Genomic DNA, 72089 nt, shown 5'->3' with positions numbered 1-72089 from the left:
AATGTGTCTAACAAGGGTGACCAGCCATGTTTATAAATAGGCCTTATAACTATTTCCTAATCTCATTAGGAAAACTTAAAAAAACCTAATTAATAAATTTAAGAGGGAAATTCGGCCAAGTCATTTTAATGGGCTGCTTGGGTCGAATTTTTACATATAATACTCCTAAAGTCTAAAAATTAAATTAAACAATTAAAATTTTTACAAATTGGGCCACTTTAACAATTTGGCCTGATTTTCAACTTAGTATGGTTTCACTTCTTGGTTGGGCTTGGAATCCTCTTATTGGGCCTTGCCTTCAAGAACTTGGGCTTGTAGTCCATCTCCTACCGAAATTGGTTCATTGATGCTGTAACAGAGATCCAATGCGCTTTGGCTGCAAGATTCAGTTTCTTGGACCAAGATTTCCAAGATTTGAAATCTTGATTTTCTTGATTCTTGAAATCGCTCCAAACAGCAAGATTGTGCCAAGATTCGGTTTCCTGATTTTCTTGAAACCAAGAAAGTGAATCTTGATTTTCTCTTTCTTTCGTGTACGCATCTAAGGCCTTGCTAACAAAGACCTGAATGGTCAGATTTAGTTTAGAACGCATTTGTCAGGCCTTTGACCTCGTTATTGGGCCTGTGGTAATTTGAGCCCATCACGTTCTTGAGCTTGGGTTGGGCCTTTGTGATCGTATCATTCCCCCTTCCTCAAAAAGATTCGTCCTCGAATCTGAAAAATCAAATGGGGACAAGTCAGCCACATTAAAAGTAGAAGTTACATTGTACTCACCAGGTAGATCAATTTTATAGCATTGTCGTTGATCCGTTCGAGTACATGGAAAGGCCCATCGCCCCTTGGGTCCAACTTGGACTTTCTTTTTATAAGAAATTGTTATTTTCTCATATGGATCCAAACCCAATCTCCAGGTTCAAAGACAACCCATTTGTGCCTCTTGTTTGCTTTGTTGGTGTTGAAGTCATTTGTTTTGGCTATTCGCTGCCTAGCCTTTTCGTGTAAGGATTTCACCAACTCAGCAATAGTGGAGAAATCTTTCACAAATCGTCTATAAAAACTAGCTAAACCATGGAAAGATCTCACCTCAGTTATCGATTTAGGAGTTGGCCACTCCTTGATTGCCTTAACTTTATCCTTATCAACATGAATACCTTGAGCACTAATTATGAAACCTAAAAATATTAGCTTATCACAACAAAATGTGCATTTATCAAGGTTGGCAAACAATTTTTCAGCTCTTAGAATGTCTAAAATCGTTCTACCATGGAAAAAATGATCATTTAATGTTGCTGAGTAAATTAAAATGTCATCAATCCAAGAATGGCAATCATCGATAATAACATACAGTACCTTTTCAAAGTTCAAGTCATGAGCAAAGTCATCAATACCAGTTGAATGTAGTTGTTTAGATAATATAGAAACTTCACCTTGCTTACCATTAGAGGTGGGAAAACGAGGATCAGTTTTACCTTGTTCAATCAATTGAAAACGTCTCTCGGTAGAAGGGTAATAAAGCTGGAACCTGTCCATGGGTGGAATCTTGCAAACCTGAAACAAAGAGAAATCACAAGGCGATTTCGAATGGGGGTTAGCAAAAATATTCCTCCCTTGTGTTTGAGCACTCTCTTCTTCTTCACTCATTCCTTGTTTAAGCTCTCTCTCTTGTTCACTCACTTCATTCACATTTTCTTTTGTTTCTCTCTAGCTTTCCTTTTTGCCTTTTTCATTTTCATTTTCTTCATTTTCACTTGTATTTTTCTCTTCTTTTTCTTTTTCCTGACTTGTTTTAACAACAAAATTTTTCAGTTTGATTTTGTCTTCATGGACTTGTTCCGGAGTGAGCGGCACTAAGGTGACTTTCCTTCCTTGATGCTTGAAAGAATACCTATTGGTATAACCATCATGGGTGACCTTTAGATCCCTTTGCCATGGTTCTCCTAACAACAAATGGCAGGCTTGAATAGGCACTACGTCGCACACAACTTCGTCTTGATACTTGCCGGAAAAGGCGATGTGCACTTGTTGAGTGACCTTAAATTGGCCTTCGTTGCTAAGCCCTTGTAGTTGATAAGGTCGTGGATGCTTGGTAGTGGTTAAGCAAAGCTTTTCTACCATCGTCGTGCTGGCTACGTTCGAGCAACTTTCACCATCAATAATAACTCTACAAAACTTACCTCGTACATGGCAGCGAGTATGAAAGAGATGTTCTTGTTGCTGCTCACTCTTTGGTTTTGCCAAAGAGGGTTGTCCGCAATAATAAACGTCATAGTCAATTCTAGGGACATGTCTTAGAGCGTGCCTATGAGCACGAGGCTGCTTATCCACATCATCTTTAATTGGATCTCGATATTGAGGCTCTTGATTCAATCACACCTCATTGATAGTAGCACTCAAAGTTCGAAGTACAGCAGCCTGTTCGTCTAACTGTTGTTAGAATTTTTTAAATGTGTCATAGACATCATTATGGTCATTATCACCTTGACCAACTTTAGACATTTTCAAAAACCTGTAAAATAAACACTCAACGCTCAAAAAGAAAAATTTAGCAAACCTCACCGTTAATCACTCAAAAAGAAAAAATAAAATTCTCAATGAGCCAGAATTCAGTCTTGTGAGTTCTTTAGTAAAGTCTATATCAACCAATTAGAAAGTGTATGAACCGAAACTACCAAAGAGTCCAAATTTGCACTAGGATGCCAAAAACTAACGAGCCACCAATTGATTCGTGTTGCACCGAGGAAGAATTGTGCACACGTTTAAATCCTACTAACACAAGAAACAAGAAGGTGTTAGATATTGTAAATGGATAATAAAAAGCAAACAAATGAAAACCTACAAATAAGAATCAATAAAAATTGCTGAAATCGAAAAACTTGAAAAACTGCGAAGTAACTTGACAACTTCGTTCGAGGTGTTCCGATCTCCAAAAAATCACAAAATTAAATCTGGAATGTCCTTAAATAATTAATTTTTGATCTGGAAAGTTTGGGCACCAAACTCAACCCGCTGAATCTTTTTTTAAATTTTTATTGGATTTTTTATTTTTCAATTTTTTTGACTTTTTTGACTGACTTTTTTGCAGGAAATGCTTTTTTATATTCAATCATAGTGCCACAAATACGTATGTAAAATTTTAGATCAATCGGACAACATTTACCCACTGAAATGAATTTTTTTCGAAAAATTTTTCTGGGTAAAACTGTTGTTTGTAGTTTAAAAAATAAAGATCAGTTTAGAAATCAATCAAGAACACCGAAAGCACCAAAAATCTGATACCAAATGATTGGGGGTTGCGCGTGGACCAAGATCAAGTTGTCAAGTCACGTGAAACTCCTACGAAAACTCTAAACGTTTGGATCTGAAACGAAACAACAAAACTTAATAAGAATCAATTAGATCTGGAAACTAAAAATCTCCAAATCAATAAAGAACAGCCAAGAATCAAAAAACTTATGAATAGATGTTCTTGGAAGCCAAGAACACAAAATTAAGCCCCAAGATTAACTTCCAATTAGCCGAATCTATCAAAGAACACAAAACAACAAATAAATTAAAACAGATTACAAAATCAATTTAAACTAATTCTAGGGATTGGCCGGAAAGAAAAGAGGGGTTTTTGTGAAATCAAAAATGTTTTTTTATGTCCAAGGAAGTGCCGAATCAGATCTTGGAGTTTTAGAACAGCTGAAACGTAACAAGAACAATTAAAGCCAAATAATTCAACAAAACGGCACAAGCAGAATTTAAAAGAAAGAATGATAGCAAGAAATAAAGATAAAGTCCTAAGAAGCCTTGAAATCAATAAAGATTTCACAACTCCCTTCAAACGGCTCTAATCTCCCCTCCAATGAAAAACAATGGCAAGAAGAAGGCTGAAGATGGCTCCCACAATCAAAAGAATGTTAAAACTATTTCGAAAGAAAACTCAAAAGAAAATTCTTGAAGAACTCAAAGAGAATTTTCACTCAAAGCAAATCTAAAATTTTCAATGTAATTGTAATGTGTCTAACAAGGGTGGCCAGCCATGCCTATAAATAGGCCTTATAACTATTTCCTAGTCTCATTAGGAAAACTTAAAAAAAACCTAATTAACAAATTTAAGAGGGAAATTCGGCCAAGTCATTTTAATGGGCTGCTTGGGCCGAATTTTTACATATAATACTCCTAAAGTCTAAAAATTAAATTAAACAATTAAAATTTTTTACAAATTGGGCCACTTTAACAATTTGGCCTGATTTTCAACTAAGTATGGTTTGACTTCTTGGTTGGGCTTGGAATCCTCTTATTGGGCCTTGCCTTCAAGAACTTGGGCTTGTAGTCCATCTCCTACCGAAATTGATTCGTTGATGCTCGTAACGGAGATCCAATGCGCTTTGGCTGCAAGATTCAGTTTCTTGGACCAAGATTTCCAAGATTTGAAATCTTGATTTTCTTGATTCTTGAAATCGCTCGAAACAACAAGATTGGGCCAAGATTCGGTTTCTTGATTTTCTTGAAAATAAGAAAGTGAATCTTGATTTTCTCTTTCTTTCGTGTACGCATTCAAGCCCTTGCTAACAAATTCCTGAATGGTCTCATTTAGTTTGGAACGCATTTGTCGGGCCTTTGACCTCGTTATTGGGCCTTGTGGTAATTTGAGCCCATCACGTTCTTGAGCTTGGGTTGGGCCTTTGTGACTCGTATCAATGGTGAACCACAAGAGCATGTGGAATTATTGGGCCAGGCCGTGTGATCCACATGGCCAAGGTCATTTTGGGCTGTGTGGGCCCACACGGGCCGACAACATGGGTATGTGGGCACATTTTTTACTGTTTGTATGTTAAGGTTGCACGGGTCGCCCGAGACGACTGTGAACCTACTATAGGGTCGGTAAGGTTATCTAGACCCCTAATTGACTGAATGATTGTTATATCTAAGTACGATATATATATTTATGACTGTATATTAAGCATGCTATTAAAACTCTACTGAATACATGTATGATACCATGATTTGATATGACATTATTGTATGATGCATTGTATGGGGATGGGTTTATATTGATCGGAGGATGTGTACTAGAAGCCTTCGAGCCTAACTTACTGGTAGCTGAACTGCATATAACTGTATAGTGTCGCATCTGGTGCTACTTGGAATGTAGGGATGGGTGGGTTGATTATATCCCAACATGGAGTGTAGGGTTGGACAGAGATGGAGTGTAGAGGCTGGTTGGGAAGGATTTTGTGATCGCATAACTGATACTGTACTAATTACTGATACTGTAATGGGCCAAGGCCTTAATGCATGACTGCACCTGTACTGAAATGGGTTAAGGCCCTAATTGAAACTGGATCTGGTACTGAAAAAGGGTTAGGCTCAGCTTGTGATTGCTTTCTGTCTGCTTGTATATATGGGATTACACACTGTGATTTGAGCTCGCCTCAGTGTTGATTTGAGTCTTTTAGTTTGCCCGATCGTAAAATTAAGAAGTATGAGTTGAGGTTTTCAAGTTTGGTTGAAAAAGAACAAATTGACTAGAAACAAGAAAATATTTAAGTGTTTAAAATATGGATAGGGTAGGTTCGGTTTCAAGGATGAAGAAAGAACCGATATTATATGCAATATTGACCCAAATTTTACGTTAGCTTGAAATGACAAAAATTGTTAATCATGACCCAATATCTATGAGAGATAAGAACCAACGATATAAATTGAACGCCACACTTTAGTAAGGTGATAAGTTCGAAATTGACAGGATTGATGCCACAAGAATGTCTTGATAAGTCAATGGAGTCAAGAGAGAACAAAGGGAGTTGAAATACTCACCAATGAACAAAAGTTCATAATTGATGAAAGTCTAAAATTTGTAAGCTCCAAATGATTACAAAAACAACAATTTATAGGCTGAATATGTTCCAGCCAAATGGACTCAAAGCAATCAGCTTAATTACACTTAATTAAACTCAATGGGTGTTGAAATAACCAAAAAGTCATTTGGAAACTTCTATGCATAGGTGACACCAATGGGCAGGTTGTTTAGTCTTCCAATTCAGCTAATAATTGCACTAATGAGCTAGAATGATTTTGTTCAATGTTTGATCAGCGGAAGACATTATGAGCAGCCATTAATTCCTCCTTGGGCAGTCAAATAGGCAGCAGCCAAATTGAGTTCAAAAAGAAATATATAAGTCAGATTTTTCTTGATCAGAAACACAAAGAATTCTTTGAGCTTAAAAGGGTCTCATGGCAGTATTTGAATATGAAAAAGAATTTGTCAGGTTGAACAAGTATGCTTGAGAATGTATTCCAACCCAGGTTGTTATGTGTAAATGATTCGAAGATGAGTTAAATGAAGATATAAAGCTTTTAGTCAGAATTCTCGAACTAAAAGAATTTGTTGTTTTAGTTGATAGAGCACATAAAGCCAAGGAGCTTAGAAAAGTGAAAGAAAAGCTGATTTTGAATCTTGAGACTTGAGAAAGAGATCAACCGGGAAGTCGTATCAGTCATCATCGAATAGATCGAGAGAACATCATAATCGTTCGATTGCGCCAGTGGGATATCCTAGCAGGGATCGAGGCAAACAAAATGTGAGTTCTAAAGCTCAAGCTACGTCAGTAGCGAGTGTTGGCAGTGTTAAAACCAACAAGCCTGATTGTTAGTGATGTGGACAATGACACTTTGGTGAGTGCCGGATGAAAGAGCAAGCTTGTTTCAGATGTGGTTCGCATGAAGACTTTATTTGGGATTGTATTGAGTTACCTGTAAAAGAAAAGATTCAGACTGTTCGACCGAGTAGTACAGCTGCGAGAGGGAGACCGCCAAGGAACCCTAGAAATATAGATAATAGTCGTAATGTGACTAAGGACTCTGCTGTGAATTCCAAGGCACGAGCACCAGCTAGAGCCTATGCGATATGTGGGCAAGAGGAAGCTTTTGCTCTAGATGTTATTACTGGTACTTTTTCTATCTTTGACACTAATGTTACTACTTTGATTGATACGAGATCAACCCATTCATAAGTATGAACGTATCTAGTGTCAAGTAAGAGTTTACCTGTTGAGTCCACTGAATTCGTGGTTAAAGTATCGAACCCCCTAGGTCAGTATGTGTTCGTTGATAAAGTCTACAAGAATTGTCCCTTGAAGACTCGAGGTTACAGTTTTACGACTGATTTGATGCTATTGCCATTTGATGAGTTTGATGTAATTCTTGGTATGGATTGGCTGACTCTACATGTTGCTATTGTGAACTGTAGACGAAAGTTTATTGTATTAAAGTTTCAGAATGGTGAAAACCTGCGGATTGAATCGGATAGTTTGAGCATGTTACCTATGGTTATTTCGGCTATGTCAGCACAGAGACACATGAGCTTACCTTACATATTTATTGGATTCTAAAGTATCTGAGTTTAAATTTCAATAAGTGCTTGTGGTTTGTGAGTATTCGAATGTGTTTCCGAAGGGGTTACCTAGATTACCGTCGATCAAAGAGGTTGAGTTTGTTATTGAATTAGTATCAGGAACATTGTCAATATGGATAGCACCATACAGAATGGCTCCTACTAAGTTGAAAGAGTTGAAAGCACAGTTGCAAGAGTTGACTGATAGAGGTTTTGCTCGACCTAGTTTCTCACCTTGGGGTGCACCGGTTCTGTTCATTAAGAAAAAAGAAGAATCAATGAGATTGCGTATCTACTACCGTTAGCTTAACAAAGTTACGGTTAAGAATAAGTATCCATTGCCACAAATTGATGATTTATTTGATCAGCTAAAAGGTGCAATGATATTCTCGAAGATTGATCTACGTTCTAGTTATTATCAGTTGTTGAAATACTACGATTTGATTATTGATTATCATCCAGGTAAAGCAAATGTAGTTGCTGATGCTCTGAGTAGAAAGCCTTTATTTACTTTGCGAGTGTTGAATATGCGATTGATGATATCTGATGATGGTTTGGTTTTAACTGAGTTAAAAGCTAGACCAATGTTTTTATGACAGATTTGTGAGGCTCAGAATGCGATGATGTGTTGATAGCTAAACATAAATTATGTGAATTGACTCCTGGTTCAGATTTCAAATTGGGTTCGATGATTGTTTACTCTTTAGAGATAGAATTTGTGTACTGAGGTATCTCAAGTTAATTCAAAAAATTTTGCATGAAGCTCATAGTGGTAACTTATTCGTTCATCCAGGTAGCACTAAAATGTACAATGATTTGAAACAGAGGTACTACTGGTCGACTAAGAAGCGTGAGATTTCAGATTTTGTATCAAGATGTATAGTATGCCAGCTAGTTAAAACTAAACATCAGGTACCTTCGAGTTTGTTACAGCCATTGAAGATGCTAGAATGGAAATGAGAGCATCTTACTATGGATTTTGTATCGGGTTTACCTTTGTCTTCGAAAAAGAAAGATGCGGTTTGGGTTGTAGTTGATCGTGTAACAAATTTTGTACATTTTATTTTCGTACGTACAGATTTTTCTCTTGAGAGATTAGTTGAACTTTATGTTTTTGAGATTGTCAGATTGCACGGGGTGCCAGTTTCTATTATTTCAGATAGAGATATGTGGTTTACATCGTGATTTTGGAGCAAAATACAAAAAGCTCTAGGTACGTGGTTGCATTTTATCCACAGACAAATGGTCAATCCAAGTAAGTAATTTAGATACTCGAGGATATGCTTCGTTGTTGTGTGTTAGAATTTGAAGGCAATTAACAGAAATATTTACCATTGGCTGAGTTCGCGTACAATAACAGTTATTAGTTAAGTATAAAGATGGCACCGTACGAAGCTTTGTATGGCCGTAAATGTCAAAATTCTTTATATTGGATCGAGCTCAATGAGAAAAAGATTCACGGGGTTGATTTCATTCAAGAGACTAAAGAAAAGTGAAAGTAATCTGTGATAGTTTGAAAGCAGCATCAGATCGATAGAAATCGTATGCAAATTTGAAACGCAAAGACATTTAATTTCAAATCAACAATACAGTATTTCTAAAAGTATTGCCCCAGAAGAAAATTCTCCGTTTTGGCTGCAAAGGAAAGCTAAGTCCGCTATTTCTCGGGCCATATGAGGTCATAGAAAGAATCAAACTAGTAGCATATCGACTAGCTTGGCCATCAAAGTTAGAAAAGATTCATAATGTATTTCATGTATCTATGTTACGATGATATTGATTTGATCCTTCACATGTTATTTCATCGGCGGATGTCAAGATTCAGCCTGATATGTCATATAGTGAAGAACCGATCAAGATTTTAGCTCGAGAAGTTAAAAAATTGAGAAATAAGAACATAGGTTTAGTAAAGGTTTATTGGCAACGTCACGGGATTGAAGAAGCTACCTAGGAACCTGAGGAAGCTATAAGAAAGCAATATCTAAACCTCTTTTTTGGTAAGGAAGCTATAAGATAATTCCTTTAGGGGGAGAGTTATAATAACTCATTTTCAGTGAAATCAGAATAGTGCTTTTGGGACAATAAATCTGACATCAAAATATTTATTTTATTAATATTTTAATGTCTACAGCATGTTAGTAGTGTCATATAAAAATTTTGTTAAGAAATTTTATCGTTTGCAGGGTTAATTTGATAAAAAGAACTAAATTGCGTAAAGTGTAAAATTTGAGTTCTATAAGAAAAAGGTGTCAAGTTGTTATGAAATTCAAATATGAGTGGCCTTAAATGGTAATTAGACCATTAATATATTTCGTGGACAAAGATGGACATCATTAATCTAATTTATAAAGGTTAAAAGTAAGGTTAAATTAGTAATTAAGTTAATAAGTAAAATAAAACAAATAGAAAATAAAGGTGTCATCTTCCTTAATGTAAGTGCATTTTTGTCCCGTTTTTAATGATTCTATGTTTTTGGAGTTGTTGTAGCTTAATCTAGCTAGCCTAGGGACTAATTAGCAAAACTCTTGAAAGTTTAGGGTTTTTTATGTTGATGAAAGAAAATGGATAGTTGTTGTTAGATAAACAACTTTTAAAAAGGGAATTTTGATGAATTTTTCAATTAGGGATTTAATTAAAAAATAGAAAAATATTCATGGTGAAATTGTGAAAGAAATGAAATTTAGGGCTTACTAAGGACCTAAGTAAAATTCGGCTTAGTGTGTTGGGACCAAATTGCATGAATTTTATTTTATTTGATTAATGACTAAATTGTAATGAATATAAAATTATATGGACAAAACTGTAATTTTTCAAAAATATAATTTTTCAAAAATATAATTTTTGGATTGAAATGATTAGAATGATGTTTGAATGATTTAAATTTGATTATTTAGATCAAGAAAAGCATTGTACGGATTTAGATCGGGGAAAGGAAAAAGTGTTGGATTAGCCGATCGTATTTCATCATTTGTGATCGAGGTAAGTTCGTACATTTAATTAACGTTTTAATATGCTTGAATTATATGATATTATGATGAAATATTATATTACGACTCTACGAAAATATCCAATGAAGTTTTGACGACTTTCGAATCTCGTTTGAATCGTAGGGATATATAGGATACAAATGACTTGTCATTAGGGGTTACCGTGTTTCGGGTGCTGGTCCTAAACGTCCTACCGGTGGCTGAGTTTCTGACATGTGTTGTGGTTACTTGACAACTTGAACGAGCAGCACCGTGTAACTACATTCCAACCAATAGCTTGTGTGAGCAAACCCACTTATGGCTTGAGAGAGAGCATTCATATTAGAAAAGATAAAGAAATGGTTTCGACCATATGTTACCACATAGTGTGTGAGATTCCCCCATATCCGATATTCTTCTAGTGGTTCAACGGGTATACAAAGGGAAGGAACGACATATATTTTGATAAGTAATGCTATGAAAGCATGAGAAAGGTATGAGTTCATGATGATTAAAATATGCCTAGCCATGTTCATGAAAACATGAATGCTTATATGTTATGCTCATAAAATCTATTATGTTATGCAATGAATTTGCTAAGTTATGTGGTTATCACTAAATTGAATGGTTGTTGTTATTTAGGCTTGTTCCAAGCTATGTTGGATTAAATTCAAACTTACTTTTACGCTTATATATTGAAATGGCAAGCATTATGTGACAGCCCTAAAATGACCCTAGTCGGAAAGCGGTTTCGGGACCGCTAAACCGAGTCACCAAATTATTTGAATGTGATATTTATTGTCTAAAATATGTGATTATGAAGGTGTGAAAGTTTTAGGCTTCGATTTAGTAAAATGCATGTGAATTTAGTCAAAAGGACTTATGGGTGACATTTTTGAAATGTGATAGGCTAATCTACAAGGACCTAATAGTGCATGTAATCAAAAGGGAGGACTTGCATGTCAATTTTTCCCCCCTAATATGTAGTGGCCGGCCATGAGCATGGGTGGACAAGATGTTATGGCTAAAAACATGTCATAGACATGTTGTGTTGGTGCATCATGGGAGGAAACAATAAAATAAAGTTAGTAATAAAATAAATGGAGTTGCATGTCAAATAACCATTTTCTAAGGTTAGTGGCCGGCCATGCTTTGAATGGAATTATTGTTTTTTTTTTGTATTTTAATTGTAAAATAAAGCTTAGTGGAATGTTATTATAATGGTGAACTAAATAATAAAAGAATTTGGTGAAAAGAACAAGGTAGCTCTTTTGTGTTCTTTTTTAGCCAAAAATCAAATAAGAGAGGGGAGAAAAGTCTAAAACCATTCGGCACTTTGATATTCTTCATGAGGTGAGTTTCTTGATTAAAATTTGATGGATGTTAAGCTAGTTAGGCAACCAAAGGTTCAATATTTTTTTGTTATGTGGTTATATGTGCATTTCGGCCATGGTCTTTGCTTGAATTTGAGATTTGTAATGTGATTTTCCTAAATTGTCTATGAATTTTTGGTTGTTGATTTCATGGTAATGGTATATTGAATCCATGATTTGAATCCATGAAAATTTAGTAAGGTTGCATTCGGCAACTTGCTTGGAATTATGAAATGATGTCCAAAATTTGTAATTCATGCTTAAATATTGAAATAGAGCTTACAATTAATAGAACCATGTAATAATGAGGATTTTATGTGTTAAATTTTGGATGTTGGAGTTTTAGCTTTGAAATAGTTGTTAGATGAGTTATAAAGTACTAAAAAATGGAAAGAGAAAGAGCTTAAGGCATGGTTAGTATTCAGCCATGATGAGAAGTAAGAAAATGAATGTTGTGGTTGAGATGATTGAGGTGGTGATCTCGAAGCTAAATGTTATAAGGAATAAGTGTATTTCTTGCTAACCGAATTATTATATAACCGAATGTGGTTTTACACAATAGTGATGTGATAAGTTTAAATTTGGTTCATTAGCTCAAGAACTCAAGGAAACAAAGTCGGATCGTGGAAAAAAGGAAATTGGTCGAATAGTCGGAATTGACGTACATTAGCGATCGAGGTAAGTTTTAAGTATTAAAGCCTATAATGTGATTAAGTATGATATGTTAAGCACATATTAAAAGAATCATAACTCTATTGTAAATTTTTATGCATATATCCTAATGGCTATTATGAAGTATAGGTAAGTTATTGATATGATATGTTGCCAAATGGATATGATATTATGAAGTGCTAAAAGGATATGTCAGAAGAGTAAATTTGTGATAAACCTGCTTAGGACAGCAGCAGTAACATGAATTTAGAAAATCACCATAAATTGTTGGAGTTGAATTAGAGGCTGAATAAATTATGAAATTAAAGCTTAATGAGTCTAGTTTCTTATAAAAGAAATCGTGTAAGAAAATTAATTTCCGATAATGAGATATTTAAAGTTGTGTGAGACGGTGTCAGAATGACTCCGAAATCCCCTGTTCTGTTTTTAGAAAATCATTATAAATTTTACAAAAATTTTATAAGATAAAATTTATATGCTTAGACTCCTTAATGAGTCTAGTTTCAAATGAAATCAAATACAACACATTTTGAATTCTGTAAAATGAGAAATTTGATTCGTAGTGAAGAGTGGTCAGATTAGTCAAACAGTGAAACAGGGGAAAATTTAAGAAAAATCTGGTATTGATTGGCCAAACCTAAAATTCTGGAAATTTTATGGATGGAAGATATACGAGTCTATATTCAGGAAAAATTAACGGCAAGTGATTTGGAGTTTTGTAGCTCCGGTTATAAATAATTTAGTGACCATTGCTCAGGAAAATAGCTCGTAGTGAATATGTGATTTTGTTGTAAACATGGATAAAACTTGTTTTAGTTGCTCATAAGCTATTGATTAAACCCATACTTGAATTCTAAATCGTGATATTGTAAGCTTATGAGTATTCGAATATGAAATGATAGTATGGCGTAAAATTGAATTATTCATTGGAAAGTGATGGATGTAGATTCGGCCAAGACCAAGTTTGTACATGATAGTATATGTGGTATGTGAAGTATATTTGAATAAATGTGAAAGTGTATATATATGTGATAAGGCCTAATGGCCGATGTGATGAATGTGAAAGTGTATATATGTGATAAGGCCGAATGGCCAATGTGATGAATGTGAAAGTGTATATATATGTGATAAGGCCTAATGGCCGATGTGATGAATGTGAAAGTGTATATATGTGATAAGGCCTAATAGGCGATGTGATGAATGTGAAAGTGTATATATATGTGATAAGGCCTAATGGCCGATGTGATGAATGTGAAAGTGTACATATGTGATAAGGCCTAATGGCCGATGTGATGAATGTGAAAGTGTATATATGTGATAAGGCCTAATGGCCGATGTGATGAATGTGAAATTGAATATATGTGATAAGGCCTAATAGCAGATGTGATGAATGTGAAAGTGTATATATGTGATAAGGCCTAATGGCCGATGTGATGAATGTGAAAGTGTATATATGTGATAAGGCCTAATAGCCGATGTGATGAATGTGAAAGTGTATATATATGTGGTAAGGCCTAATGGCCGATGTGATGAATGTGAAAGTGTATATATGTGATAAGGCCTAATGGCCGATGTGATGAATGTGAAAGTGTATATATGTGACAGGGCCGAGTGGCCAACGTGATGGATGTGAAAGTGTATAAATGTGATAAGTCCCGAAGGGCATTTGTGTCAGTAATATATCCGGGTTAAAACCCCGCAGGCTTTATGCGAGAATATTATCACTGATTAATGTCCGTAAGCTTCGTGCTCGTACTATATCCGAGCTCTAAAGACCCGATGACTACGTGTGGAGATTTTGTCCGGGTAAGACCCGATAACTTCGTGTGGAGATTTCGTCTGGGCTAAAGGTCTTACCGATAATCCGAGTAGAGGTTAAAGCTATAAGACTTCGTAATAAGAATTGCTTATAAATATATTCAATGCGAAAGGTTAAACAGGTATGTACTCCAAGTTTATATGTGAGCTTGATTTGCACTAAATCATAAGGTAGTTATGTGATGCATACGAAAGCAATCTATGAGACTATTCCTATGATTATGTGACATCGGATCAGTGTGAGAGGTTGTGAAATCATACGATATATCTATGTCACATGAGCTCACTTTTATGTAAAAGTTTATCTGCCTATTGTATATGATGAGATGTGCATATTCAGTAAAGGGATGGTATGCCCGAAGGAAGAGTGAAATAAAAATACAAACAACTATGTTATAATTTGATTGTTATCTGTTGACACTGCTTAAAACTTACTAAGCATTGTAATGCTTACTCCGTTTACTCTGTTTCCTCTATTTTATAGATCTCATTTGGAAGCTACAGGCTCGGGGATCATCAGCAACTAGTCACACTATCACTATCCATTGTTTGGTACTGCTATGTTTTGGATTATCTTATGGCATGTATAGAATAGACTAGTGGCGGAAGAATATTTTTGGTTATTGTATATAAGCCATGCGAAAATGGCATCTTTTGAATGTTTACTTAGAGAAGTTTAAATTTTATCCCTGGCTGTGCTTAGTACTTATTTAAATGAATGATCTTTATTTCAAGAAAAAGTTCAAAATTTTACTATTCTGACATGAGTTACAAGTCCGGTAATGCCCCTTACCTATTCTGGCGACGGTTACGGGATAGGGGTGTTACATTTTATTGGTATCAGAGATACGGTTTAGTTGATTCTAGGACTAACGTAGCACGCGTGAGTCTATTTATACATGCCATAAAGTGATAAAATGATAGTGTGATGATTTTTGACTATTAAAATGTGTTTGTTGTATTGTAATGAATCTTGATCCCGATCGAGCTGTAGCAAGCTTCTGACTATGAGAATCTGCGATATAACTTCACTTAGATATGCCTAAATCATTAAGTTGATCAGGTACGTATCATGTACTCGTATTTGAATTTCGATTTGGATTGAATTATAAGGGTATAAGTGATGCAATTTTGAAAGAGTGTTATGACTATAAATGTGATTTTTGTATGTGGCTATGGAACTGGAAGTTGAATGGTCGATAAGCATGTTGTGTTTGTATTCAAGTAATGTAAATGATATACTAATGTGTAATGCTATATGTGTATATGTACATGAGAATTGAGAGTGAAATGCCCGGGCTAAATCCCGAAGAGCATTCGTGCTAGTGATGTATCCGGACTAAGTTCTGAAGAGCATTCGTGCTAGTGATGTATCCGGACTAAGTTCCGAAGAGCATTCGTGCTAGTGATGTATCCGGACTAAGTTCCGAAGAGCATTCGTGCTAGTGATGTATCCGGACTAAGTTGTGAAGAGCATTCGTGCTAGTGATATATCTGTGCTAAACCTCGAAGAGCATTTGTGCTGGTGTTATATCCGGGCTAGGTCCCGAAGAGCAATCATGCTGGTGACGTGTATTCGGGCCTTCGTGCCTAGTAGGCTTCGTGCCGGTAATTTGAGCAAAGTTTAAGTGTTCATTACTATACGAATTCAAATTTAAATGAGATGATATGTTTAAAAGTGTACATACATGATGTTTATAGACTTGGTTAAGTCATTTCAATGTGTAATAGCGAATGAATAAGAGCACTATGTGTGTGAATGATTAGAGGCACTGTGTGTGTGCGAATTCCTTTAACCGAGCACTATGAGTGCGAGATCGGTCAGTGGGCACTAAGTGTGTGAAGTGGAATTCATGTAAGACCTCGTCTGGGACGAAAGCATTGATTTGAGATAGTGTGTAAGACCATGTCTGGGACATGGCATCGGCTCGATATGTGAGAATATGTAAGACCATATCTAGGATATGGCATTGTAAGAGCTATATGTGCTTAATGAGTATCCGTGATGATTTCGAATGATTCAACAGGTATATTTAAGTTGATAAATTAAGTAAGATCAGAATAAGTGATGCAGGTATGTACGGAAGGTATGAGAAAATCAGATGAAAGTAAAAAGATGGTGGATATGTTGTTAAGAAATGAATTCATGTTATAAATGTGTTACGAATTTAGTCTATGGAATGCTTGGTATATGAAGTCATATGTGCTATTGCTAAATGACCCCTATTTTTTTTTGTTGTTAATCATATTCAAGAAATTATTTCGATTAAGTTCGACATTTGAAAGTCTGTAAGAATTTGTGATGAATGCTGATAATTTTGGATATATGGGTTATGTGCTAAAATAAATCCCATGCCGGCATACAATATGAGGCTTGATGTCAAATCGATTGTATACGGGTATCGTTAACGGTGATTGAATGTGCTAAATGAACTCAATGTTCAGGTATGTGGAAGTTGATTTTCTGTTGGAAATAGGTTAAGTTGAATAGTGAGATATGATGGAGTGATAAAGGATATTTATTGGGATGTTTGAGTATATGTGTACTTTCGGTCAGGTTACAGCTTATACATGAATGAAAATGTGGGTTACAAATATGTGGGTTGATGATGTGAATTATACATATTAATATGTGCTTAATATGTGTTTGAAATGCATTTGTGAATTAAATTAAGTGATTATTACTTATGAAATCAAGAAAATGAGATATATGTGCATACTTGTAGAAATGTTTATGTATTTGTTTTAAGATAAGAAAATGATTTTATAGATCGATGCGAAATCAATAATGAATTACAATTGCTATCAATGAGCTAATGTCTTTGTGGATATAATTCAATAAGAGGACGTTATCCTAAACTATGCATCGGTAGAAATTTTCGGGGACGAAAATTTCTTAAGTGGGGGAGAGTTCTGACAGCCCTAAAATGAACCTAGTCGGAAAGCGGTTTCGGGACCGCTAAACCGAGTCACCAAATTATTTGAATGTGATATTTATTGTCTAAAATATGTGATTATGAAGGTGTGAAAGTTTTAGGCTTCGATTTAGTAAAATGCATGTGAATTTAGTCAAAAGGACTTATGGGTGACATTTTTGAAATGTGATAGGCTAATCTACAAGGACCTAATAGTGCATGTAATCAAAAGGGAGGACTTGCATGTCAATTTTCCCCCCTAATATGTAGTGGCCGGCCATGAGCATGGGTGGACAAGATGTTATGGCTAAAAACATGTCATAGACATGTTGTGTTGGTGCATCATGGGAGGAAACAATAAAATAAAGTTAGTAATAAATAAATGGAGTTGCATGTCAAATAACCATTTTCTAAGGTTAGTGGCCGGCCATGATTTGAAAGGAATTATTGTTTTTTTTTTGTATTTTAATTGTAAAATAAAGCTTAGTGGAATGTTATTATAATGGTGAACTAAATAATAAAAGAATTTGGTGAAAAGAACAAGGTAGCTCTTTTGTGTTCTTTTTAGCCAAAAATCAAATAAGAGAGGGGAGAAAAGTCTAAAACCATTCGGCACTTTGATATTCTTCATGAGGTGAGTTTCTTGATTGAAATTTGATGGATGTTAAGCTAGTTAGGCAACCAAAGGTTCAATATTTTTTTATGTGGTTATATGTGCATTTCGGCCATGGTCTTTGCTTGAATTTGAGATTTGTAATGTGATTTTCCTAAATTGTCTATGAATTTTTGGTTGTTGATTTCATGGTAATGGTATATTGAATCCATGATTTGAATCCATGAAAATTTTGTAAGGCTGCATTCGGCAACTTGCTTGGAATTATGAAATGATGTCCAAAATTTGTAATTCATGCTTAAATATTGAAATAGAGCTTACAATTAATAGAACCATGTAATAATTGAGGATTTTATGTGTTAAATTTTGGATGTTGGAGTTTTAGCTTTGAAATAGTTGTTAGATGAGTTATAAAGTACTAAAAAATGGAAAGAGAAAGAGCTTAAGGCATGGTTAGTATTCGGCCATGATGAGAAGTAAGAAAATGAATGTTGTGGTTGAGATGATTGAGGTGGTGATCTCGAAGCTAAATGTTATAAGGAATAAGTGTATTTCTTGCTAACCTAATTATTATATAATCGAATGTGGTTTTACACAATAGTGATGTGATAAGTTTAAATTTGGTTCATTAGCTCAAGAACTCAAGGGAACAAAGTCGGATCGTGGAAAAAGGGAAATTGGTCGAATAGTCGGAATTGACGTACATTAGCGATCGAGGTAAGTTTTAAGTGTTAAAGCCTATAATGTGATTGAGTATGATATGTTAAGCACATATTAAAAGAATCATAACTCTATTGTAAATTTTATGCATATAGCCTAATGGCTATTATGAAGTATAGGTAAGTTATTGATATGATATGTTGCCAAATGGATATGATATTATGAAGTGCTAAAAGGATATGTCAGAAGAGTAAATTTGTGATAAACCTGCTTAGGACAGCAGCAGTAACATGAATTTAGAAAATTACCATAAATTGTTGGAGTTGAATTAGAGGCTAAATAAATTATGAAATTAAATCTTAATGAGTCTAGTTTCTTATAAAAGAAACCGTGTAAGAAAATTAATTTCCGATAATGAGATATTTAAAGTTGTGTGAGACGGTGTCAGAATGACTCCGAAATCCCCTGTTCTGTTTTTAGAAAATCATTATAAATTGTACAAAAATGGTTATAAGATAAAATTTATATGCTTAGACTCCTTAATGAGTCTAGTTTCAAATGAAATCAAATAAAACACATTTTGAATTCTGTAAAATGAGAAATTTGATTCGTAGTGAAGAGTGTTCAGATTAGTCAAACAGTAAAACAGGAGAAATTTTAAGAAAAAGCTGGTATTGATCGGCCAAACCTAAACTTCTGGAAATTTTATGGATGGAAGATATACGAGTCTATAATCATGAAAAATTAACGGCAAGTGATTTGGAGTTTTGTAGCTCCGGTTATAAATAATTTAGTGACCATTGCTTAGGAAAATAGCTCGTAGTGAATATGTGATTTTGTTGTAAACATGGATAAAACTTGTTTTAGTTGCTCATAAGCTATTGATTAAACCCATACTTGAATTCTAAATCGTGATATTGTAAGCTTATGAGTATTTGAATATGAAATGATAGTATGGCGTAAAATTGAATTATTCATTGGAAAGTGATGGATGTAGATTCGGCCAAGACCAAGTCTGTACATGATAGTATATGTGGTATGTGAAGTATATTTGAATAAATGTGAAAGTGTATATATATGTGATAAGGCCTAATGGCCGATGTGATGAATGTGAAAGTGTATATATGTGATAAGGCCGAATGGCAATGGCTGATGTGATGAATGTGAAAGTGTATATATGTGATAAGGCCTAATAGCCGATGTGATGAATGTGAAAGTGTATATATATGTGATAAGGCCTAATGGCCGATGTGATGAATGTGAAAGTGTATATATGTGATAAGGCCTAATGGCCGATGTGATGAATGTGAAAGTGTATATATGTGATAAGGCCTAATGGCCGAAGTGATGAATGTGAAATTGTATATATGTGATAAGGCCTAATAGCCGATGTGATGAATGTGAAGTGTATATATGTGATAAGGCCTAATGGCCGATGTGATGAATGTGACAGTGTATATATGTGATAAGGCCTAATAGCCGATGTGATGAATGTGAAAGTGTATATATATGTGATAAGGCCTAATGGCCGATGTGATGAATGTGAAAGTGTATATATGTGATAAGGCCTAATGGCCGATGTGATGAATGTGAAACTGTATATATGTGACTGGGCCGAGTGGCCAACGTGATGGATGTGAAAGTGTATAAATGTGATAAGTCCCGAAGGGCATTTGTGTCAGTACTATATCCGGGTTAAAACCCCGCAGGCTTTATGTGAGAATATTATCACTGATTAATGTCCGTAAGCTTCGTGCTCGTACTATATCCAAGCTCTAAAGACCCAATGACTACGTGTGGAGATTTTGTCCGGGTAAGACCCGATAACTTCGTGTGGAGATTTCGTCTGAGCTAAAGGTCTTACCGATAATCCGAGTAGAGGTTAAAGCTATAAGACTTCGTAATAAGAATTGCTTATAAATATATTCAATGCGAAAGGTTAAACAGGTATGTACTCCAAGTTTATATGTGAGCTTGATTTGCACTAAATCATAAGGTAGTTATGTGATGCATACGAGAGCAATCTATAAGACTATTCCTATGATTATGTGACATCGGATCAGTGTGAGAGGTTGTGAAATCATACGATATATCTATGTCACATGAGCTCACTTTTATGTGAAAGTTTATCTGCCTATTGTATATGATGAGATGTGCATATTCGGTAAAGGGATGATATGCCCGAAGGAAGAGTGAAATAAAAATACGAACAACTATGTTATAATTTGATTGTTATCTGTTGACACTGCTTAAAACTTACTAAGCATTGTAATGCTTACTCCGTTTACTCTGTTTCCTCTGTTTTATAGATCTCATTTGGAAGCTACAGGCTCGGGGATCATCAGCAACTAGTCACACTATCACTATCCATTGTTTGGTACTGCTACGTTTTGGATTATCTTATGGAATGTATAGAATAGACTAGTGGCAGAAGAATATTTTTGGTTATTGTATATAAGCCATGCGAAAATGGAATCTTTTGAATGTTTACTTAGAGAAGTTTAAATTTTATCCCTGGCTGTGCTTAGTACTTATTTAAATGAATGATCTTTATTTCAAGAAAAAGTTCAAAATTTTACTATTCTGACATGAGTTACAAGTCCGGTAATGCCCCTTACCTATTCCGTCGACGGTTACGGGATAGGGGTGTTACACATTATTTATGATTTACGAACTTACTAAGTATTGAACGATTCTTTTGTGTTGTTTATTTCATGTTTTTTAGATAATCGAAAGCTCGTTTGGGTTGGAAACTTGTCGGGGATCCATCACACTATCCATCGGCTATATTGGTAGATTTTGGTGTTTCTAAGTTTGATTTATAATGGCATGTATAGGTGTTTTGTTTGATGTTTTTAGCCATTTGTTTTTGACTTATGTTTAGGGCATTTTGGATGGTGAAATGATGCTAATTTTGGCATGTAATATATTTGGCCTTAAAATGGTTGATATCTTGGCTTATGATGCTTGAATGATTGAAGATGGAATGGTAGTTATATATGTATGTTATAAATGGTCTTTTGATATGTTTGAATGTGGTGAATTGGCAGAATTGCTATAGATGACCTGTATGGCTATTGGTGCTAGATGTTAAATGACATATTTGGTACCTTTTGGTGTGACTTTGATAGGTAAACAAAATAGTATGATTTGGCATAAGCTTAGTTATAAATTAGTTGAACTTTTCGCCAAATTGTGCATATGATTATGCATGTTTAATGGTTGTGATTAAGGTGCCTTTTGGGCATATTGGTTTTATGTATTTCTACCTTGTTTGAATAGCTTATTATGGCATGATTTGGTGCACTCTGGAGTGCTTGTTTATATGTGGAAAATTGGTTGTAGGAGGATGCATGTTTAGGTGAGAAAAATGGGTTGGGAATGGTCTATTTTTCGTCCACACGGCCAAAGACACAGGTGTGTGTCTCAGCCGTGTGTGACACACGACCAAGCGACACGACCATGTGGCCTATTTACCAAGGTACACAGGCGTGTGAGGCCATTTTGAAGAGTACACAACCTAGCACACGGGCGTGTGGCTTGGCTATGTGATTCAAGTCAGTGAATTACACGGGCTGGGACACAGCCGTGTGTCCCTACTTTGAATGTCCACACGACCGTGTAACCCCTACAGTTTGAAATTTTGCATATTTTTTCAAAAATCCTATATGTTTTCGATTTAGTCCCAACTTATTTCTATTGTGTTTTAAAGGCCTCGAGGGCTCGAATAAGGGACAATGTGTTTAAGTTTGAATACTTTTTCCATCTTTTATGTTATGTTTCGTATATGTTGAATAAATACTTGTTGGATGATGTTAACTTTTGGTAATGCTCTGTAGACTATATCCAGCGACAAATACAGGTTAAGGGTGTTACAGTGCCGATGGTGGGTGTTGGTGTAGTTGGTTAAGGTGATGTCAATGGTGGAGAGAGTTGGTAGAATTTATAGTGAAGGGAGAAAGGAGTTCAATTAGAACTGTAACATCCTAATTTTGGGCCTAGTCGGAATCGTGGTTTCGGGACCACAAATCCGATGAGGAAAAAAATTTATTTTCTTATGTTTTTATGGTCTACGATTTGACAAAATGATTTCGTTCAAAAATTTCGACGTTTGGGCATTCAATTTAGTCAAAAGGATTAAATTGTAAAAAGTGCAAAAGTTGAGTTCTACATGTTAGAGGTGTCCAATTGTTATGAAATCTTAAATTGGAGGTCCTTATATGGTAATTAGACCTTTGGTTAAGTTGGTAGACAAAAATGGACATGGTTAGGCATGTTTCCAAAGTTTTTCATTAAGGGTGTTTTGGTCATTTAGTTATTAAAATGAATTAAAAACAAAAGTAAAAGCCAATTTTTGTCCATCTTCAACCCCATGGCCGAATTTCACAAGGGGAAACCATGGCTAGGGTTTTTCCAAGCTTCCAAGCTCAATTGTAAGTCTATTCTAGCCCCGTTTTTAATGTTCTTTACGTTTTTAGAGTCCCGATAACTTAATTTAGCTTATTCTAGCAATAATTTAACCTAGGGTTCATATTTGGAAAAATACCCATAGGTGAAATGTGTTTATCTTGATTTTTTATGGTAGAATATGAAGCTTGAAATTATGTTAAACAACTTTTGCTAAGTGATTTTAAATGAAAACGAGTAAAACGACATAATCGGTAAAAATACCAAATGTTCATAAGTGTTAGAGTGGGAATTTGTTGTTGCCATAGAAGGGAAAAATGTTCAGCATGTCATAAAACATAAGAATAAGGGATGAAGTTTAATTTCCGAGCTTTGGGACAAAAGTGTAAATAGGCAAAAGTTTAGGGGCAAAATGTAATTTTGTCAAAGTTCGAGTTAAGGACTGTTTTGATGAATGTGAGTATTAAATAAGCTAGATTGTCTATTATAGATCAAGATTAACAAAATTCAGAGTTAGACCGAGGAAAGAAAAAGGTTGAGGACTAAAATGCTAGATTTGATCATATTTTGTACCGAGGTAAGTTTACGCTAAATAAATGCAATATTTTGATAATTATAATTAATGCTATTATTTTTCAACAATTATGTATTTATTTCATGAAAATATCTAATGTTAACTCAAGTATGAGATGATAGAGAATCAGTGTTAAAAGGCCCCGTTGAAACATGAGGAATATATTGGATACAAATGTTATGACATTTAGGTAAAGAGATCCCATGTAAGACCATGTCTAGGACATGGCATTGGCATCATTGAGATTATGAGAGGTCCCATGTAAGACCATGTTTCGGACATGGCGTTGGCACCGAGATGAGTGGTCCCACGTAAGACCATGTCTGGGACATGACGTTGGCACCAAGCTTAGAGGTCCCCCGTAAGACCATGTTTGGGACATGGCATGGGCACCTATATGAGAACTCTCGTGTAAGACCATATCTGGGATATGGCATTGGAAGTACAAGAAACATCCCATGTAAGACTATGTCTGGGACATAGCTTTGGCATGTTATATTCAGACAGGAGGCGGAGTATGCTTAGTATTCCAAGTGATTAAACGGGCTAATAAATAGACGATGTTACATAAAAGTTCAGGTAAAAGACTAATAGACAAGTTCAGGTTAGCTAATAAGATTAAGAGTATCTCAGTTATCAGTTGAGAAAAGAAATTTCAGCAACAATGGAGTAAGTTAAGCAAGCAAGAAAGTAAACGAGTAAGAGAGTAAGTAAAGAAGAAAGTAAAGATCTTAATGCTTAATAAAAATTTATGAATGTAATTGTTTATGATAAATGTTGTTATTTATTTACTTGTAAACTTACTAAGATTTATGTTTATTTTTTATTTATTTTTCTTTCATATAGTATTATCAAGCATAGTCGGGATCTTGAGGACGTCGGAGAGCATTCACACTATCAACCACCACAACTCGGTATTTTAAGATGATAAATGTTTTGAGATATGGCATGTATAGGGACTTGGTCATTTCGATTGTATATTCTAAAGATATGACCAAAAGATGATATGTAAATATTTGATGATGAATAGTTATTAAAATGGCTAAGTATGAAGGTGTTTGTTGTTATAAATGTCTAGGTGATAAATTATGCATAGAAATCATGAAAAACTAAAAATTGGTAGTGAATAAGTTTTTAGACAGCAGTAGTGACGTGATTTTGAAAAATCACCAAGGATAGTAGAAAATGAATTATAGGGTGGATGAGATATATAATTAAAGCTTATTGATTCTATTTTCATAGAAAAATAACGTGTAGACAAAGTAATTATGTATTCTGAGATATTTGCATTTTAGTTAGACAAGGTCAAAGTGGTTTTCAGAATCCCTTATTCTGAATTTAGAAAATCATTAAAAATTGTAAAAAAATATTTATGAGTTTTAATTTATATTCATAGATCCCTTATTGAGTTTAGTTTCTTTAGAAACAAGTGAGAACACCATCTGAAGCCTGTACAATGAGATAATTGAATTTTAGTGATGAGAGGTCAAGACAGTCGATTAGTGAAACAAGTCTGACTTTAACTAATAAACTGTACTAATTGGCTAAACCAAAAATTCTAAACAATTTATGGTAAAAATATATATAAGTCTAGTTTCAGGGAAAATTTACGGATCTAAATTTCAAGTTTTTTAGCTCGATTTATAATTGATTTAGTGACTGCTACACAGGTGGACAACCTTATTGTGAACAGTGAAATAACTTTTAAAAGTAAATTTTTATGTCCCGAACTTTTAAGTTAAGTCAAGTGATGCCTCATGCTTGACTCCAACAATGTTCTCGGGTAAGGGGTGTTACATTTTATTGGTATCAGAGCAGGTTTAGTCAGTTCTCGGAATATTCAGTATGAATAAGAGTCTACCTATACATGTCATACTTATATATTTTGATAGTGTGACAACTCCTGACGATTTTGAAATGTTTTCTTTTATAGTTATGGATCCCGAACGAGCTGGTACAAATAAAGTAGAGAATAATGTGCCCGCTCCCGTAGAAGGGACGGTGCCACCAGATGTTAATGTTAGTGAAAGGCCCGTTACAGTTAGTCGGGGAGGAGGGGCTCGACAAGCCTTCTTCCATGCTATGAATGAATCATTTGCCGAATTTGTTCGTACTAATCTGGTTGTTAGATCTCCACCCCCTCATGATTTTTAGATTCCCCATGTAGCTCCCCCAGTTACAGGTACAAGTACAGTTATAAGAGAAAGGCCACTAGTTGATAAGATCAGAAAACGAGGGGCTGAAGAATTTTGGGCTACTAAAGACGATGATGCAGAGAAAGCAGAATTTTGGCTCGAGAATACTGTCAGAGTTTTTGACGAATTATCTTGTACACCTGAAGAATGCATGAAGCATGTTGTCTCACTTCTCAGAGATTCAGCCTATCATTGGTGGAAGCCTCTTGTATCAGTTTACCGAGTGAGAGAGTTACTTGGGATTTCTTTCAGGAGGAGTTCCAAAAAAAGTATATCAGTCAGAGGTTTATTGACCAGAAAAGAAAAGAGTTCCTTAAGTTAAAACAAGGTAAGATGACTGTGACTGAGTATGAACGTGAATTTCTTAGACTTAGCAAGTATGCTCAAGAGTGTGTATCTACAAAAGCTATTATGTGCAAAAGATTTAAGGATGGACTTAATGATGGTATCCGATTGTCAGTTGGTGTTCTAGAGATAAAAGAGTTAGTTGTTCTAGTTGAAAGAGCCTGTAAAGTAGAGGAGTTGTTAAAAAAAAGGGCAAAGTTGAGATTGAGGTTCTAGTCAAGAAGAAAAGGTAGATGAGCAGATCATTTCAGTCTACATCCAAGAGGCTTAGAGAGTTTTCTACTAGAATAAATTTTCCAGTCGGGTATCCTAGTCGAAACAGAGGTAGAGGATTTGTGGGTTCAAGAGCTCAGACTACTACAGTTGCAAGTGTGGGTAGTACTCGACCATCTAGACCAGAGTGTGCTCAGTGTGGTAGACATCATCGGTGAGTGCCGAACAAATGAAAGTGCTTGTTTCAGATGTGGTGTACTAGATCATTTTATTCAGGATTGTCCTGAAATAGTTAAAAGAGAAGCAATATTGAGTGCAAGATTGGGAAATGCTCCTACTAGAGGCAGATCTCAGAGGAACCCGAGAGTTGGAGCAAGTAACAGGGGTATGTCTAGAGACTCGGTAGCTAGATCAGATGTTAGAGCACCCGCAAGAACATATCCTATTCATGCTCGGGAAGAGGTATCCTCCCCTGATGTGATTACGGGTACATTTTCTCTCTATGATACTAATGTTATTGCTGTAATTGATCTGGGTTCGACTCATTTCTATGTTTGTATGAGATTGATGCCTAGTATGAACATGCCTATAGAATCCACTGAATTTGTAATTAAAGTATGAAATTCATTAGGCCAGTATGTGTTAGTAGATAAAGTATGTAAGAGTTGCCCTTTGATGATTAGAGGTCACTGTTTTTCAGCCGATCTCAGGCTATTGTTGTTTGATGAGTTTGATGTGATTCTTGGTATGGATTGGTTGGCTGCCCATGATGTGATAGTGAATTGCGGAAAGAAATACATTGAGTTGAAGTGTGAAAATGGTGATATTATTCGGATTGATTCAAATGAGTTAGATGGTTCTCTCTCTATGATTTATGTTATGTCTACTCAGAAATGTTTGAGAAAAGGGTGTGAAGCTTATCTTGCTTTTGTATTGAACACTAAAGATCCAAAGTTGAAAATTGAATCAGTGATAGTGGTACGTGAGTATTTAGATGTGTTCCCGAAAGAATTGCCAAGTTTGCCTCCTGTTAGAGAAGTTGAATTTGGTATTGAGTTGGTTCCAGGTACAACTCCCATTTATATTGCTCCTTATAGAATGGACCCGTTGGAATTTAAAGAATTGAAATCTCAGTTGTAGGAATTAATTGAAAAAGGTTTTTTAAGGCCTAATTATTCTCCGTGGGGTACACCAGTGCTTTTTGTGAAAAAGAAAGACGGTTCGATAAGGTTGTGTATAGATTATCAGAAGCTTAACAAATTAATAATAAAGAATAAATATCCACTGCCTAGAATTGATGATTTGATTGACCAATTGAATGGAGCCACTGTGCTCTCCAAGATAGATTTGAGATCCGGTTACTATCAATTGCGGGTTAAAGAGTTAGATGTTCCGAAGACTGCTTTCCGGACTAGATGTGGTCACTATGAGTTTCTTGTGATGCCATTTGGTTTGACTAACGCTCCTGCCATATTCATGGATTTAATGAACCGAATCTTTCGACTGTACTTGGATAAGTTTGTAGTTTTGTTTATTGATGATATTCTGATTTATTCTCCTGATGAGACTGAACATGCCGAACATTTAAGAACAGTTTTACAGATTCTATGAGATAATCAGTTGTATGCCAAGTTTAGAAAAAAGTGAGTTCTGGCTTCGAGAAGTCAGATTCCTTGGACACATTGTGTTAGGTGATGGTATTAAAGTTGATCCAAGTAAATTTTCAGCAATTGTTGAGTGGAAACCACCCAGAAATGTGTCAGAGGTTAGAAGTTTTCTTGGATTAGCTAGTTATTACAGATAGTTTGTAAAGGGATTTTCCATGATAGCGACCCCATTGACAAGATTGTTATAGAAAGATGTAAAGTTTGAATGGAATGAGAAGTGTCAGTAGAGTTTTGACTAGTTAAAGGCATTATTGATAGAAGCTCCTATTTTGGTACAGCCAGAACCGGGTAAAGAATTTTTGATTTACAGTGATGCATCCTTGAATGAATTAGGTTGTGTACTTATGCAGGAAGGTAAAGTAATAGCATATGCTTCGAGACAGTTAAAGTCACATGAGAAAAACTACCTAACGCATGATTTAGAACTAGCTGCCATTGTATTTGCGTTGAAAATCTGGAGATATTACTTGTACGGTGAGAAGTGTTGAATATTCATTTGACAAGTTGGCCAAGTTGTATATTTCAAAGGTAGTTAGGCTGCATGGAGTACCATTATTGATTATCTCATATAGAGATCCGAGATTTACTTCATGATTTTGGAAGAAATTGCAAGAAGCTTTGGGCACAAAGTTGAGTTTTAGTACAGCTTTCCATCCTCAGACCGATGGTCAGTCAGAGAGAGTTATTTAGGTACTTGAGGATATGCTCAGATGTTGTGTTTTAGAATTTCAAGGTCGTTGGGAGAAAGATTTGCCATTGGTAGAGTTTGCCTATAATAATAGTTACCAATCGAGTTTGAAGATGACACCTTATGAAGCTTTGTATGGACGTAAGTGTCGTACGCCTTTTTATTGGATAGAGCTTAAGGAAAACCAAATTTACGGGGTTGATCTAATCAAAGAAATAGAAGAGAAAGTAAAATTCATTAGAGATTGCTTGAAAGAAGCTTTAGACAGACAAAAATCCTATGCAGATTTGAAAAGAAAAGATATTGAATTCCAAGTTGGTGATAGGGTATTTTTGAAAGAGTTGGGCCTTTAACATATCGGTTAGCTTTGCTGACTGAGTTAGAGAAGATTCATGATGTGTTCCATGTGTCTATGTTACATCGTTATTGTTCAAATCCATCACATGTGATTTCTCAGACAAAGGTTGAGATTCAGCCAAACATGACTTACGATGAAGAACCGGTAAAGATATTAGCTCGAAAGACCAAGCAACTATGGAACAAAAGTATTGCACTTGTGAAAGTATTATGGAATACGCATGGGATAGACGAGGCTACATGGGAGCCTGAAGAGGCTATGTGAAAAAGCACCCAAATCTCTTTACAAGTAAGATTTTCGGGGACGAAAATCCCTAAAGGGGGAGAGAAATGTAACATCCTAATTTTGGGCCTAGTCGGAACAGTGGTTTCGGGACCACAAATTTGATGAGGAAAAAAATTATTTTATTATATTTTTATGGTCTACAATTTCACAAAATGATTTCGTGAAAATTTCGTTCGAATATTTCGACGTTTGGGCGCTCAATTTAGTCAAAAGGACTAAATTGTAAAAAGTGTAGAAGTTGAGTTCTACATGTTAGAGGTGTCCTGTAACACCCCAAACCCGAGACCGTCGCCGGAGTCGAACACGAGGTGTTAACAGACTTCAAACCACTTATTAGAAATTTCCCAGACAAGCTGCCAATCTGCGTATGAGTCGCATTAAAAATCATATTTTGAGTTCTGAAACTCGAAATCTAGTTCTGTAAATTTTCCCCGGAACTAGACTCATATATCTATATGTTAGAATTTTTGTAGAATTTTTTGCCGGGCCAATTGGTACAGTTTATTGGTTAAAGTCGTCCCTGTTCCTGGGTTCGACTACTCTGACCCTTGTGCATTACGACTTAGATATCTCCCTTTACAGAGCTCCAATACTTATGCTGTTGGTTTCTAATGAAACTATACTCAAAATTGAATCTATACATATAAAGCATGACTTATAATTGTCTCTGATTAATTTAGGGTGAATTTCTAAAGTCGGGACAGGGGATCCAGAAATCGCTCTGGCCCTGTTTCACAAGAGTTTAATTATCTCCTAACATACAGCTCATATGGTCATTTCGTTTCTTCTATATGAAAATAGACTCATCGAGCTTCAATTACATAATTTATTCATTAATTAATTCCATTCCTACTATTTTTAGTGATTTTTCAATCTCACGTCACTGCTGCTGCCAGCATCTATTACTAAAGCAACTATGCCTATCTCGTGATTTCTCCTTGATCTAACTAGTAATTCATCATACATATCACAAATTATGATCATGACTAGCCATGCCAAAGGCTAATCATTGTCAAACATCTCCCTACTACACTATTGCCATATCATGAATTTTAACACCAAAAATAATCAACCATGACATATGGCATAAAAATCGAATTTCCAAGACTTGCGACCTAACATTATAGAACCAAATCCAACCGAACATTTATGCCATTTTCGCATGGCTAAAAGTTTACATACCAAATTTCAACAAAACATATTAGCCTATACATGCCGAAATGTTCTCCTAGACCGACTAAAAAGAAGATACCAAAAGTTTCTAGCCGGTGTGATGACTTCAATGACAGTCCCGAGCACGCAAAAAGACGAGTCCAAGAAACCTAAAGTAGGTGACAAGCAAACACCAAGTGAGTATATAACTCAGTAAGTCATAAGCATTACATTGCCGTTCAGTAATAATATATCATAAGAGAAAATAAATAATGCGGGATTAAAATCCTCCATCCATACCCAAACTGTGCTATAATTCCTTAGGCATTTCGGTTCGATCTCATACCAAGCCCTACTTTGACATTTCATACATTACACCATATGACATTGGATGCATTTATCTTCAAGTATAATCACCACATAGGTTCAAGACTTACCAAGCTCAATCCCAAATATAAATAAAATGTCTATTCCTCATGAGCTCAAGGTGTTTACTCGTACCGCTGTCCATGATTGACTCGATAAGGCCGCACACTTAGAGCATGTATATTTATTACAGAATGTATAATAAGCCCGCACACTTAGTGCTTAATAGTCGAACTCGCACACTTAGTGCTATATAATCAAAATCGCACACTTAGTGCTATACAATTTGAACCCGCACACTTAGTGCCAATCTCATGATCATAAATGTTTACACCCGCACACTTAGTGCCGAAACCAACAACTCAATACATCTCACCTCTTTTCTTTTTCATTCAATACTTTCATCACCCCATGCATACATGTATATATATATTTATCATTCCATTCAGCATCATTACATAGACGTTATGACCATTTAAATTAATACAAAATATATGCTTAATGACTTACCTTGTGTTGGGTAAGACGGTTCCAACTCGGCTAATCTTTTCTTTGCCTTTGCTTGATTCTCCTCCTTTAACTCCTTGAGCTTAATCAATAAATCAACTAGTTTAACCACCTTGCTAAATATTTATAATCCAATTACACATGCATATGTTTGTTAGTATATTCGGCAACCATCCTCACTAATTACCCATTTAGTCGATTATACACATAATCAAAGGTAACCTCACGAATGGGCATACTTATGTATATATATATATACACTTCCGAATGGGCATCACAATTAGATTTAACACTACCTTCATACTCAATTAGATGGCCGAATGTATGTACAATGTCAACTATAACATCATTTAAACATCTAATTTCATCTCATGAACACTTGATCGGATTTTCCTAATCTAGCATATTTTCACATCTATTTGTAACATCATGTAAATCCACATATAACTACATTTCTTAAGTTCCACATCTTAATGCCCATTATAGCCATTCTCATAGTCTAAATCTAAAAATTGGCACATCCACCTTTCAACCATGTTAGCCAAATACTCATTCTCTTCTTAGTCCTAAATTCGGCACCTCCAACAAAGTGACTTAACAACTTCAACTTTCATGCTAACATAACAAGCAATTTAACACATACATATAACTAACATGTTAATAGCATCAAGGTATCAACTAAAATTTTTAAGCTTCTTAGTCAAAGCCTAACTCTCCGACAACCCCAAATCCAACCATGGGGTAGATAGAATTTAGACTCATCACCCAAAGGTTGTGTAAACTTCCAAAAATATCATTGAACATACCTTGATCTAAAGGACCACCTTGGCCGAATCTTGCTTCCTCTTCTTCCTCTAGTTACGACAATTGCAAAAGAAAGAAAACATGAACACTCCTTCTTCCCTCCTTATTAAGCATTCAAACTCTCTCATTTTCATGCCACAACATCAAACACTCCTCCTAGATACAAGCAATGGCCGAACTTCTTCAAAATTTTTCTCCCTTTCTTTTTCTTGGTTTTTCGGCTAGGAGATGGCAAGTATGAACACCCCCTTTTTTTTGTTCACTTTCCTATTATTATTCCCATCATTTGTTAACTAAAAAAAACATATTAAATTAGAATGAGTGGAGCATCATCACTCATTGGCCGGCCACCATGTATTTCATGGGTAATTTGACTTGCAAAGCCATGCTTCCTCTCCCTATTATTAATTACTCCTTATAATTCATCTATCATCTTTTCTAACTTCGTCAACTAGGTCCTTTTCGAATTAATTCACATTCCTAAAGCTAATATTAAGCATTTAATTTCTCATATATTCACTGTCACACAAAAATTTATGTAATTAAAACACAAAAATAAATTTTTGGCTCGGTAATGTGGTCTCGAAACCACATTCCGACCAGGGTCTAATTAGGGTTGTCACATGTCCAATTGTTATGAAATTTTAAATTGGAGGTCCTTATATAGTAATTAAACCATTGGTTAAGTTGGTAGACAAAAATGGACATGTTTGGGCATGTTTCCAAATTTTTTCATTAAGGGCATTTTGGTCATTTAGTTATTAAAATCAATTAAAAACAAAATTAAAAGCCAATTTTTTTCCATCATCAACCACATGGCCAAATTTCACAAGGGAAAACCATGGCTATGGCTTTTCAAGCTTCCAAGCTCGATTGTAAGTCTGTTCTAGCCCTGTTTTTAATGTTCTTTACGTTTTTGAAGTCCCGGTAAATTGATTTAGCTTATTCTAGCAATAATTTAACCTAGGGTTCATATTTGGAAAAATACCCATAGGTGAAATGTGTTTATTTTGATGTTTTATGGTAGAATATGAAGCTTGAAATTATGTTAAACAACTTTTGCTAAGTGATTTTACGTGAAAACGAGTAAAACGACATAATCGGTAAAAATACCTAAAGTTGATAAGTAAGTGTTAGAGTGGGAATTTGAGGTTGCCATAGAAGGGAAAAATGTTCAACATGTAATAAAACAAAGGAATAAGGGATGAAGTTTAATTTCTGAGCTTTGGGACAAAAGTGTAAATATGCAAAAGTCTAGTGGCAAAAACGTAATTTTGTCAAAGTTTGAGTTAATGACTGTTTTGATGAATGTCAGTATTAAATAAGCTAAATTTTCTATTATAGATCAAGAAGAACAAAATTTAGAGTTAGACCAGGGAAAGAAAAAGGTGGAGGACTAAAGTGCTAGATTTGATCATATTTTGTACTGAGGTAAGTTTACGCTAGATAAATGTAATATTTTGATAATTATTATTAATGCTATTATTATTCAGCAATTATGTATTTATTTCATGAAAATATCTAATGTTAACTCAAGTATGAGATGACAGAGAATCAGTGTTAAAAGGCCCCGTCGAAACATGAGGAATGTATTGGATACAAATGTCATGAAATTTGGGTAAAGAGATCCCATGTAAGACCATGTCTAGGACATGGCATTGACATCATTGAGATTATGAGAGGTCCCATGTAAGACCATATCTGGGACATGGCGTTGGCACCGAGATGAGAGGTCCCATGTAAGACCATGTCTGGGACATGGCGTTGACACCGAGATGAGAGGTCTCATGTAAGACCATGTCTGGGACATGGCATTGGCACCAAGATGAGAGGTCCCCCGTAAGACCATGTCTTGAACATGGCATGGGCACCTATATGAGAACTCTCATGTAAGACCATATTTAGGATATGGCATTGGCAGTACGAGAAACATCCCATGTAAGACTATGTCTGGGACATAGCTTTGGTATGTTATATTCAGACAGGAGACCGAGTATCCTTAGTATTCCAAGTGATTAAACGGGCTAATAAATAGATAACGTTACATGAAAGTTCAGGTAAAAGCCTAATAGACAAGTTCAGGTGAGTTAATAAGATTAAGAGTATCTCAGTTATCAGTTGAGAAAAGAAATTTCAGCAACGAAGGAGTAAGTTAAGCAAGCAAGAAAGTAAATGAGTAAGAGAGTAAGTAAAAAAGAAAGTAAAGATCTTAATGCTTAATAAAAATTTATGAATATAATTGTTTATGATAAATGTTGTTATTTATTTACTTGTAAACTTACTAAGCTTTATGCTTATTTCTATTATTTCTTTTTCTTTCATATAGTATTATCAAGCATAGTCGGGATCTTGAAGACGTCGGAGAGCATTCACACTATCAACCACCACAACTCAGTATTTTAAGATGGTAAATGTTTTGAGCTATGGCATGTATAGGGACTTGGTCATTTGGATTGTATGTTCTTAAGATATGACCAAAAGATGATATGTAAATATTTGATGATGAATAGTTATTAAAATGGCTAAGTATGAAGGTGTTTGGTTTTATAAATGTCTAGGTGATAAATTATGCATAGAAATCAAGAAAAAGTAAAAATTGGTAGTGAATCAGTTTTAAGACAGCAGTAGTGACGTGATTTTGAAAAATCACCAAGGATAGTAGAAATCGAATTAGAAGGTGATGAGATATGTAATTAAAGCTTGTTGAGTCTATTTTCATAGAAAACTAACGGTGTAGACAAAGGAATTACGTATTCTGAGATATTTGCATTTTAGTTGGACAAGGTCAAAGTGGTTTTTGGAATCCTCTGTTTTGAATTTGGAAAATCATTAAAAATTGTAAAAAAATATTTATGAGTTTTAATTTATATGTATAGATTTCTTATTGAGTCTATTTTCTGTAGAAACAAGTGAGAACACCATACGAAGTCTGTACAATGAGATAATTGAAATTTAGTGCTGAGAGGTTAGGACAGTCGATCAGTGAAATAGATGAGACGGTCTCGGGTAAGGGGTGTTACAAGAAATCTTAGAACAATTTAATTCTAAGTACCTAGACTTAAATAAAATTTTAAAATTGAATTGCAGTTAAAACTTGGATCAAAATTGACCCTTTTATTTGAAAAACCAATAATTTATTTTTCCATTTAGGGAATAATTTCTTAGAAGATTTTGCTAAAATCAATTTCCAAGAAAGATTGGAGGGGTCGTAAACGGTCCCGCTTATGTTCCAATCTCCTAGGCATAATTTATTTTAACGTACTAATCCCGAAAAGATACCCTAAATCATTTATTTAGAAAGAAAATGATAAAAATTAAGTATCTAATAAAATGAACGAAACTTTATCTCACTCAATTTTATCCCCCTGATAATATTTGAAGCGATAAGCATTAACTTGAAAATACCTCACTTACCTTGAAGTTCGACAACTCCATACAGAAAATCTAGGTGAATAGTAAATGGACCAGACCAACGTGATTTTAATTTACCTAGAAAGAACCTTAATCTGGAATTGAACAATAAAAATTTCTGACCTGTTTCAAATTGTCGAACTCGGATGTGCTTATCATGCCATCTTTTAAGTACTTCCTTGAATAGTTTGGCATTCTCGCATCAGAACGTTTGAAATTTCTCTAACTTGTTGAGCTGAAGCATCCGTTCTTTAGCAAGCTTAATATCCAAGTTGAGTTGTTGGAGAGCAAAGTAAGCTTTATGTTCTAACTCCAAGGGCAAATGACAGGCTTTCCCAAAAACCAACCTATATGGTGACATCCCTAAAGGTGTCTTGTATGTTGTCCTATAGGACCATAAAGCATCATCCAGTCTTTTGGACCAATCTCATCTGCTCAGACAAACTACCATCTTGAGTATGCATTTTATCTCTTTGTTTGCCAGTTTAGCTTGCTCATTCGTCTACGGATGGTAAGTTGTGGCAACCTTGTGCTTCACTCCATGTTTGTTGAGTAACCATTTCAACCATTTTTTCACAAAATGGGACCCCTCATCACTAATGATAGCCCTAGGGGTACCAAACCTTGTGAACAATTGTTTCTGCAAAAATTTCATCACAACCTTGGCATCGTTTGTTGAATATGCCTCAACCTCAACCCACTTAGACACGTAGTCAGTTGTTACTAATATGTACTTGTGACCAAAAGATGGAGGGAAAGGACCAAGGAAGTCAATACCCCAAACATTGAATAATTCTACCTTTATGATGTTTGTTTAAGGCATCTCAGTAATGTTGGTGACGTTTCCAACCCATTAGCATCAGTCACAACTCTTTACGTAAGCATACGCCTCTTTGAATAGCGTTGGCCAAAAGAATCTAGCTTGGAATAAGTTGGGTGCCGTACATGTACCTCTGAAGTGTCCCCCACTCGAATTTTTGTGGCAATGATATTAAATCTTAGGTACTTCATCTTTTTCCACGCTTCTCCTGATCATTTGATCTGCACACTTTCTAAACAATTATGGTTCTTACCTAAAATAGTACTTCACATTGTGAAGAAACTTTTTCTTTTGTTGATATGACTTATCAGTCGGCACCAAACCACAAGCTAGGTAGTTAGCAAAATCAGCAAACCAAGGGGTATTATGGACATGATTTACCTTAAGTATGTGCTCATCTGGAAATGTCTTTTGAATGGGTATAAATGGAGAATTTCCTTCTTCCAGCTCTAATCTGGACAAGTGGTTTGCTACTTCATTTTCTACCCCTTTTTGATCTTAAATTTCTAGATCAAATTCTTGGAGTAGAAGTACCCTTCAGATTAATCTCAGCTTAGTATCCTTCTTGGCAAGTAAATAATTAATTGTCAAATGATCCGTATAAACAGTCACGTTGGTACCTACAAGATAAGATCGAAACTTGTCAAAAGCAAACATGATAGCAAGTAACTCTTTCATTGTTACATATAATCCAATTAAGGTCTCGTTAGAGTCTGACTTGCATAGTAGATGGGATGAAAAACTTTCTTCCTTCCCTGGCCCATCATAGCTCCTATTGCGAAGTCACTTGTGTCACACATCAGTTCAAATGGAAAATCCCAGTCCGATGTGATGATGATTGGTGTCGAAACTCACTGACACTTTAAATAATTCAAAGCTCTTAAGCACTCCTCGTCAAATTTGAACATCGTGTCCTTCTCCAATAATTTGCATAAGGGTTTAGCAATTTTGGAGAAGTCCTTGATAAATCTCCGATAGAAACTGGCATGGCCCAAAAAGCTCCTAACACCCTTTACAGATGTTGGAGGTGGGAGTTTCTCAATAACATCTAATTTTGTTTTATCTACCTCGATTCCATGTGTCGTTATCTGATGCCCTAGAAAAATACCTTCTAGTACCATGAAATGACACTTTTCCTGGGTGAGTACGAGGTTTGTTTCTTTGTATCGCCTTAGTACCTTGGCTAGATTGGCAAAGCAATCATCATAAGTGTCTCCAAACACTAAAAAATATCCATAAACACTTCCAAATTCTTCTCAACCATGTCAGTAAAAATCGACATCATACATCTTTGAAATGTAACAGGTTCATTACATAAACCAAATGGCATGTGTCTAAATTCAAATGTACCATACGGGCATCTGAATGTTGCCTTGTGTTGATCTTTTGGTGCTACTGTAATCTAATTACATACCAAGCATCATTCAAGAAAATAGTAATAGTTTAGCCCCACAAGTCTATCCAGCATCTAGTCCAAGAACGATAAAGGAAAATGACCTTTCCTAGTCGCCTTGTTCAACTTCCAGTAATCTATTCAAATTCTCCATACCGTAACCATTCTAGTCGATATTAATTTGTTATTCTCATTCTTAACGACCGCAATATCTCCTTTCTTTGGAATGCACTAGACCAGACTTAACCATGAACTATCTAAGATGGGATGAATTATATTTGCATCTAATCACTGAATGAGTTCTTTATTTACCACGTCCTTCATGATGGGGTTTAGTCTTTGTTTCCCATCAATCTTCCCTTTCTCGCCAACTTCTAGGATGATATTGTGCATGAATACAGATGGACTAATGCCATGAATATTAGCTGTGGTCCATCTATAGCATTCCAAAATTATTTCAATACTAAGATGAGCTTCTCTTCTTGCTCTTCGGTCAACTCTGCTGAAATAATCACAGGCAAAGTAGAAGCGTTACATAAATAAACATATTTTAAATGTGAGGGAAATACTTTAAGTTCTAGTTAATATGGTTCCACAATTGACGCCTTTGGCTGGACATAATCTCTATTTTCTAACTCTAAAGATTTAAAGCGGGATTACAGATTAAATCCCCTTTGATTAGCTTCTAGCAAAGCTAACTATTCATGCCCCTCTTCATCACTTGGAGCATCTAATGTCAAAATTTGCTCCAATAAGTCCTCAACATAGTTGAGTTCCTTTTCCATGACTAATTCCTCTAACTCGGATACTGCAGAACAATCATCAACTGTGTTAGGAAATCACATAGACTTAAAAACATTATATGCTACCTGATCATCTTGAACACGCATAGTAAGCTTGCCCTACTGTACATCAATAAGGTTCCTTCCAGTTGCTAGGAAAGGCCTTCTTAGGATGATTGGCACATATTTATTTGCTTCGAAGTCTAGAATAACAAAGTCAGTAGGAAAAATAAATTTATCTACACATACTAAAACATCCTCAATTTTTCCTTCTAGATGTGTTAAAGATCGATCTACTAATTGAAGTGTAGCCATAGCAGGTCTAACTTCACCTATCCCCAACTTTCTGAATATGGACATGGGCATGAGTTGATGCTCGCACCCAAATCGCATAGTGCCTTACCACAATATGTTGCTTCAATGTTACAAGGTATGGTAAAGCATCCAGGATCCTTCAACTTTAGGGGTAGTTTATCTTGAAGATATGCACTACACTCTTCTATACGGGCTACCGTATCAAATTCTCCAAGTCTCTATTTCTTGGATAGGATATCCTTTATGAATTTGACGTAAGCCGACATTTGTTCAAGTGCTTCTACCAACTGAATGCTGATATGAAGTTGCTTGAGTACGTGTAGAAATTTCTTGAACTGCACTTCCTACTTCTGTTTCAAAAGTCTTTGACGGTAGGGTGGCGAAGGATTCTTTACTGGAACTGGTCGATTTATCTTTTGTGACAACTCTACATCTAACAAAGTTGTTAGTTTATCAGAATGATCAAAAGTTACCTTATCGAACTTTACAGATTCTAGTTCTAGTGAAACTGGAATTTCAACACTCGATTAAACTTCAACTGAGTCTTGAGCATTAGCTAGCTCTTCCTCAACTTCGAAAGTGTTGGGTTCTAATGTCTTTCCACTTCTCAATGTCAATGTTTTAAAATGCTCTTTCCCTGGATTTCTTGGATTCTCTGTATCACTAGGCAAAGCACTTTGTGGTCGATTCCTAAGTTCAGTTGCAAGCTGGCCCATTTGGTTCTCCGTGTTTTTCAATGTGGCTGCTTGGCTTTGGATCAAGGCATCATTTTTGGCTTTCATGCCTTTAACGAGGTTGCTTCTGAACTTGTTGGGTAAAAATAGGTGGCTTAGTCGATCTAGGTTTGGCATAAGTGTTATTGGGTCCAGCCCCTTGGTTACTCCTAGAGAAATTAGGGTGGTTTCACCAAAATGGATTGTAGAAATTGGATTGAAGTCCTTACCTTCCTCGGTTTTGGTTCTGGTTACCCATGTAATACATGGATTCTGGGTTTGATGGACATTCTTTGAATGAATGTCTTTCCCCACAATAAACATAGGACACATTTTTTAATAGATTCGGTAGCTGAGCTGCAAAATTATTAAACTCATTAGTGGAAAAAGTTTTAAGCATCGATGATATTGAGGATACCTAAAATGCATGTGAAGTGAGAGCGTCCAGTTCATGTACTCCAGTGACTCGTCTTCCTAAAGCTGGTCGATTGGTTTGCCATTGATAATTGTTGCTGACAATCCTCCTATTGATTTCATAAGCCTCGTTATAAGACATAGAAAGGATAGCACCATTAGAAGAAGCGTTCACTACCATTTTCGTGTGAGTATTGAGACCACCATAGAGTGTCTCAAGTAGGAAAGGGGGTATTTATAAGTGGGATTGACTACTAAAAATAGAAAAAAAATAGCAGCCATAGTCCCCCTTGGTTGGCCACACATGTGGCAAGTTTGAAGGTTTTAAACTTGCTAAATTTAGCTTGGGGTAAATCTTTAAAAGCATAGAAAGTGGAGAGATTTGAATGCAATTTCAATAAAATGTCAAGGGCTAATATGCAAGCCAAATAATCAGCTAATTTGAGTTGATTGCGTTAGCATGTTGGACAGTTTTGGGCAGCCCATTTGCTTGGTTGGATCAGTCTTTCGGTTTATCACAATTGAGCCTGCTTTCATAATTTAATTAATAATTATTATTTTAATCCAAAATAAATTGGATATAATTAAAATTAATTATATTATGAATTAATATTCATAATTTGGTTCGTCTTAGGCTGACAAATTAATTCCCCTCGATGCTTCAAAAATCGCTTCTTGGTTTTGCACTTCTAACTATGTTTGTCGAGCCAATTTTCACCCATTATGTGAATCTGTCGAAAATAAATCAAAATTTATAATAAAATTAATTAAAATTCAATATGTTAATAATTGAAGTACAATTTAATTATTTCATAATTATATTATATTTTTCGACAAGAATTACTACTAAATTGCATGAATTTGAGTTCAAAAGGGCAAGAAAAGGTCTATATATTTTCGTGTTTCCACACCCCCAAATTTATTCATTGTTCGTCCCGAGTAATGCACAAATTGAAAAATAATTCTTTGAAAACACCTTAAAAAAATTTCTTCAGAAAATATTTTTCCCAAAATTATGAATTTAGTATACTTATGCTCAAGAATAAAAATTTTGAGATTTATGCTACTTAAGTATACATATCATTCAAATTAATCTCAATTATTATTATGATGGCAAAAAATAAACTACATTCTTTCTCAATAAAGACATGTTAAATCCCTACCAATTTGATTTTATTCATTTATTTAAGATTAAGTTGCAATCATTAAGTTTAATTTATGTCTTCATAAGTTAAACATAGCAATTTCTCTCCACTAATGTAGGTAGTATAGAAACTTGAATCAATAGATATTTTAAATAGGTTGTAATGTGGCTAGGCTAGGGGTAGGTAAAAGATAGATAAATTTAGGCTAAAATACCCTAGACTCAGCTTGAATTGGACATTCAGGATAATTACCTTCAATACACCAATTTATTTTTCTTTCACATGCTTTTTTGTACATCTATTTCTTTCGAGTACATATGCTCTGTTTTTTTTTGTTTCTCACGAGCATTTTGTTGTATGTACTACAATTTTTTGAGTAACTGATACTTCTTTTCAACTCCCCCTAACTTATTTTCAAAGAATATTCTGAATAATATTGAGTCTAATGTTTGGGACAATTTAAAGATAATTAAGAGAAAAGTGATGGCTAAATATTGCAAAGGTTCAAATAAAATTAGGCCATATAGTCTCAAAGTTGGGTTTTAAGGGATAAAAATTCATCAAGGTTGCCTTGAAAGGCTCAAACGGTCCAAACAAAAGTTGTTTAAACCATTTTCAACATTCCATGCTTCCTAGGATTTCGGCTCAAGAATTTACTAAGTCAATTCTAGAGACTTAAACTTTCATGCATGTCTAGCTTTCCGAAGGAACTAAAATTTTTTTGGTAAGATTTACATGTCTTATTAAGAGTATTTATGTCATAATTTAGCTAACATAACAATTATTGAAATAATAGAACTTCATTTGTTCTGAAGTTTAGCATACTTAACAAAATTTCAAATTATTGAACAAAAGTTAACCTAACCGTAATTAGAAGAAAATTTTATTTTAAGAGGAAATAATTTCAATTTTTCGGTCCTCCTATTTAAGATGAACAATGTCCTCATTGTTAGAAGTGAAAAGATATTGTACACTAGGTAGGACTCTAGAAATGAGAAGGTGAGTGAATTTTGACTACTTAAGTACTAGGAAGGACTCGAATGGAACCTCTCAGCAATGGTGCCACGATTGTTGGCCCCAATCTAAGCACTCACCACTGCGATACAGCCTCATTCGTAGGCTCTTGTTGGCTTTCTTCTACAATGGGTGCACGGTCCACATTTTCTGCTATTGGGTCAAAGGTTCACACTTGGGATGCAGAAGAGTCGACTTGGGTTCCCTATCCCGGCTCTCCGCAAGCTCTCATTCCTCTAGTTCTAACTCTACGAGTACTCTTTTTTAGTTTATAAATGTCTATCAATAGAGATAAGTTATCACTTGAATATTTTTAATCGAGGTTTTATACATTTACTTAGCACTTACCTCACTTCCTATTATTTTCCCAATCTAGAGTTTTTGCAGTCTATAGTTTTCTATAGTTTTCACAGTCTATTATTTCACATATAATGAATACTTACCTCAAATCGGCTTCGGAAGTCTTGGATTTCTTTTATAACAATTTTAATATGTGATGTTTTTCCTAAAATACCCTTTTATAATGCATAAAGTTTTTTAAATATATTTTACCCATAGTTCGAGTTTTGAACCAGGCTCTGATACAGCTACATGTAACCCCTCAAATCGGGCTAGACGTTACAACCCAATCTAAGCGATTACATAAGCCATAGAAATGGCAAAAACTCGAGTTAAAATAAACTGATTTAATCTTTGGAAATGCGTGCTAGTTTTCCCTTAAATACGATGTTTTTAAATATCACTTTGAAAGATATCTTGTTTATTATTTATAAAACATTGTGATGACCTTAAAATTTTAAGTTTGTTCAATTGAGTTTGCGAAGAAAATTGATTTTATTAAGTAAATGCTAAATCATTTAATCCATGTTAAAAACCCATGCAAAAAATCAATAACCAAAGTTTTCAAAATGAAACATCCCATGCCATAGCTCAATAGCTTACCGCGAAATATAATCCCAAATAAAAATAATAAAGTCCATAAAAGTCCCAAATTAAAATATAAGTCCATAACCATTTTTTTTCGAGAGCCTCCCTAATGACCGAATCTGAGTCCTCACCACGAGGATTATCTAAAACTCACGAATAATGTGGATGAGCTTTAAAAGGCTCAATGTGTGATCAATACAAAATATATTCACATACATATCATAGTATATCAATCAAACATCATAATATTCAAGATTTTTAACATTGTTATTCATGCATGGACATATCGATGCAAATTTAATAACGATGCACATTTTCCAAAAGTTCCTACCCATCTCCACTACACACCACATATCAAGTTCCCCAGAACTCGTTCATCCAAAACACCATTTGTGGAAAAGCCACCACTTATTTGCAAATAAACTGCCACTGATAACACTTTTGTGGATAAGCCACCACTATTATCAGATTTACTGCCACGATATGATTTTATGGACAAGCCACCACTGATATGCAGATTACTGCCATTGGTTCCACCTTTCACAAAATCCCACCCCATGCATATGATATGGAAATTTCATTTTTAACACATATGGATCACTTTTACACTTATGCATGTAAACATGCTCTCATAATCACATATCACATAATAACGACTTTTAACGTGTTAAACATATTAAATCAGATTGGACGATGGGTCGAAAAAGGAAGGAAGCCGATGAATTTAGTGATCTAAAAGGATTGATAGAGTAAAGAGAAAGGAAGAGTTTCGACCACTAGCGGTGGTGGTGGCGGCATGATCAACTGTTTAACGTCACAACAATAATGTGCAAGCGTACATTGTCGATGCAAGTATAGTAGACAGATATGAGTTTATCGGATATTGATCCCATGAGGATGGTTGTCTTTTGTTTATCAATGTCAATGCAATAAATAGATAGAAACGAGATAAATTGCGAGAGTAGTTGTTGAAGCAATAACATGAAAACAATAAGATAAAATATGATAATGATAAACTGGGATCCCCAACTTGAATATTCAATAGAATACTAAGTGCCCACAAGATATAAAAGGATATGTGATTGTCGATGCATTAAATCATAATGAATATCTTACCTAAGACTTAAACATACACATTAACCACACCTTTCGATGATTGCAATGGAACACTATTAAGAACAAGTGGATTAAATTCCTCTAATCCTCAAGAAACTTCCATTGTAATGCTTGTTAGCTTGAACTGTCATTGCACTTTCCAGTGTCAGTGACCGTAATAACACTTCCATGCTAAAAACATTCAAACCCAAAGATTAAACAGTAAATGCATGATTAAATATGAAATAGCAAGTAATCACCATCGTTTAGAAAGAAATATAAAAGAAACAAGTGGAGAGTATTATTCCTAGAAAATATCGACTTGATCTCTCAACTCTCTCTTGTGTCGCACTCAGGGCTCTTCATCAGGAGCTAATCTACATCCCTTTTGCATCAGTTCACCCGAAGGAAGCTTAAGTCGCCATAGCCAAAAAGCTTCAAAAGATAGGTTGAAGAAGATGATGCCACAAAAAAAACCTCCTTTTTTTTCTTTTCATGTGAATATTTATGTTCTTCTCAAATAGCCCAGATGTCATTTCATCAGAATCATGCTACCTCTATTCGTACAAGTTGGTTCTACCAGACTGGACAGCTCAGACATTTATGTTCTTATCTAGACAGCTGTCGGGTGTGGTGACAATTCTGGACGCAATTTGAAAATACTCATGCAACGACATTGGTACCAAAACATGACAAAATTAAAGATAAATAGGCTAAGATCCACTGAGTTATAAAATATAATTTACTGAACTAAAAATGCTAAAATATGTGCTAAAAGATAACTAAATAGGGACAAATTAACCAATAAGTAAGGAGAAAACTTATGTTCTTTCTAGTACTATCATGATGGCTTGGCGACGGTCCAGCGATGGTGGAATGGTGATCTTACAGTGAAAGGCTATGGGGTTTCGACAGAAAGAGGAAAAAAATAAGAAAAGAAATAAAATAGAGGAAGAAAAGGATCAGCGGTAGCTTGCAGTGGTCATCACGATGGCGATCGACACAGCGGAGGAAGAAAGATAGGTAAAGGGAGCTGCTATGGTGGCTATAAGGTGTTAGGATGGTGGTGCTATGATTGGTTGTGGTAGAGGAAAAGTAAAGATTAGAAGAAAAAGGGCGGTGGTTATCTTACCAATGGAGAGAATAATGGATGAGAAAAGAAGTGAATAGTGATAAAAATGGGAGAACGAAGGAGGTAGGGATGACAAAGGGGTGTGAAAGCTTGGTCTAATGTGACTAGGTTCAATGAACCACAACAAATAGGCAAGATATGAAATTTTGTCAAGGGAGGGAGACATGGAGTGAAAAGCATATCATGTACCCTCAACTTAAGGTAAGTTTGACTTGTATTGGATGAACTGAATCCTCCTATTTATGAAAAAGTGTGGATAGCAAGCATTTAAAAACACATGGAAAAATTGTAAAAAAAATAAAGGAATGTGAACACTAAGACTTGAACCTTGGATCATTACGATAGGTAAGTAGTCATTTAACCACTAGACTACACATCCCTTCTTCTCATTCTAGCGCACATATTAAAAATATATATGGGATGTGATAGCTTTCCAGAGTAAGTATGTGAGGGCAAGCTATGTTGTGGCTCGTAGGCACAAGTTTATACGGCTAACTCAAGGGGATAGATCGGTGGTTGAGTATGAGGCCGAGTTCTTGAGATTGAATAGGTATGCTCGTGGTTTGGTGACAACTAATTATGACAAGAGTATCCGTTTTGAGGAGGGTCTAAGGTACAACCTTAGGGTTTTGATAGCTCTTAGAGAGAGCTGGTTGTTACAAACTTGGTTTACCAGGCAAAAATTATGGAAGAGGTTAAGCACACTGAGCGTAAGAAGACAGAAAGAAAGAATAATCAGAATAAAAACAAGAGGGATCCGGGTCCTTCTAGTTCTTTTTAGTAGTCTGTGAAATGGGCTAAGTATGAGAGACCTCAGCATGTAGATTCATGCTACTAGAGTTAAGCCTATTGTCAGATTAGACGAAGCATCAATTTGTGGATTTTGTAATAGACACCATCCGGGCTAGTGTTGGAGGAGGATTGGGTAGTTATAGATGTGGTTCTACTAAGCATAAATTGGTGAGTGCCCCCATATGGTTTTTGTCGGTGAGGGCTCCGATTCAAGGTCAGATTCAGCCCTAGAGGGTTATATAGTTATAACCCTTTAGACTAGGCCTAAACATTACGACGCAATCTGAGCAATTATATAGGCCATGATGATGGTCAAAACATTTTCATAAGACAAATTCATTTCTCCTTAAACCATGTCAATTTGAAAATATCTTGTCTTTTAAATAAAATTATTTGTTCCTTTTATTTAAAATACTTGTAGTATAACTTAATTTTTTTAAAAAAAACTCATTTGCAGCGGAAATTAATACTGAAAAATGTTTAATGGTCATTTAAAAACTGAATATCCAACATAAAAATCCATTTAATAATTCAAATGTGTCCAAAAAGGAAAATCCCCATGCCACATTCCATAATTTAAAATAAGGATCCATAAAGTTATTAAACCAACCTGAATCAAAGTTTATAAAAATCTATCAATGGTATAAAAGTCCATAATTTATTAAAAAGACTATATCCGAGAGCATCACTGAGAATCCACATCCGAGTCCTAATTACGATAATTACATGAAACATACACCTAAGATGGGTGAGCTTACAAGCCTAGTGTGAGATCAACAAAATATTATACCATTCATATCAACACATCAATTAAACACATCCATTTTAACATATATTTCATATCCGTAGAAATCACAGATCATCACTAATATGCATAAGTGAATATATTGTGACATGCTTATGCAACAATGCATATTTTGAAGAGTTTCCTACCCATCTCCACTATATACCAATTTCGAGTTCCCTAGAACCCGTCCATCCAATAACACACCATTTGTGAACAAGCCACCACATATATGCCAATAACAACCACATAACACATTATGGACTAGTTACTACATAAATACCGATAACGACCACATAATCGTAGATAAACTACCACATAACTTCCACCTTTCACAAAACCCACCCCATGCATGTGATATGGCCATTTGTCGAATTTAACACATATAATTCACTTTTCACATTTTTCATGTGATCATGCTCATAATGTCACATAACACATATTTCTCCATTTTACACATATGCATAAAAACATGCTTACATTTTCTTATATCACATATTATTCGCTTTTTACACACTTTAGCATGTTTCAATATATTTTTCATATTAAATCATGGATGCACTTATATATAACACATATTTAAATCATCAACATATCAATTTAGTCATGTATCACATAACATAGAGATGAGATTTGCACACATGTCATCATCACATACATCAGCACATCACAAATCATGCTTTTCATGAAACTAAAGGATTAAGGTCACTTACTTGGATTTCCTTTCGATGAGTTTTTCAACTTCTCTTAGAGTACTGTGTACTCACAAATAGTTCTTTAGTAACATTTTATTAAAAATGAAAGTGACAGATTATACTCAAATTAAAGATTTAGATCTCATACCTTATATTGTAGATCTGATTGCCACAATCCTATTAGAATAGATTTCACTTGGATCTAAACTCGGTGGATGAATCTAATGCACCAAATATGTATTTTAGTATAGATCCATCGGATATGGTTTATTACTTAAAGACTGATTATTAAAATAAACCTCACAAACTACTTACCCTTAGATCAAAACTTGAATCTGATGCCCTCGTTGTCACACTAATGATTTTCTAGATTGACATCGTTTAGTCCTTCAAAGAACATAGGTACAAGATGTTAACACATGAAGAATGAAAGCATCTTAATACCATTCAACTATGAGTGGAAAATATAAAGAGAAAGGAATATTCTCAATACTTCTCATGTACTTACACTACTCGATAACACAACAAAATCGGTGAATAATCTCGGTGAAGGAGCGGAGACGATTAATGATCTATAATGATTATATGAGCCTTTCTCACAAAATAAATAAAAGAGGATTATTGAATCATTAGAAAAGATGGGAGAGATCGAAAGAGAAAGAAAAAGGGAAAACCAAAACCTAGGAAAAAATGGCGATGGAAGCAACAACGGTGGATCGGCGGTGGTCCAATGAGGTGAAAAAAAATAAAAAGAGTGGGAGGGTTCAATCACAATATTGAGAGAAAAGAAAAGGAGTGGTGGAGGAAGGTTTTCGCGTGGTGGTTCGCTATAACTCACAATATCAATGGTGGCGGTGAAGGGTGGTGATCAAAAGAAAAGTGGATGAGAGAAATTTGGACGGTGATGTAGAGGTGATGAAGCTATAGCTCGCAGTGGAGGAATTTTATATAGTGGTTGAATGTGGGGGTTGTTTTGTCATAAAGGAGATAAATTTGATTAAAGAGGAGAGGAAAAAGAAAATAAAAGAGAGTAAATGAGAGGGGTGGATGGAAATGGGGTGTTTTGGGGTGGTTAACACTTGATTTTTGGCAAGGATGAAGTGAAAAGAAGGAAAAGGAACATAGAATCATAAAGGGGGATAATGCTTCCAAACTTAAGGCAAGTTTGATCCATAAAAGGGGAAAAGAATCAAACTAATTAAGGGAAAATTGGGGATTGGACGGCAATGCTTTAATGCACATGAGAAAAGTGTGCAAAAAAATTTAATAAACATAAGAGAGCAAGGGGATTCGAATTAGAGACCACCTAGATAGCTTAGGGGCTTGCTACCATAGGACTACACCTTTCCTTGTTTTTGTTTTTACACTACAATTTTTTTTAAAAATATATGATAAGACAACAGAAGCTTGCTAGGGGTTGTGGTTAGATGAGAGGAGGTAATGGTGGTGGTTGGGGCCAGAGAGCACCAGGCAGAGATGCAGTTCAAACTGAGGCTAGGTAGCCAGTTGTAGTGTATACAATGAGGCACTATGAGGACAGTGATACGGTGGATGTGATAGCTAGTACGTTTGTTATGCATTCTTTACCATATTTTGCATTAATTGATTGTGGTTCTACACATTCGTACATATCTAATAGCGTATTAGGTAACTTGGGAATTCTGACTGGGGACACTAGTTATGAACTTTCTGTGATTAGTCCTTTGGGTTAGTCTGTCCGAGTTAGTAAAGTGTATAGGAGATTTCAACTTGAGGTTCAGGGGTTCGTATTCCCGACTGATTTGATGGAGTTATCGTTCGAAGAGTTTGACCTGATTATGGGAATGGATTGGTTGGTGGAGCATCGAGTTGGATTAGATTATGAATCTAAAAGAGTAACCTTTAAGGTAGGAGATGATGTGGAGGTTGTGATGGCTGGTGAGCAAAAATATTATCTCTTTAATGTGATCTCCACTCTAGTAGCTAAAAATTTGATTCGTAAGGGTTGTGATGCATATTTGGCATATGTGCATGATACGAGTAATGTGGGTTTAGTGGTGGAAGAGATTCTTACTGTTAAGGACTTTCTTGACGTTTTTCTTAAGAAGTTGTCGAGATTACCTCCGGATAGGGAAGTGGAGTTTGGAATTGAAATTCTGTCAGGTACAGTTCTAGTGTCTATCACTCCATATCATATGGCACCAAAGAAGTTGAAAGAATTAAAGTTGCAGCTTCAGGAACTTCTAGATAGGGTATTCTTTCGGCCTAGTGTGTCCTTAAGGGAAGCATCAGCTCTTTTTGTTAAGAAAAAAGATGACACTATGAAGATGTGTGTGGATTATTATTAATTTTCAATTTACGATAAAGAATAAGTACACACTCCCGAGGATTGATGACCTATTTGATCAGTTCTTTGAGGTATCGATGTTTTCAAAAATTAATCTTCGTTTAGGGTATCATCAGCTGAAGGTTAAGGAAGGTAATGTGCATAAGACTGCCTTTAGGACTCATTACGAACATTATGAGTTCATCATCATGCCCTTTAGGTTTTTCATCCATATCTGCACCAATTTGTCATAGTGTTTATCGACGATATTTTGGTATATTCTAAGACCGAGGATAAGTATGATAAGCATTTTTGAATAGTTCGTCAGGTTCATCGTGAAAAGGAACTATATGCCAAGTTGAGGAAATGTGAGTTTTGCTTTGGTGAGGTTATGTTTCTGGGGCATGTAGTTTCTGCTAAGGGTATTCGAGTGGACCCTAAAAAGATTGAGGCTATTTTGGATTAGAAGCAGCCTAAGAATATGGCTAAACCTCAGAGTTTCCTTGGGTTAGCAGGATACTATTGGAGGTTTGTCAAGGGTTTTTCACTGATTGTAGCTCCTTTAACTAAGCTGCTATGTAAGAATACTCCATTTGTTTGGGCTATTGTGCAGCAATCGAGCTTTGATAAGCTCAAATCAATTTTGACTCAAACACCCGTTTTGATTCAACTTGAATTTGGAAATGAGTTTATTGTCTATAGTGATGCGTCGCATACTAGTTTGGTTTGTATGTTGATGTAGGAAGGTAAGGTGGTAGCATAAGCATCTAGACAACTTAAGCAACACAAGGGTAATTATTCGACTCATTACCTCGAGCTTGTTACGGTTGTTTTTGCACTTAATATTTGGATGCACTATTGTATGGTGAGAGGTGCATTATATACACCGACTATCAGAGCCTTAAGTATCTCCCCACATAGAAAGAGTTGAACCCTAGGCAATGTCATTGGATTAAGTTGCTTAAAGACTATGATTGTTCAATTGAGTATCATCCTGGTAAGGCCAACGTGGTGGTCGATGCTCTCAGTCGAAGATGAATGACTGATTTGAGGGCGATGTTTGATCACCTAAGTTTGTTTGATGATGGTGGGATTCTAGTCGAGTTCCAAAGTCGTCTTGGTTGGATAAGATTAAGATTAAAAAACTTCTAGATGAGTCTCTGATTAGTTGGGTTTAGCAAATGAATGAGGGTAAGACTATCGACTTTAGGTATAATAATGATGGTATTCTGTGTTATTGAGGTCGTATTTGTGTGTGGATATAAGGCAAGCTATCTAAGGGAGGTGCATAGTAGATCTTATGCTATGCATCCCGGTGGTAATAAGACGTATCGTGACCTCCATGAGTTGTACTGGTGGCCTAGGTTAAAATGGGAGGTAACTGATTTTGTGACCCACTATTTGATGTGCCAGCAAGTTAAGACTGAGTGTCAACACCCTTGTGGATTGCTTCAACCCACTAAGATTCCTTTAAGGAAATGGGAATGGGTAACTATGGATTTTGTTAGTGGGCTACCCTTGACATCTACTAAGAAGGATTTAGTTTGGGTTATTGTAGACCTTTTGACTAAGTCCCCTAACTTCATTCCAGTTAGGACTGATTATTCTCTACAGAAGCTAGCAAAACTTTATGTCGCTGAGATTGTTCGGCTTCATGGGGTTCTATTATTGATTATTTCAGACCGTAATCCTCATTTTACTTCTCGTTTCTAGCAAAATTTACATGAGGCTTTGGGTACTCGACTAGATTTCAATACAACATTTAATCCAGACACCGATGGACAGTCTGAGAGAATAATTTAGATTTTAGAGGATATGCTTCGGAGCTGTGTGATTGACTTTCGAGGTAGTTACGAGGAGTTTCTATCACTAACTGAATTCACTTACAATAATAGCTTTCAGTCGAACATTCAGATGGCACCTTATGAGGTACTGTATGGTCGAAAATGTTACACTACGCTTTGTTGGACTGAGTTGGGTGAGAGGAAGGTTCTAGGTCCTAAGTTATTGGCTGAGACTAAGGATAAGGTTCGTTTGATTCGAGATCGACTTAAGATCGCTTCTGATAAATAGAAGTCTTACGTGAACCGTAAGAGATGAGATATTGAGTTTGAGGTGTGGAACCGTGTTTTCCGTAAGGTGTCTCCTTAGAAGAAGGTTCTTAGATTTGGTCGTAAGGGCAAGTAAGCCCCCGGTTCACCACATAGAAATATTTTAAATTTACGAAGGATTAGTCGACCAGGTCTACGAATCTATTCTAACTATCAACAAATTCCTAAGGTTTTAGGCAGGATGGGGATTGTAATTCTTTCTACTTCTCAGGGTATAATGACAGACCGGGAGGCTCGACTAGAAGGAATCGGTGGAGAAATTTTGTGTTATATATGGTAATCTTTCCGATATATGAATTGTATCTGAAACTCTCCATTTGTGAAAAAAAAAAGCACGGGTTGTCTAATAGAACTCCTCCTGCCTTACGGTAGTTGATACGTCAAGGAAGTTTTACCTGGAATAAAAGAACAAAAAAATGGATTCATGAAGATTTAATTAGTAAATCACTCCCACTCTAAATTCCGTTAGATAATGAAGATATGATTTTAGGTTATGTTTTGGGAGAGTTTTACTGGTCCAAATATATCTTGTCTTTACCACGAATTATTTTCCTTGGTTAACAATAATTGTATTTTTACCAATATCTTTAGGTTCTTTACTTTTCTTTCTTCCTCATAAAGGAAATAAGCTAATTAAGTGGTATACAATATGTATATGCATTTTCGAACTCCTTCTAACAACCTATACATTTTGTTATCATTTCCGATTAGACGATCCATTAATCCAACTGGCGGAAGATTATAAATGGCTACTTTTTTTTGCTTTTTACTGGAGATTGGGAACAAATGGACTTTCTGTAGGGCCCATTTTACTGACAGGACTTATCATCACTTTAGCAACTTTACAGCTTGGCGAGTTACTTGACATTCACAATTATTTCATTTCCTGATGCTAGTAATGTACAGTGGTCAAATAGGATCATTTTCTTCTTGAGACCTTTTATTTTTTCATCATGTGGGAGTTTGAATTAATTCCTCGTATTAGATTTTAAGGGGTGTTGGTTCAATTTCCTATCAGTTGGAATTACCTCCGAAGTTAGATCGCATCCATGATGTTTTTCAAGTATCCATATTGAGACGTTATTGATCTGATCCTTTTCATGTGGTTCTAGTGGAGGAGGTTGAGTTAAAGCCAGACTTGTCTTTTGAGGAGGAGACTGTACAGATTCTAGATCGTGAGGTTAAGTTCTTGAGGAGAAAGACTAGTGAGTTAAGGTGCTGTGGAGGAATCATGGTTCTGAGTAGGCCACTTGGGAGCCAGAGGACTCGATATGTCAACAATATCCTTATTTGTTTGACTCAAGTAAAATTTCAAGGCCGAAATTTCTTTTAAGGAAGGGAGAGTTGTAAGGCCTCAATTTTCTTGTGTTTAGATTGTTAAAGATTGTAAAATAATTTGATTTGGTGTGTTGGTCAAGTGTCTTACAAGTCTGCTTTAAATTCTGGGTTCGGATCTCATGTTGTGAGATTTTATTATTTAATTTTAAATTATGCCAATTTGAGCCTTTGAGCTTATCTTGTAATTTCGTTAATTTTTTGACAAGGGAATCGAGTTGGTTCAGTGGTTGAGCTTTTATAAACTCTTTGGTCTTGTGTTCGAGCCCTTACACAAGCAAAACGAAGTTATTTTTGCTAATTCTTGGTTATGTTGTCTAGGTGGATGAGTTTGGATATAATTGGTATTCTAAGAGAGTGTCTTTAGGGATGTGTATCTAATTTGGTGGGTAGTTGATAACTCTTTGAAACAGTTATATTTCATGCCTTTAGATCTAGTTAATTGACTGTACTTAAGTAAATTTAGTTACATTTTAGGACATTCCATTCATAATTTTCATTGCATTACATTAAGAAGATTGGACTGTGCTAAAATGTTATTATATGTTACTTTTACTTATTTATGGGAAAGATGTGTTTGGTGGTTTGGCAGGTGCAGGATATGGAGAAAGAAATAAAGGAGTGAAGGTTTGTCGAGGTAAAAGGTTGGATAGTTTGTCATATTGTATGTTGTGGAAATTTAAGAAGATGACCGATTCAACACTCATCACAAACCAGTTTCCGCCCAACTCTACTTGTACCAGAAAAATCTGCCTCAAAAAGAGGGGAATAAATTATGGGCTGTTGGAGCTATTCTAGGAAGAAAAAGCCTATAAGAATCCGAAGAAGGAAGCCCTAAGAGTGGAGATCCAAAGGCAATAATTGAGGGTAGCGACTGAGTAAAGATGAAAAGGGGAGACTGAAGGCAGTCCTTCTTGGCCAGCATAGGACGCTGTGCTACTGGATTGAAGATTGATTTGGTAACAACCATCTTCTTAAGTTCTTCCATTATTTCTTATCCTTTTTTCGTAAATTTAATTTGATCAAAACTATGTTGGGTGTTATTACAAACTTGAATTTTAATTACCAATCCATGAGCTAAATCTCATAGGGTTGGGATTACATGATAACTTTTATTTTCTTTAATGGCTGAAGAATATATTTCATTTAATCTATATTTCATTCAATTTTTTTTATTTCCCAAGTAAATGCGTACATTCTCTAGACCACAGTATGCCCATAAAACTGAATCTAATTCTGAAAAAGTTGGATGAGTTGGATCGTAATTGAATGATCTGAGCAAGTACTCGACAAATACTTGTAGTAGACTCTAGACATAGAGTAACGATCATATAGAATAAAGACAAAATAGTGCAGGGTACTGTGGTAAAGCCTGTAGACATAGGCTGGGTAACTTAAGACCTTGCTCTCAAAAGAAGGAAGTCATTTTAGGTCCCTTCTGAGCAGTAGATTGAGTAGGATTTTGCTGAGGCATTACTGAAAGTAAGGGCAGATTCTTAGTAATCCCAACCTTCCAAATCAACATCGTAGACCCTTTATCCTTTACTGTAGCATCTTTTTTATACCATTCTTAGTTATTTATTTATTCGTTCGCATATTATTCACGTAATTATTCTTGTAATTGCCATTGCATTTTCACTCTTGACTTGTCATAGCATTTTCCATTATTTATCAATTACTGATATCACACACATTATTATTCCTTTAAATTATCACTGCATACTCATCTTTTTTTGCCATAGCATTTATCATAATTCATTATAATAACTTAACAACTTTTATACCTAACCTGATCCCTGTGGAAATGATATTACTTATCACTTTATTAATTGATACGACGTGTATACTTACATAATTTGAATATCATTTCACATGTGATAGTAGTTGTGTGGAGTGGATAAGTGACATTTGATTTTAGATTTTAGATTTTTATGTTGCAAATTTTATCCAAATATTCCAAAAATAATTCTACTCCCTTTTGTCATTTGCCCCAAGATCCTTTTTCACGTTATTTTTGTTTCCTTCTCCTCTTGTTCCCATTTTGCTTTTCTTTTCTTGCTTATTGTTCTTGAAATTTTATTCTTGTGTTCTATCAACTCTCTTGCTCTATGTTTCGTCATGTCATTAGTCTGTCGATCGATTTTGCGTACTTTACTTAGTTGTTATAAAAGACTTTGGGGGTTTTAATTTGGGATTTTTCTTTGTGACGAGTTTCTGTTAATGGAGAAATGTTTCATTTTAAGAGAGGAACATGTGGCATTAGACGAATCTTCTATGAATTAAGACTTTTATCCATTTGGACTATTGTTATTCTCGTTGTAAATATGTGTATATGGGAATTCGAGACTATTTTCCTTTAAGAAAAGAGTGGATTTGATAGGATTTAGTGAGACTAAATCGAAGTGGTAATCATTGTGTTTTGGTGTCGTTTGTAGGATTCAAAGTGCTCGGTTGTGTGGTGAATCAGAATCAGTACCGAGTGCATGAAACTAACCCAAATTATCACTCGAAACTCGAGAAAATTGCAAAACAGTGGCTATTTTCGAAACTACCCAGTGCCACACGGTCGTGTAGTAGACCGTGTGCACCAAATGGCTATGTGGTTTGTCTTGTACCTGGCTGTGTGAAGCACATGGCCATGTGTGATTATGGTAGGTCGTGTTCTAGGCCGTGTAGAGCACACGACCATGTATGATTTTGCAGGCCGAGTGACCCTCTAATGTTTCTAAAGATCCTTAGTCTATATTATCAAATGACCTTAAACTTGGACTAGCCTTGCCCTTGCTCCTCAACTCCCTAAAGCCGGAAAAAAAAACTCTACACAAAGCTCTGAGGGTGTAAGCAGAAAAAGCTCAGTGAGTGGCCATAAATTCTATAAGTAAATCACACCAAAAACATACTTAAACCAAGGCAAATCATGTATCAAATTTCAAGTATATGAATCATAGATTCAATTATATTTTCATGCTCAATTATAACATTCAATTGACTAAAATTTCTACCAACAATGAAACATCATAACATCATAATTCCATATGTTATTCCACGAGTAAAAATCACATTTGGTATGGCATATAGAAACATAATTTAATTAACAAACAAACACTTATATTGGCAAATGACATCCATGGCAACATATAAACATGTGATAATGCATTGGATAAACGGATCTCCGATCTTCCAAATATCGAATACAATACTCCGGTTGAGTGGGGCATGGCCACACACTCCTGTATATCACCTCGAAATTTCCAATAATTGAGTGGAGAAAAATGCTTAACACTCCCTTATCCACTCCAACAAAATCAATACTCTTAGAGCCATATGCTCACAAATAACACATATAGTGGTGAGTACTCACTAATCATATGGCATGTCATCTATATCCAATGGATCCACCATGCAATGTTTCCAATATAACCAATCCTATAGAGCATAAAAACTGATATTCATGATATAAAAATTCAATTTATATCATGTCACTTAGCAATTTTAGTACCAACATAGATAAGCACTATAAGTGTATTTGTCCATGGATCTAAAACCAATCATTAAACCATCACCAATTGCTCTAATATACAGTAATCTATGCTCCAATTATTATTCAATACAACCCAAATCAATCATACCAAACACACAATTCACAATTTCTGTAATCATTTACAAATATGCTTATATAAAATTAAAATCAATTTTAATAATCTAAACCATTTTAGATACAATTGTATCATTAAAAACAAAATTGAAAACCTCAATTTAGAAAGTAAATAGGCATGTTTACCAATTGCCTTTTAAAACCACCCACCTTTACACTTTGCTTCTCAAGCCAAAGTGTATAAAGTAGTTGTGTTTGGACCTCGATTCTAATTAACAATGGCCTCTCCTCATTGTGGAACTTAAACAGAGATAAAATACATGTTACAAGCTATCATTAACAATAAGAAAATAAAAAAATTATGAACTACACGGATCTAATACGCCTCTCCAATCTACCTTACCAAAAACTCACGGTATAGCTGAAAGACAAATTTTAGCCCCTAAATGACCTTCTCTGCACCAAAAACCATTTCTAAACATCATTTCTAATCTATCAACACAAAACCTAAGCATTAATTTCATCAAAAAAACCATTTAATAATTTTCCAGAAAATCAACTCATGTTCTTAGTTAAAAATGGATTTGTCAAAATTGATCAATCAAACGAGTTTAATCTTTTGTTTTCTGGTCAAAAAATCTTAATAAACATGATTTAAGCTTAGATATCCATTTAAACTTGGATTCCAACTCAAAACCATGAGTTCACCATTGATTAATTTCATGTTTAAGAGAGAAAAAATCAATATTTGAAAAACCATTTTAATCGATTTAAATAAAAATAATGATTAAAAACAACTTTAAAATGAATTTAGAGTTGAGAAATTACCTTCAATCAATCTAGAATCATCAGTATTGGAGATTGGATCAAGATCTTGTTATGATTTGTCATACGTAATTACCAAGTGCATATCCAACGACGTACGACGAGTACCGGGCCCTATTTGAACCATAAAAATTTGTAGGATACAAATGACATTTCATTTGGGTTATCGATTTGGTTGAGGTCTTGCATGTGTTGTAAACACACCACAGCTCATGAGAGCTTACCAGTTTACAGCTCGTGAGAGCATACTGATTTATAGCTCGTGAGAGCATAATGATTTATAGCTCGTGAGAGTATACCGTTTTACAGCTCATGAGAGCATATCGATTTACAGCTCGAGAGAGCATACTGATTCACAGTTCGTATAAGCATACATGTATAGGATTTGATAGATTACAGTTTAGCAGACTATGTATGAGCTATCCTGAGTATCCAATGATATTCTAAATGCTTCAACAGACAATGTTCTATTTCGAGATAATACGAGTTTGATACGAACTATTACAGGTATTTATATGAAATACATGGAAATGATTGTACATGATATATAGATACATGATATGGATGTTACATGTATATGGAAACTTGATTAATTGTTGAGTTCATCCATGATTATTGATTCATATATGAATTTACATGACTAATGTGGTTGGTATATATGTGCTTAGGCTTTTGGCCAAGTTGTGTTGAGATATGCTTTGTTACTTACCTATTATTTGATCAAATGGTAAGTTAAATTCTATGTTATACGAACTTACTAAGCTTAAATGCTTACTCTGTGTTATTTTCTGTATTTTTATAGTAAATCGGAAGCTTGTTCGAGTTGGAAGCTTGTCGGAGCTATATCAAATTATCCATCGCCTCTTTTGGTATATTTCAGATGTTTAATTTTGGTTATAATGGCATGTATAGGTATTTTGGCTGAGGATGGCCTATATGTTTAGTTGTTGGAATGGTCATTTGTTTGGCTTGTGTTTGGCATGTAAATATTGGATTAATATGGTTGATGGTTTGGTTAATGTGGTTCAATGATGGAAGATGAAATGATAGATGAATATGCATAACTTATATGGCTTGTGACTTGTTGAGAATTGGTACTATGTTTGAATAGCTTAAATGACTATTGATGCTAATTATAGAATGGCATTTTGGTACCATTTGGTATGTTTTGGTATGTTAATTCAATGGTTGTATTGATGCAAATCTAGTTGGAAGTTAGTTAATCATTTTGACCAAAATGAGTATATGGTTATACATGTTTGTATATTATCATTTGATGTGTCTGAGGACATATTGGTTGTATGATGTTATACCATATGTGTATGACTTGTTTATGCATGATTTTGATGCCTTGGTATGGCTTGTATATTTGTGCAAAAGTGCATGTACGTACATGCTAGTTTGAATGAGAAAAATGGCTTATTTTCGTCTACACGGGCAGAGACACGGGCGTGTGTCTCAGCTGTGTGCGACACACGGTTAGGTGACATGACCATGTGTTCCCTGTAGCTTTTAAAAGGTTGCAAGTTAGGCTATTACACGACCTAGCACACGGCCTGGCACATGGTCGTGTGAGGTTATTTCGAACGATACACGGCCAGGCACACGGGCGTGTGGCTTGGCCGTGTGACCAAGTAAGAGAGTTACACGGGCACGGACACGAGCTGGGACACGACCGTGTGTCCCTACTTCAAATGCCCACACGGCCGTGTGACCCCTGCAGTGATGAAAATTTTTAATGTTTTTTGAAAAAAAATTTCAGTTTCTGATTTAGTCCCGACTTGTTTCTAATGCATATTTAGGGCCTCAAAGGCTCATATAAGGGACAATATGTATGATTTGACTTGGTTTAAACATGCTTATTGATATGTTATGAAATGATTGAATTTTTCTGTCTGTTTGTATTGTAAACTCCAGTAATGCTCCGTAACCCTATTTCGACGACAAATACGGGTTAGGGGTGTTACAGTTGATGAAAAATTAAAATATTAATTAAACTAAAATTAACCTAATTGAATTTCCTAGTCCTAGTGTCAACGTGGCGAGCTCCCGGCCTATGATCGATTACATCTCTAATTATCAATTCAGTCGCTAATTACCCTTAACTGAGTTTTTTACCACCCTTAGTTACGAATACCCTTTCGATCTCATATTCATTGAGGATTACTACCTAAGTCACCCTTTCGGTCTCTTTCTATGCTTACGGATACCCTTTTGATCTCACCGCTTGGTAGAAGCTATGCCCAATAGCTTACCCTCTCGGTTTCACCTATCATGATATTCAACTTGGGGTGTCACTTCCTAGTATACTACGTACTATTGAATAAACACCCAATTTTAGGTAAATAATTACTTAATCAATAAATCAGATCCATAACCTAAACATGCAATATATAAAATAAAGCACAATAATTTATTCTAATATTCATACAAATATTAGTTGATCACGCTAACAAAATATATATAACGAAATAAAAGAAAGGGATAAAGAAATTTTTCATTGATAAATAATTGAAGTGCAATTCCGGAACAATCTTTGCTCGCAAATGTCTTCACATTAGAATAGAAAAGTTTTGACTAAGTGAACATAAAAATAAACTAAAACTGAAAACTAAAGAAAAAATGTAACTCCAAGTTGACTCCCCCTCTAATGGGGTTGTAAAGGTGTTTATATAGGCAAACATTAAGGTTTTTGGCGCCTAAAATACCCTCGATACTTTAAGTGCAAGTAAGAAATATAATCTAAGAAAATCTGCCCAAAATACAAACTTCTAAAGTCAGCATTGCATCATGATGTCATCTAGGCTATGTTGCAACACAGGGTCCCGATGTTGCAACAGTAGAGGCGGTGTCATGACACTGGGTTCTGATGTTGCAACACATGAGGCAATGTCGAACACTAGGTTCTAGTATTGCAACATCGATGTCTGTTTCATTCCAGGATTTTGTTTTTCACTTCGATATTCGATGTTGCAACACTGGATGCCTGTGTCGCGACATGGTTGTTATCTTTTATGTTTTTTAGCCTAAAATGGCACATTGAACACCCAAATAGCTCGTTAGTCATTCTCAAGGCCTGAGTTGGCTTAATGGGTCATCAAAACACTAAAAAAGTGTAAAAACGCTTATTTTGCTAATAATTACATCTAAGCTACTAAAATGAAAAAAAAACACAAAATAACAGAAAATGACTTGAAATCAAGCTCATTAAGTGCCAAAACTAGTCTAATTTGCCAAAATGAATTGTGGCAAATCAGTGATCTGATTTGCTGCCACATCTCAGGTGACAGTGTGCCACCATTGATATGTTGGAAAAAGTACAATTTAAAATTTATTTTTTGTCACAATGAAAAATTAAAATTTTGAAAACTGAGCCAGTTTGTGATATTTATAGGAATAAACTTTTCCTAAAAAGTACTTGTGCTTTGTGCGAGACGGATCCTAGACGTTTCTAGCTATCAACCAAATGACCTTTGATGTGCCACGATTTATCATGTTAATTGTTATCCCTATGCACATATTTTTAGCATGTTTAATAGTAAAATCGAGTTAATTTAGTAATAATTCATGTTTTTAGATTATAAGTAGTAAAAGTATAATTTATAGTAGTTTTTATGGTATTTTATAGGTCATAAAGATTATGTGGTTATGTAGGATGGATCGGGAGCTGGAGATGCAACTTCTAGGACAAAATTTCTACCAATTTTGTGAAACCAAAGCATAGAAGTCATGACATCGAAGATAGATGTGAGGACAGGACAAAATATATTCCATGTCGCGACGTTACAATGATTTCTTGCTCGTGTTGGCTGCAATTTTAAGGGTAATATGTGGTTGTTTTCCAAATTAAAACCCTAATTGTTGTAATAAGTGGAGGGTATTAAGTATTTGGATTTCTCACTATATAACTAGCATTCTACTAAGAATTAAGGAGAACAAACAGAAATGAACAAATTTTTAGTAGAGTGTATTAACTTTAGTGTTAGGTTTTCTCTTAGATTAACTTTGTATTGTTTACTTTTTAGTTTCAATTTGATTTTATTTTTGTTCTTAAATTGAAGTTTTATTTCCTCAATTGAACTTTGCATTCAGAGAAGATTCAAGGCTTTGCGATCCACTAGATTTATCAATAAGAAATTTCTCCCCCTCAATCTCATTTTTATATATTCCTTTGTCAATAATTTTATCAATTGTGTATATATTAATGAGAATGAGTTTATGTGCTTTCGTGAATCGCTTATTTGACTGGGTTTGATTTTGATTAAATTTTGAGTTGTTATTCCATTTTGCCAAAATTATTAGTATATTAGAATTGTTGCCTCTAGTAGAATATTTAGGCAGATGAGACCGAAAGGGTATTCTATTGTGCATTGATTTGGTGGAGTTGTGCTTCTAAGTGAGACCAAAAGGGTATCTTTGATTAAGAATTTAATTTAATCTAATTTAATTTAATTAATTTATTTAAAAACAATATTTTAGAAAATAGAAAATAAATATTGAGTTGGACAAATTTAAGTGTTGGATAAAATTCAGATAACACATACAATTTGACCCAATACATGAAAGATCCAATAAGGCCATGGTGCATGATAGGAGCAGCAAACCCTGGTGAAATTAAGGGGTTTCGCCCCCATATACTTCTACTTAGAGTAGAAGTTGTATTTTCTATTAAATTATTATTTAGTTAGGCCTTATTCGAACAAAACTCTTGTATTGATTCTCTATAAATAGAAACTATGTGTTGAACCATTCATATGCTTCATGTATATTGTTATTCTGTCAAAAAATAGTGAAAATTTATTTTAAAAAATAAATTCCATTTTCTAGGAAAACTCATAATTCCAATTATAGAGAGAATTAAATTTTCTATTGAAAACTAAATAAAAGTTTTTATTCTGTGATTTGGTTCGTGTTACTTGAGCCCACACTCAAGGTAATTCGTGGCTCGAGGATAACATAGAAAGTTATTTGATAGAAAGCTAAGATTGACTTGAAACTGCCTCATTCAAAGCATATGCATAATTCCAGTAAGTTTATTGCAATAAATATTGCAATGGTTCAGTTTTAAAGAAAAGTTTTAAAACTTTCACTATGGTTAAAAACACTATTTCCTAAACCATTTTTTCCAATCGGCTAAGTTTCGACAATAGTTGGCTGAACTAAGATTCTGGGAGGGATAAATGCAATTAGATTGGAGACCAATGGAAAGTTAAGTGCTACCATGGGCTATGCAAGAGATGGCAAAAGATGAGAGGTTGATTGAAGAGGTGGGTTCAATGACCATATGGAAGGTGCATTCTAAGCAGAGTTCAAGCCTAAGGAGGATTCAGGGTTGGCCAGGTTGATGGGGTTTGCCGGAGTAGAAAAGTTTTTGGGGTTGGTAGAGTTGATTGGGTTTGTTGGGTTGAGGGAAGCATCAATCTAAGAAAGCTATGGTAATATTCCATGCTTATCGCACCAATTGTTGATGTGGGGTATCAACAAGGTAAGAGACAATGAGGAGGATATGGTGGTGCTGACAACGGTCGATTCACCCTACAAGGCAAAGAACCACAGGATGTAAGTGAGCAAGGAGGCTAAAAATGGACTATATGGTGGATAAAATACTTAAGAGCTTATCCCTTCTCCATTGAGTCAGGGGTATATAGTGGAGGTTTTGTTCTTGGCGATGTTTTCATCATTCCGAAGTGCATGGGGAATGTTTGTGATGAGACTCATTTTGTCGTTCATTTTGAATTGTGGTCCAAGGTTGTTATGTTAAAATGGGTTTTGGTAGCCTAAAAGTCATGTTCTTAACAGAAGAAAGAGTGGCTTGAGGAACGGTCTATCCATTAAGGCAAGTAGGCAAGACTATTCCAAAGGGAGTGCATTGTTCACTCGCAGGGATGAGCAGTCAAGATCCTCCTGGAGAAATCGGGAGGTTGTGTAGAAGTAGATCTTTCGAGACATTGGTAACCTAGTGAGCTTTTGAACGATAAAGAATGGAGAGCTATCCATTAGTGTATCTTCGATCACTTCTCATATTGTCGCATTTCCCATGTAACACCCCTTACTCGAGACCATTGCCGGAGTCGAGCACAAGACGTTACCTGACTTAACTTAGTAGTTCAGAGCATAAAAATTTGCTTTTAAAATTAGTTCGCTCACGTTCAATCAATATGAACCTAAAAAGGTGGTCGAGACCCTAAAACATGCAACGAAAACGGTTCGATTCAAAACCGGGAACATTAAAAAATTTTCGAATACTTAAATAAATCAAAAAAATTTATTTCACTATTCACAAGAAAACTGTCCACTTGCGTGACAATCACTAATTTAATTATAACTCGATTTACGAAACTTGAAATTTAGATTCGTAAATTTTTCCTACAACTACACTCACTTATCTTCTTATCATAATATTTTCAAAATTTTTGAGTTAGCCAAATAGTACAGTTAATTCCTTAAAGTCTCTCATGTTTCACTGTCTAATGTTTCTGACCTTTATTCACTAAAAATCAATTATCTCATTGTACGGGCTTCATATGGTGCTTTTCCTTCTTTCTATTGAAAATAAACTCACTAAATAATCTAGACATATTAATTATGACTCATAATTCTTTCTGTATAGTTTTTAATCATTTCCTAAAATCAAAACACGGGACTTCAAAAACCATTCTGACCTTGTCTCACTAAAATTCAAATATTACAAAATATAAAATTTCTTTCCTTACACCGTTTCTTTCATGTGAAAATAGACTCTATTAGCTTTAATTTTATATCCTATTCACTCTCTAATTCTATTTCTACTATCCTTGGTGATTTTTCAAAATCACATCAATGCTGCTGTTGAAAAACTATTCCATTGCAAATTTTTACACTTTTATAATTTCTTTGTATTAACTATCATTTAGGCATACATAACACCAAAACATGTTCTTAAATAGCCATTTCAATAGCTAATCATTATTGTGTATTTACATGGTATTCATTAGCCATATCATAAGGACACACACACAAAATGACTAAGTCCCTATAAATGCCATAACTTAAAACGTTTCGAATCACAAAATACTAAGATGGTCTGTTGATAGTGTGAAATGATCTTCGATGCCCTTACAATCCCCGAATTAGCTTGGCAATACTATAAAAAGAAGGAAAATAAAGGGGGTAAGCATAAAGCTTAGTAAGTTTACAAGCAAAAAAATAACAACATTTATCATAAATAATTATACTCAAAAATTATCATCGAGTATCATGATCTTTACTTTCTTCTTTACTTATCTCTTACTTGTTTACTTACTTGCTTACTTAAATAACTCATGATTATAACTTACTCCTCCCTTGCTGATATTTTTTTCTCAACTGATAACTGAGATATTCTTAACCCTTATAACTCACCTGAATCTATTTATTATACTTTTACTTGAACTTTCAAGTAACATAATCTATTTACTAGCCCGTTGAACCATTTGGAATACTAAGGATACTTGGGTCTCCTATCTGATAATAACATGCCAAAGCCATGTCCCAGACATGGTCTTACATGGGATGTTTCCGGTACTGCAAATGCCATATCCCAGATACGGTCTTACATAAGAGTTCTCATATCGATGCCCATGCCATGTCTCAGACATGGTCTTACGAGGGACCTCTTATTTCAATACCAATGTGATGTCCCAGACATGGTCTTATGTGGGACCTCTCATAACCTCAATAATGTCAATGTCATTTGTATCTACTACATTCCTAATGTTTCAACGGGACTTTTTAACACTGATTCTCTATCATCTCATACTTGAGTCAACATTAAATAATTTCATGAAATAAGTACATAATTGCTGGAAAATAACAACATTAATAATAACTATTGAAATATTAAAAACGTAAAAAAACATTAAAAACGCGACTTGGATGCACTTACTCTGAGCTTGTGAAAGTGAAGAAACCCTAACTATGGAGTCCCTTGATGTTTCGGCCCTTATAAAAGAAGATGAGCACATTTTACCATCTTTTTCCCTTTTAATTCTTTTTATTACCAAATGACTAAAATGCCCTTTATTAAAACTGTAGTTATTTTTATCTATGCATGCCAATTTTTATCCATGAAAATCTAATAGTCTAATTATCATTTAAGGACTTCTACTTCAATTATGCACTTCTATTAAATCCTTTATCATCTAAAGCTCATATTTACCCATTTTTGCAATTAAACCCTAATATGTAATCCAGACATGCAATCGCTGAAATTTCTTATCGGTATTCTAATACATGCATCCAATCAATCGATAAATCATAAAAATTAATCACAATAAACTTTTCTATCATGGATTCATGGTTTCGCAACCACTATTTCGTTTAGCCCCTATTTTGGGATGTTACATTTCTCCCCCTTTAGGGATTTTCGTCCCCGAAAATCTTACTTGTGAAATTTGGGTATTGTTTTCGCATATCCTCTTTTGTCTCCCATATAGCCTCGTCTACCCCATGCCTATTCCATAATACTTTCACAAGTGCAATACTTTTGTTCCTTAGTTGCTTGGCCTCTCAAGCTAGAATCTTTACCGGTTCTTCACCGTAAGTCATGTCTGGCTGAATCTCAACCTCTGTCTGAGAAATCACATGTGACGGATCTGAACGATAACGGGGTAACATAGACACATGGAATACATCATGAATCTTCTCTAACTTAGTCGGTAAAGCTAATCGAAATGCTAAGAGGCCAACTCTTTTAGTCACCTCAAACGGTCCAATAAAACGTGGACTTAGTTTGCCTTTCTTGCCAAATCTGAGAACTTTCTTCCACGGGGATACTTTCAAAAATACCCTGTCACCAACCTGAAACTCAATCTCTTTTCTTTTCTGTCTATCTGAAGCTACTTTCAAGAAATCTCTAATGACTTTTACTTTCTCTTCTATTTCTTTGACTAGATCAACCCCGTAAATTTGATTTTCCTTAAGCTCTGTCCAATACAAAGGTGTACGACACTTATGTCCATACAAAGCTTCATAAGGTGCCATCTTCAAACTCGATGATAACTATTCTTATAGGCAAACTCTACCAACGACAAATATTTCTTCTAACTACCTTGAAATTCTAAAACACAACATCTGAGCATATCCTCAAGTATCTGAATAACTCTCTCTAACTGACCATCGGTTTAAGGATGGAAAGCTGTACTAAAACTAAACTTTGATCCCAAAGCTTCCTGCAATTTCTTCCAAAACCGCGAAGTAAATCTTGGATCTCTATCTGAGATAATCGATAATGGTATTCCATGTAGTCTGACTATCTCTGAAATATACAACTCGGCCAACTTGTTAGTGAATAATCCATACGAACTGGGATAAAATGAGAAAACTTCATTATCTTATCAATTACAACCCATACTGCATCTTGCTTTCTCTATGTTAACGGCAACCTTGTCACAAAATCCATGGTAAGTCGGTCCCATTTCCACTTAGGAACTAACACAGGCTGCAATAAACTTGAAGGTAAATGATATTTGGCCTTTACCTACTAACAAATCATGCATCTAGAAACAAATTCTGAAATATCTCTTTTCATTCTTGCCCACCAGTATGTTTTATTCAAATCATTATACATCTTTGTACTACCTGGTTGAATAGACAAAGAACTGCTATGTGCTTCCTGTAAGATCTTTCGAATAAGCTCATCATTCTTCGGTACACATCCAATTTCTGAACATCAAACAACCATCAGAACTGATCTGAAAATCAGACTCTACACTTGACTCGCACTGAGCTCTTTTAGCTTGCAATTCACTGTCATTTTTTTGAGCTTTACAAATTTCTTCAAGAAACAATGGTTTAGCTCTCAACTCAGCTAAAATAGAACCGTCATCTAATAAAGCCAAACTATTATTCAAAGCACTCAATGTAAATAAAGACTTTCTACTCAAGGCATCAGCAACAACATTTGCCTTACTTGGGTGATAGTCGATCACTAGCTCATAATCTTTAATCAACTCTAGCCATCTTCTTTGCCTCAAGTTCAAATCTTTCTAGGCATCAAGTATTTCAAACTTTTATGGTCAATGAATATTCGACACTTCTCACCATACAAGTGATGACTCCAGATCTTAAACGCAAATACAATGGCAGCTAGCTTTAAATCGTGCGTCGAGTAGTTTTTCTCATGTGGCTTTAACTGTCTCGAAACATATGCTATTACTTTACCTTCCTGCATAAGTACACAACCCAATCCATTCAAGTATGGATCACTGTAAATCACAAATTCTTTACCCGGTTCTGGCTGTACTAAAATAGGAGCTTCAGTCAACAATGCATTTAACTTGTTAAAACTTTGCTGACACTTCTCAGTCTATTCAAAGTTGACATCTTTCTGCAACAACCTTGTCAATGGGCTAGCTATCATGGAAAATCCCTCTACAAATCGTCTTAATAACCAGCTAATCCAAGAAAACTTCTAACCTCTGACACATTTTTGGGTGGTTTCCACTCAACAATTGTTGAAATTTTACTCGGATTAACTTTAATACCATCACTTGAGACAATGTGTCCAAGGAATCCGACTTCTCGAAGCCAGAACTCACTTTTGCTAAAATTGGCATACAACTGATTATCTCTCAAAATCTGTAAAACTGTTCTCAAATGTTCAACATGTTCAATCTCATGAGGAGAATAAATCAAAAAACACAACTACATACTTGTCCAAGTACGGTCGAAAGATTCGGTACATTAAATCCATGAATATGGAAGGAACATTAGTTAAGCCAAATGGTATCACAACTGATACTAACCGGATCTCAAATCTATCTTGGAGAACACAGTGGCTCCCTTCAATTGGTCAAACAGATCATCAATTCTAGGCAGTGGATATTTATTCTTTATTGTTACTTTGCTAAGCTACCGATAATCTATATACAACCTCATCGAACCGTCTTTCTTTTTCACAAAAAGTACTGGTGCGCCCTACGGAGAACAAATAGGCATTGCAAAACCTATATCAGTTAATTCCTGCAACTGAGCTTTCAATTCTTTCAATTCTAATGGGGCCATTCTATAAGGAGCAATAGAAATGGGAGTGATACCTGGAACCAACTCAATACCAAACTCAACTTCTCTAATAGGAGGCAAACTTGACAATTCTTCTGGAAACACATCGAAAAACTCACAAACTATTGGCATTGATTCAATTTTCAACTCTGGATCTTTAGTATTCAGTACAAAAGTAAGATAAGCATACCTTTTTCTCAAATATTTCTGAGCAGACACAACAGAAATCATGACAAGAGAACTATTTGACTCATCTGAATTAACCTGAATAATATCACCATTTTCTCATTTCAACTCAATGTATTTCTTTTTGCAATTCACTATCACATCATGGGAGTCAACCAATCCATACCAAGAATCACATCAAACTCATCAAATGGCAATAGCATAAGATCGGCCGAAAAATAGTGACCTCTAATCATCAAAAGGCAATTTTTACATACTTCGTCTACTAACACATACTGGCCCAATGGATTCGATACTTAAATCACAAATTCGGTAGATTCTATGGGCATGTTCATATTAGGCATCAATCTCATGCAAACATAGGAATGGGTCGAATCCAGATCAATCAAAGCAATAACACTAGTATCATAGAGAGAAAATGTACCCGCAATCACATCGGCGGAGGATGCCTCTTCGCGAGCGCGAATAGCATAAGTCCTTGTGGGTGCTCTAGCATCTGGTCTAGCTGCTGAGTCTCTGGACATACCCCTGTTACTTACTCCAACTCCCAGATTCCTCTATGGTCTGCCTCTAGTGGGAGCATTTCCCGATCTTGCACTCGGTATTACTTCTCTTTTAACTGTTTCAGGACAATCCTGAATAAAATGATCTAGTGCACCACATCTGAAACAAGCACTTTCATTTGCTCGGCACTCACCGAGATGACGTCTACCACATTGAGAACAGTCTGGTCTAGGTGGTGGAGTACTACCCACACTTGCGACTATAGTAGTATGAGCTCTTGAACCCACAAATCTTCTACCTCTATTTCGGCTAGGATACACGGCTGAAAATTTTGATCTAATAGAGAACTCTCTAGGCCTGTTGGATGTAGACTAAAATGATCTACTCATCTGTCTTTCCTTTGTGCTTAAACCTCAATTTCAGCTTTTCCCTTTTCTTTTTCTTTTAACAACTCCTCTGCCTTACAGGCTCTTTCAACTAGAACAACAAACTCTTTTATCTCTAGAAGGCAACTAACAGTCGGATATCATCATTGAGCCCATCCTCAAAGCTTTTACACATGATAGCCTCTGTAGACACACACTCTCAAGTATAATTGCTGAGTCTAACAAATTCACGTTTATACTCGGTTACAGTCTTCTTACTCTACTTTAACTCAAGGAACTCTTTTCTTTTCTGGCCAATAAACCTTTGACTAATATACTTTTTACAGAACTCTTCCTGAAAGAAATCCCAAGTAACTCTCTCGCTTGGTAAACTGACACAAGAGTCTTCCACCAATGATAGGCTAAATCTCTAAGGAGTGAGACAACACACCTCATGCATTCCTCAAGTGTACAAGAAAACTCATAAAAGACTCTGATAGTATTCTAGAGCCAAAATTCTGCTCTCTCTACATCATCATCTTTAGTAGCTCGAAACTCTTCAACCCCTTGTTTTCTGATCTTATCAACTAGTGGCCTTTCTCTTATAACTGTACCTGTGACTGGGGAAGCTACATGGGGGATCAGAGAATCATGAGGAGGTGGAAGTCTAACAGCCAGATTCGTACGAATGAACTCGGCAAACCATTTATTCATAGCTTAGAAGAAGGCTTCTCGAGCCCCTCCTCCCTAACTAACTGTAACGGGCCTTTCACTACTATCTAGTGGCATCGTCCCTTTTGCGGGAGTGGGCGCATTACTCTCTACATCATATGTCCCAGCTCATTCAGTATCCATAACTATAAAAGAAAAACATTTTAAAATCGTTAGGAGTCGTCACACTATCAAAATACAAGTATGGCATGTATAGCTAGACTCTTATTCATACAAAATATTTTGAAAACTGACTAAACTCTCGGTCTGATGCCAATAAATGTAACGCCCCTTACCCGAGACCGTTGCCGGAGTCGAGCACGAGGCGTTACTTGATTTAACTTACTGGTTCGGAGCATAAAAATTTTCTTTTAAAATTAATATGCTCACGTTCAATCAATATGTCCCAAAAAAGTACCCTCAAGACCCTAAAACATGCAATGAAAACGGTTCGAGTCCAAACTGGGAACATTAAAAATTTCTCGAATATTTAAATAAATCAAAATAATTTATTTCACTATTCATAATAAAATTGTCCACTTGCATGACAGTCACTAATTTAACTATAACTCAAGTTAAAAAACTCAAAATTTAGATTTGTAAATTTTTCCTAAAACTAGACTCATATATCTTCTTATCATAAAATTTCTAGAATTTTTGGGTTAGCCAAATAGTACAGTTAATTCCTTAAAGTCTCCCATGTTTCACTATCTGACAGTTCTAACCTCTATTCACTAAAAATAAGTTATCTCATTGTACAGGCTTCATATGGTTATTTTTCTTGTATCTATTGAAAATAGAAAAACTAAGGAATCTAGACATATAAATTATGACTCATAATTCTTTCTGTACAATTTTTAATGATTTCCTAAAGTTAGAACAGGGGACTTCAAAAACCATTCTAATCTTGTCTCACTAGAATTCAAATATCACGAAATATAAAATTCCTTTGCCTACACCGTTGCTTTCATGTGAAAGTAAACTTGATAAGATTTAATTGTATATCTCATTCACTCTCTAATTTCATTTCTACTATCCTTGGTGATCTTTCAAAATCATGTCAATGCTACTGTCGAAAAACTATTCCATTGCAAATTTTTACTGTTTTATAATTTCTTTGTATTAACTATCATTTAGGCATACATAACACCAAAACATGTTCTTAAATAGCCATTTCAATAGCTAATCATTATCGAGTATTTACATGCTATTCATTAGTCATATCATAAGGACACACACACAAAATGACTAAGTCCCAATACATGCCATAACTTAAAATGTTTCAAATCACAAAATACTGAAATGGTCTGTTGATAGTGTGAAACGATCTCCGACGCCTTTACGATCCCCAAATTGGCTTGGCGAGACTATAAAAAGAAGGAAAATAAAAGGGGTAAGCATAAAGCTTACTAAGTTTACAAAAAACAACATTTATCATAAATAATTAAACTAAAAAATTATCATCAAGTCTCATGATCTTTACTTTCTTCTTTACTTATTCTCTTACTTGTTTACTTACTTGCTTACTTAAATAACTCATGATTATAACTTACTCCTCCCTTGCTGAAATTTTTTTCTCAACTGATAACTGAGATATTAGTAAGTTTACAAGCAAATAAATAGCAACATTTATCATAAATAATTATGCTCATAAATTATCATCAAGTATCATGATCTTTACTTTCTTCTTTACTTACTCTCTTACTTGTTTACTTACTTGCTTACTTAAATAACTCATGAT

This window comes from Gossypium hirsutum, chromosome D03, assembly GCF_007990345.1.
Source record: "Gossypium hirsutum isolate 1008001.06 chromosome D03, Gossypium_hirsutum_v2.1, whole genome shotgun sequence".
Lineage (NCBI taxonomy): Eukaryota > Viridiplantae > Streptophyta > Magnoliopsida > Malvales > Malvaceae > Gossypium > Gossypium hirsutum.
This window is presented reverse-complemented; position numbering follows the sequence as displayed.